Consider the following 72,089-nt stretch of genomic DNA (forward strand, 5'->3'; position numbering starts at 1 on the left):
CCTGGAATAGCCTCGGTCCCCATACACTAGTATCACAGATTGCTGCTTACCTTTCTCTTGCGGAATGACCCGCTGTCCCCATACACTAGTATCACAGATATCTCCTGCTTACCTTTTCCTTCCCCCTAATGACCGCAGTCCCCATATACTAGTATCACAGATATCTCCTGTTTAACTTTCTATTCTAGAGTGGCCCGCTGTCCCCATACACTAGTATCACAGATATCTCTTACTTACCATTCTCTCCCGGAATGACCGCTGTCCCCATACACTAGTATCACAGATATCTGCTGCTTACCTTACACTTCCGGAATGGCCCGCTGTCCCCATACACTAGTATCACAGATATCTCCTTCTTACTTTTCTCTCCCGGAATGGCCCACTGTCCCCATACACAAGTATCACATATATCTCCTGCTTACCTTTCTCTCCCGGAATGGCCCACTGTCCCCATACATTAGTATCACAGATATCTCCTGCTTACCTTTCTCTCCCGTAATGACGGCAGTCGCCATACACTAGTATCAAAGATATCTCCTGCTTACCTTTCTCTCCTGGAATGGCCCGCTGTCCCCATACACTAGTATCACAGATATCTCCTGCTTACCTTTCTCTCCCGGAATGGCCCGCTGTGCCCATACACTAGTATCACAAATACAGTATCTCCTACTTATCTTTCTCTTGCGGAATGCCCCTCTGTCCCCATACACTAGTATCACAGCTATCTCTTACTTATCTTTCCCTTGCAGAAAGGCCCGCTGTCCGCGTACACTAGTATCACAGATATCTCCTGCTTACCTTCCTCTCCCGGAATGGCCTGCTGTCCCCATACACTAGTATCACAGAATTCTCCTGCTTACCTTTCTCTCCCGGAATGGCCCACTGTCCCCATACACTAGTATCACAGATATCTCCAGCTTACCTTTCTCTCCCATAATGACCGCAGTCCACATATACTAGTATCACAGATATCTCTTTCTTAACTTTCTCTCCTAGAATAGGCCGCTGTCCCCATACCCTAGTATCACAGATATCTGCTGCTTATCTTCCTCTCCCGGAATGGCCCGATGTCGTTGTACACTAGTATCAAAGATATCTCCTACTTACCTTTCTCTCCGGGTTTGGCCCGCTGTCCCCATACACTAGTATCACAGATATCTCCTGCTTACCTTTCTCTTGCGGAATGACCCTCTGTCATCAAACACTAGTATCACAGACATCTCCTACTTATCTTTCCCTTGCGGAATGGCCCGCTGTCCCCATACACTAGTATCACAGATATCTGCTGCTTACCTTCTGCTCCCGGAATGGCCCACTGTCCCCATACACTAGTATCACAGATAGCTCCTGCTTACCTTTCTCTCCCGGAATGGCCCACTGTCCCCTTACATTAGTATAACAGATATCTGCTGCTTACCTTCCTCTCCCGGAATGGCCCTCTGTCGCTGTACACTAGTAACAAAGATATCTCCTACTTACCTTTCTCTCCCGGAATGGCCCGCTGTCCCCATACACTAGTATCACAGATATCTCCTGCTTACCTTTCTCTTGCGGAATGGCACACTGTCCCCATACACTAGTATCACAGATATATCCTGCTTACCTTTCTCTCCCGTAATAACCGCAGTCCCCATATACTAGTATCACAGATATCTTCTGTTTACCTTTCTCTCCTAGAATGGCCTGCTGTCCCCATACACTAGTATCACAGATATCTCTTACTTAACATTCTCTCCCGGAATGACCGCAGTCCCCATACACTAGTATCACAGATTTCTCCTGCTTACCTTTCTCTCACGGATTTGCCCGCTGTCCACATACACTAGTATCACAGATATCTCCTACTTACCTAGCTATCCTGGAATGGCCCACTGTCCTCATACACTAGTATCATAGATATCCCCTGCTTACCTTTCTCCCCCGGAATGGCCCACTGTCCTCATACACTAGTATGATAGATATCCCCTGCTTACCTTTCTCTCCTGGAATGGCCTCCTGTCCCCATACACTAGTATCACAGATTTCTCCTGCTTTCCTTTCTCTCCCGGAATGGCCTGCTGTCCCCATATACTTGTATCACAGATATCTCTTACTTAACTTTCTCTCCCGTAATGGCCACAGTCCCCATACACTAGTATCACAGATATCTCCCGCTTACCTTTCCCTCCTGGAATGGCCCGGTGTCCCCATACACTAGTATCACAGATTCGGTATCTCCTACTTATCTTTCTCTGGCGGAATGGCCCGCTGTCCACATACACTAGTATCACAGATATCTCCTGCTTACCTTTCTCTCCAGGAATGGCCCGGTGACCCCATACACTAGTATCACAGATTCGGTATCTCCTACTTATCTTTCTCTGGCGGAATGGCCCGCTGTCCACATACACTAGTATCATAGCTATCTCCTACTTACCTTCCTCTCTCGGAATGGCCCACTGTCCCCATACATTAGTATCACAGATATCTCCTGCTTATCTTTCTCTTGCGGAATGGCCCACTGTCCCCATACACTAGTATCACAGATATCTCCTTCTTATCTTTCCCTTGAGGAAAGGCCTGCTGTCCCCATATACTAGTATCACAGATAACTCCTACTTACCTTCCTCTCCCGGAATGGCCGCTGTCCCCATACAGTTGTATCACAGATATCTCCTGCTTACCTTTCTCTCCCGGAATGGCCCACTGTCCCCATACACTAGTATCACAGATATCTCCTGCTTACCTTTCTCTCCTGTAATGACGGCAGTCCCCACACACTAGTATCACAGATATCTCCTGTTTAACTTTCTCTCCTAGAGTGGCCCGCTGTCCCCAAACACTAGTATCACAGATATCTCTTACTTACCATTCTCTCCCGGAATGACCGCAGTCCGCATACACTAGTATCACAGATATCTGCTGCTTACCTTACACTTCCGGAATGGCCCGCTCTCCCCATACACTAGTATCACAGATATCTCCTGCTTAGCTTTCTCTCCTGGAATAGCCTCGGTCCCCATACACTAGTATCACAGATTGCTGGTTACCTTTCTCTTGCGGAATGACCCACTGTCCCCATACACTAGTATCACAGATATCTCCTGCTTACCTTTTCCATCCCCCTAATGACCGCAGTCCCCATATACTAGTATCACAGATATCTCCTGTTTAACTTTCTCTCCTAGAGTGGCCCGCTGTCCCCATACACTAGTATCACAGATATCTCTTACTTACCATTCTCTCCCGGAATGACCGCAGTCCCCATACACTAGTATCACAGATATCTGCTGCTTACCTTACACTTCCGGAATGGCCCGCTGTCCCCATACACTAGTATCACAGATATCTCCTGCTTACTTTTCTCTCCCGGAATGGCCCACTGTCCCCATACACAAGTATCACAGATATCTCCTGCTTACCTTTCTCTCCCGGAATGGCCCACTGTCGCTGTACACTAGTATCACAGATATCTCCTACTTACCTTTCTCTCCCGAAATGGCCCGCTGTCCCCATACACTAGTATCACAGATATCTCCTGCTTACCTTTCTCTCCCCGAATGGCCCACTGTCCCCATACACTAGTATCACAGATATCTCCAGCTTACCTTTCTCTCCCGTAATGACCCCAGTCCACATATACTAGTATCACAGATATCTCTTTCTTAACTTTCTATCCTAGAATGGCCCGCTGTCCCCATACACTAGTATCACAGATATCTGCTGCTTACCTTCCTCTCCCGGAATGGCCCGCTGTTCCTGTGCACTAGTATCACAGATATCTCCTACTTACCTTTCTCTCCCGGAATGGCCCGCTGTCCCCTTACACTAGTATCACAGATATCTGCTGCTTACCTTCCTCTCCCGGAATGGCCCGCTGTCATTGTACACTAGTATCAAAGAAATCTCCTACTTACCTTTCTCTCCGGGAATGGCCCGCTGTCCCCATACACTAGTATCACAGATATCTCCTGCTTACCTTTCTCTTGCGGAATGACCCTCTGTCATCAAACACTAGTATCACAGATATCTCCTACTTATCTTTCCCTTGCGGAATGGCCCGCTGTCCCCATACACTAGTATCACAGATATCTGCTGCTAAACCTTCCTTTCCCAGGATTGGCCCACTGTCCCCATACACTAGTATCACAGATATCTCCTGCTTACCTTTCTCTCCCGGAATGGCCCACTGCCCCCCTACACTAGTATAACAGATATCTGCTGCTTACCTTCCTCTCCTGGAATGGCCCGCTGTCGCTGTACACTAGTATCACAGATATCTCCTACTTACCTTTCTCTCCCGGAATGGCCCGCTGTCCCCATACACTAGTATCACAGATATCTCCTGCTTACCTTTCTCTTGCGGAATGACCCGCTGTCCCCATACACTAGTATCACAGATTTCTCCTGGCTACAATCCTCTCCCGGAATGGCCCGCTGTCCCCATACTCTAGTATCACTGATATCTCCTGCTTACCTTTCTCTTGCGGAATGACCCGCTGTCCCCATACACTAGTATCACAGATATCTCCTACTTATCTTTCCCGTGTAGAAAGGCTGCTGTCCCCGTACACTTGTATCACAGATATCTCCTGCTTACCTTCCTCTCCAGGAATGTCCCGCTGTCCCCATACACTAGTATCACAGATATCTCCTGCTTATCTTTCTCTTGCGGAATGATCCGCTGTCCCCATACACTAGTATCACAGATATCTCCTGCTTACCTTCCTCTCCCGGAATGGCCCGCTGTCCCCATACACTAGTATCACAGATATCTCCTGCTTACTTTTCTCTCCCCGAATGGCCCGCTGTCCCCATACACTACTATCACAGATATCTCCTCCTTATCTTTCTCTTGCGGAATGACCCGCTTTCCCCATACACTAGTATCACAGATATCTCCTGCTTATCTTTCTCTTGCGGAATGACCCGCTGTCCCCATACACTAGTATCACAGATATCTCCTGCTTACCTTCCTCTCCCGGAATGGCCCGCTGTCCCCATACACTAGTATCACAGATATCTCCTGCTCACTTTTCTCTCCCCGAATGGCCCGCTGTCCCTGTGCACTACTATCACAGATATCTCCTCCTTATGTTTCTCTTGCGGAAAGAACTGCTTTCCCCATACACTAGTATCACAGATATCTCCTGCTTACCTTTCTCTCCCGGAATGGTCCACTGTCCCCATACACTAGTATCACAGATATCTCCTGCTTACCTTTCTCTCCCGTAATGACCGCAGTCCCCATATACTAGTATCACAGATATCTCCTGCTTACCTTTCTCTTGCAGAAAGACCCTTTGTCATCAATCACTAGTATCACAGATATCTCCTACTTATCTTTCCCTTGCGGAATGGCCCGCTGTCCCCATACACTAGTATCACAGATATCTGCTGCTTACCTTCCTTTCCCGGAATGGCCCACTGTCCCCATACACTAGTATCACAGATATCTCCTGCTTACCTTTCTCTCCCGGAATGGCCCACTGCCCCCATACACTAGTATAACAGATATCTGCTGCTTACCTTCCTCTCCCGGAATGGCCCGCTGTCGCTGTACACTAGTATCACAGATATCTCCTACTTACCTTTCTCTCCCGGAATGGCCCGCTGTCCCCATACACTAGTATCACAGATATCTCCTGCTTACCTTTCTCTTGCGGAATCACCCGCTGTCCCCATACACTAGTATCACAGATTAATCCTGCCTACATTCCTCTCCCGGAATGGCCCGCTGTCCCCATACTCTAGTATCACAGATATCTCCTGCTTACCTTTCTCTTGCGGAATGACCCACTGTCCCCATACACTATTATCACAGATATCTCCTACTTATCTTTCCCTTGTAGAAAGGCTGCTGTCCCCGTACACTTGTATCACAGATATCTCCTGCTTACCTTCCTCTCCCGGAATGGCCCGCTGTCCCCATACACTAGTATCACAGATATCTCCTGCTTATCTTTCTCTTGCGGAATGACCCGCTGTCCCCATACACTACTATCACAGATATCTCCTCCTTATCTTTCTCTTCCGTAATGACCGCAGTCCCCATATACTAGTATCACAGATATCTCCTGTTTAACTTTCTCTCCTAGAATGGCCCGCTGTCCCCATACACTAGTATCACAGATATCTCTTGCTTACCATTCTCTCCCGGAATGACCGCAGTCCCCATACTCTAGTATTAAAGATTTCTACTGCTTACCTTTCTCTCCCGGAATGGCCCGCTGTCCACATACACTAGTATCACAGATATCTCACACTTACCTACCTATCCTGAAATGGCCCGCTATCCTCATACAGTAGTATCATAGATATCCCCTGCTTACCTTTCTCTCCCGGAATGGCCCGCTGTCCCCATACTCTAGTATCACAGATTTCTCCTGCTTTCCTTTCTCTCCCGGAATGGCCTGCTGTCCGCATGCACTAGTATCACAGACATCTCCTGCTTACCTTTCTCTCCCAGAAAGGCCTGCTGTCCCCATATACTTGTATCACAGATATCTCTTACTTACCTTTCTCTCCCGGAATGACCGCAGTCCCCATACACTAGTATCACAGATATCACCTACTTACCTTACACTCCCGGAATGGCCCGCTGTCCCCATACACTAGTATCACAGATATCACCAGCTTACTTTTCTCTCCTGGAATGGCCCACTGTCCCCATACACTAGTATCACAGATATCTCCTGCTTACCTATCTCTCCCGGAATGGCCCACAGTCCGAATACACTAGTATCACAGATATCTCCTGCTTACCTTTCTCTCCCGTAATGACGGCAGTCCCCATACACTAGTATCACAGATATCTCCTGCTTACCTTTCTCTCCTGGATTGGCCCTCTGTCCCCATACACTAGTATCACAGATATCCCCTGCTTACCTTTCTCTCACGGAATGGCCCGCTGTCCCCATACACTAGTATCACAGATACAGTATCTCCTACTTATCTTTCTCTTGCGGAATGGCCCTCTATCCCCAAACACTAGTATCACAGATATCTCCTACTTATCTTTCCCTTGCGTAATAGCCAGCTGTCCCCATACACTAGTATCACAGATATCTGCTGCTTACCTTCCTCTCCCGGAATGGCCCGCTGTTCCTGTACACTAGTATCGCAGATATCTCCTACTTACCTTTCTTTCGCGGGATGGCCCGCTGTCCCCTTACACTAGTATCACAGATATCTGCTGCTTACCTTCCTCTCCCGGAATGGCCCGCTGTCTCTATACACTAGTATCACAGATATCTCCTACTTACCTTTCTCTCCCGGAATGGCCCGCTGTTCCCATACACTAGTATCACAGATATCTCCTGCTTACCTTTCTCTTGCGGAATGACCTGCTATCCCCATACACTTGTATCACAGATTTCTCCTGCCTACATTCCTTTCCCGGAATGGCCCGCTGTCCCCATACACTAGTATCACATATATCTACTACTTATCTTTCCCTTGTGGAAAGGCCCGCTGTCCCCGAACACTAGTTTCACAGATATCTCCTTCTTAACTTTCTCTTCTAGAATGGCCCGCTGTCCCTATACACTAGTATCACAGATATCTCCTGCTTACCTTTCTCTCCCAGAATGGCCCACTGTCCCCATACACTAGTATCACAGATATCTCCTGCTTACCTTTCTCTCCCGTAATGACCGCAGTCCCCATACACTAGAATCACAGATATCTCCCGCTTACCTTTCTCTCCTGGAATTGCCTGCTGTCCCCATACACTAGTATCACAGATATCTCCTGCTTACCTTTCTCTACCGGAATGGCCCGCTGTCCCCATACACTAGTATCACAGATACAGTATATCCTACTTATCTTTCTCTTGCGGAAAGGCCCTCTGTCCCCATACACTAGTATCACAGCTACCTCCTACTTACCTTCCTCTCTCGGAATGGCCCGCTGTCCCCATACATTAGTATCACAGATATCTCCTGCTTATCTTTCTCTTGCGCAATGGACCATTGTCCCCATACACTAGTATCACAGATATCTCCTTCTTATCTTTCCCTTGTGGAAAGGTCGCTTTCCCCATACACTAGTATCACAGATATCTCCTGCTTACCTTTCTCTCCTGGAATGGCCTCTGTCCCCATACACTAGTATCACAGATATCTGCTTCTTACCTTTCTCTTGCGGAATGACCCGCTGTCCCCATACACTAGTATCACAGATATCTCCTGCCTACATTCCTCTCCCGGAATGGCCCGCTGTCCCCATACACTAGTATCACAGATATCTCCTGCTTACCTTTGTCTCCCGTTATGACCGCAGTCCACATATACTAGTATCACAGTTATCTCCTTCTTAACTTTCTCTCCTAGAATGGCCCGCTGTCCCCATACACTAGTATCACAGATATCTGCTGCTTACCTTCCTCTCCCGAATGGCCCGCTGTTCCTGTGCACTAGTATCACAGATATCTCCTACTTACCTTTCTCTCCCGGAATGGCCCGCTGTCCCCTTACAGTAGTATCACAGATATCTGCTGCTTACCTTCCTCTCCCGGAATGGCCCGCTGTTCCTGTACACTAGTATCAAAGAAATCTCCTACTTACCTTTCTCTCCGGGAATGGCCCTCTGTCCCCATCCACTAGTATCACAGATATCTCCTGCTTACCTTTCTCTTGCGGAATGACCCTCTGTCATCAAACACTAGTATCACAGATATCTCCTACTTATCTTTCCCTTGCGGAAAGGCCCACTGTCCCTATACACTAGTATCACAGATATCTGCTGCTTACCTTCCTCTCCCGGAATGGCCCACTTTCCCCATACACTAGTATCACAGATATCTCCTGCTTACCTTTCACTCCAGGAATGGCCCGGTGACCCCATACACTAGTATCACAGATTCGGTATCTCCTACTTATCTTTCTCTGGCGGAATGGCCCGCTGTCCACATACACTAGTATCATAGCTATCTCCTACTTACCTTCCTCTCTCGGAATGGCCCACTGTCCCCATACATTAGTATCACAGATATCTCCTGCTTATCTTTCTCTTGCGGAATGGCCTACTGTCCCCATACACTAGTATCACAGATATCTCCTTCTTATCTTTCCCTTGAGGAAAGGCCTGCTGTCCCCATATATTAGTATCACAGATAACTCCTACTTACCTTCCTCTCCCGGAATGGCCGCTGTCCCCATACACTAGTATCACAGATATCTCCTGCTTACCTTTCTCTCCCGGAATGGCCCACTGTCCCCATACACTAGTATCACAGATATCTCCTGCTTACCTTTCTCTCCTGTAATGACGACAGTCCCCACACACTAGTATCACAGATATCTCCTGTTTAACTTTCTCTCCTAGAGTGGCCCGCTGTCCCCAAACACTAGTATCACAGATATCTCTTACTTACCATTCTCTCCCGGAATGACCGCAGTCCCCATACACTAGTATCACAGATATCTGCTGCTTACCTTACACTTCCGGAATGGCCCGCTGTCCCCATACACTAGTATCACAGATATCTCCTGCTTAGCTTTCTCTCCTGGAATAGCCTCGGTCCCCATACACTAGTATCACAGATTGCTGGTTACCTTTCTCTTGCGGAATGACCCACTGTCCCCATACACTAGTATCACAGATATCTCCTGCTTACCTTTTCCATCCCCCTAATGACCGCAGTCCCCATATACTAGTATCACAGATATCTCCTGTTTAACTTTCTCTCCTAGAGTGGCCCGCTGTCCCCATACACTAGTATCACAGATATCTCTTACTTACCATTCTCTCCCGGAATGACCGCAGTCCCCATACACTAGTATCACAGATATCTGCTGCTTACCTTACACTTCCGGAATGGCCCGCTGTCCCCATACACTAGTATCACAGATATCTCCTGCTTACTTTTCTCTCCCGGAGTGGCCCACTGTCCCCATACACAAGTATCACAGATATCTCCTGCTTACCTTTCTCTCCCGGAATGGCCCACTGTCGCTGTACACTAGTATCACAGATATCTCCTACTTACCTTTCTCTCCCGGAATGGCCCGCTGTCCCCATACACTAGTATCACAGATATCTCCTGCTTACCTTTCTCTCCCCGAATGGCCCACTGTCCCCATACACTAGTATCACAGATATCTCCAGCTTACCTTTCTCTCCCGTAATGACCCCAGTCCACATATACTAGTATCACAGATATCTCCTTCTTAACTTTCTCTCCTAGAATGGCCCGCTGTCCCCATACACTAGTATCACAGATATCTGCTGCTTACCTTCCTCTCCCGGAATGGCCCGCTGTTCCTGTGCACTAGTATCACAGATATCTCCTACTTACCTTTCTCTCCCGGAATGGCCCGCTGTCCCCTTACACTAGTATCACAGATATCTGCTGCTTACCTTCCTCTCCCGGAATGGCCCGCTGTCGTTGTACACTAGTATCAAAGAAATCTCCTACTTACCTTTCTCTCCGGGAATGGCCCGCTGTCCCCATACACTAGTATCACAGATATCTCCTGCTTACCTTTCTCTTGCGGAATGACCCTCTGTCATCAAACACTAGTATCACAGATATCTCCTACTTATCTTTCCCTTGCGGAATGGCCCGCTGTCCCCATACACTAGTATCACAGATATCTGCTGCTAAACCTTCCTTTCCCAGGATTGGCCCACTGTCCCCATACACTAGTATCACAGATATCTCCTGCTTACCTTTCTCTCCCGGAATGGCCCACTGCCCCCCTACACTAGTATAACAGATATCTGCTGCTTACCTTCCTCTCCTGGAATGGCCCGCTGTCGCTGTACACTAGTATCACAGATATCTCCTACTTACCTTTCTATCCCGGAATGGCCCGCTGTCCCCATACACTAGTATCACAGATATCTCCTGCTTACCTTTCTCTTGCGGAATGACCCGCTGTCCCCATACACTAGTATCACAGATTTCTCCTGGCTACAATCCTCTCCCGGAATGGCCCGCTGTCCCCATACTCTAGTATCACTGATATCTCCTGCTTACCTTTCTCTTGCGGAATCACCCGCTGTCCCCATACACTAGTATCACAGATATCTCCTACTTATCTTTCCCTTGTAGAAAGGCTGCTGTCCCCGTACACTTGTATCACAGATATCTCCTGCTTACCTTCCTCTCCAGGAATGTCCCGCTGTCCCCATACACTAGTATCACAGATATCTCCTGCTTATCTTTCTCTTGCGGAATGATCCGCTGTCCCCATACACTAGTATCACAGATATCTCCTGCTTACCTTCCTCTCCCGGAATGGCCCGCTGTCCCCATACTCTAGTATCACAGATATCTCCTGCTTACTTTTCTCTCCCCGAATGGCCCGCTGTCCCCATACACTACTATCACAGATATCTCCTCCTTATCTTTCTCTTGCGGAATGACCCGCTTTCCCCATACACTAGTATCACAGATATCTCCTGCTTATCTTTCTCTTGCGGAATGACCCGCTGTCCCCATACACTAGTATCACAGATATCTCCTGCTTACCTTCCTCTCCCGGAATGGCCCGCTGTCCCCATACTCTAGTATCACAGATATCTCCTGCTTACTTTTCTCTCCCCGAATGGCCCGCTGTCCCCATACACTACTATCACAGATATCTCCTCCTTATCTTTCTCTTGCGGAATGACCCGCTTTCCCCATACACTAGTATCACAGATATCTCCTGCTTATCTTTCTCTTGCGGAATGACCCGCTTTCCCCATACACTAGTATCACAGATATCTCCTGCTTATCTTTCTCTTCCGTAATGACCGCAGTCCCCATATACTAGTATCACAGATATCTCCTGTTTAACTTTCTCTCCTAGAATGGCCCGCTGTCCCCATACACTAGTATCACAGATATCTCTTGCTTACCATTCTCTCCCGGAATGACCGCAGTCCCCATACTCTAGTATTAAAGATTTCTACTGCTTACCTTTCTCTCCCGGAATGGCCCGCTGTCCACATACACTAGTATCACAGATATCTCACACTTACCTACCTATCCTGAAATGGCCCGCTATCCTCATACAGTAGTATCATAGATATCCCCTGCTTACCTTTCTCTCCCGGAATGGCCCGCTGTCCCCATACTCTAGTATCACAGATTTCTCCTGCTTTCCTTTCTCTCCCAGAATGGCCTGCTGTCCGCATGCACTAGTATCACAGACATCTCCTGCTTACCTTTCTCTCCCAGAAAGGCCTGCTGTCCCCATATACTTGTATCACAGATATCTCTTACTTACCTTTCTCTCCCGGAATGACCGCAGTCCCCATACACTAGTATCACAGATATCACCTGCTTACCTTACACTCCCGGAATGGCCCGCTGTCCCCATACACTAGTATCACAGATATCTCCAGCTTACTTTTCTCTCCTGGAATGGCCCACTGTCCCCATACACTAGTATCACAGATATCTCCTGCTTACCTATCTCTCCCGGAATGGCCCACAGTCCGAATACACTAGTATCACAGATATCTCCTGCTTACCTTTCTCTCCCGTAATGACGGCAGTCCCCATACACTAGTATCACAGATATCACCTGCTTACCTTACACTCCCGGAATGGCCCGCTGTCCCCATACACTAGTATCACAGATATCTCCAGCTTACTTTTCTCTCCTGGAATGGCCCACTGTCCCCATACACTAGTATCACAGATATCTCCTGCTTACCTATCTCTCCCGGAATGGCCCACAGTCCGAATACACTAGTATCACAGATATCTCCTGCTTACCTTTCTCTCCTGGATTGGCCCTCTGTCCCCATACACTAGTATCACAGATATCCCCTGCTTACCTTTCTCTCACGGAATGGCCCGCTGTCCCCATACACTAGTATCACAGATACAGTATCTCCTACTTATCTTTCTCTTGCGGAATGGCCCTCTGTCCCCAAACACTAGTATCACAGATATCTCCTACTTATCTTTCCCTTGCGTAATGGCCAGCTGTCCCCATACACTAGTATCACAGATATCTGCTGCTTACCTTCCTCTCCCGGAATGGCCCGCTGTTCCTGTACACTAGTATCGCAGATATCTCCTACTTACCTTTCTTTCGCGGAATGGCCCGCTGTCCCCTTACACTAGTATCACAGATATCTGCTGCTTACCTTCCTCTCCCGGAATGGCCCGCTGTCTCTATACACTAGTATCACAGATATCTCCTACTTACCTTTCTCTCCCGGAATGGCCCGCTGTTCCCATACACTAGTATCACAGATATCTCCTGCTTACCTTTCTCTTGCGGAATGACCTGCTATCCCCATACACTAGTATCACAGATTTCTCCTGCATACATTCCTTTCCCGGAATGGCCCGCTGTCCCCATACACTAGTATCACAGATATCTACTACTTATCTTTCCCTTGTGGAAAGGCCCGCTGTCCCCGAACACTAGTTTCACAGATATCTCCTTCTTAACTTTCTCTTCTAGAATGGCCCGCTGTCCCTATACACTAGTATCACAGATATCTCCTGCTTACCTTTCTCTCCCAGAATGGCCCACTGTCCCCATACACTAGTATCACAGATATCTCCTGCTTACTTTCTCTCCCGTAATGACCGCAGTCCCCATACACTAGAATCACAGATATCTCCCGCTTACCTTTCTCTCCTGGAATTGCCTGCTGTCCCCATACACTAGTATCACAGATTTATCCTGCTTACCTTTCTCTACCGGAATGGCCCGCTGTCGCCATACACTAGTATCACAGATACAGTATATCCTACTTATCTTTCTCTTGCGGAAAGGCCCTCTGTCCCCATACACTAGTATCACAGCTACCTCCTACTTACCTTCCTCTGTCGGAATGGCCCGCTGTCCCCATACATTAGTATCACAGATATCTCCTGCTTATCTTTCTCTTGCGCAATGGACCATTGTCCCCATACACTAGTATCACAGATATCTCCTTCTTATCTTTCCCTTGTGGAAAGGTCGCTTTCCCCATACACCAGTATCACAGATATCTCCTGCTTACCTTTCTCTCCTGGAATGGCCTCTGTCCCCATACACTAGTATCACAGATATCTGCTTCTTACCTTTCTCTTGCGGAATGACCCGCTGTCCCCATACACTAGTATCACAGATATCTCCTGCCTACATTCCTCTCCCGGAATGGCCCGCTGTCCCCATACACTAGTATCACAGATATCTCCTGCTTACCTTTGTCTCCCGTTATGACCGCAGTCCACATATACTAGTATCACAGTTATCTCCTTCTTAACTTCCTCTCCCGAATGGCCCGCTGTTCCTGTGCACTAGTATCACAGATATCTCCTACTTACCTTTCTCTCCCGGAATGGCCCGCTGTCCCCTTACAGTAGTATCACAGATATCTGCTGCTTACCTTCCTCTCCCGGAATGGCCCGCTGTTCCTGTACACTAGTATCAAAGATATCTCCTACTTACCTTTCTCTCCGGGAATGGCCCGCTGTCCCCATCCACTAGTATCACAGATATCTCCTGCTTACCTTTCTCTTGCGGAATGACCCTCTGTCATCAAACACTAGTATCACAGATATCTCCTACTTATCTTTCCCTTGCGGAAAGGCCCACTGTCCCTATACACTAGTATCACAGATATCTGCTGCTTACCTTCCTCTCCCGGAATGGCCCACTTTCCCCATACACTAGTATCACAGATATCTCCTGCTTACCTTTCACTCCCGGAATGGCCCACTGTCCCCTTACACTAGTATAACAGATATCTGCTGCTTACCTTCCTCTCCCGGAATGGCCCGCTGTCGCTGTACACTAGTATCACAGATATCTCCTACTTACCTTTCTCTCCCGGAATGGCCCGCTGTCCCCATACACTAGTATCACAGATATCTCCTGCTTACCTTTCTCTTGCGGAATGACCCGCTGTCCCCATTCACTAGTATCACAGATTTCTCCTGCCTACATTCCTCTCCCGGAATGGCCCGCTGTCCCCATACTCTAGTATCACAGATATCTCCTGCTTACCTTTCTCTTGCGGAATGACCCGCTGTCCCCATACACTAGTATCACAGATATCTCCGACTTATCTTTCCCTTGCAGAAAGGCCCGCTGTCCCCGTACACTTGTATCACAGATATCTCCTGCTTACCTTCCTCTCCCGGAATGGCCCGCTGTCCCAATATACTAGTATCACAGATATCTCTTACTAACCTTTCTCTCCCGGAAAGACCGCAGTCCCCATACTCTAGTATCACAGATATCTCCTGCTTACCTTTCACTCCCGGAATGACAAACTGTCCCCATACACTAGTATCACAGATATCTCCTGCTTACTTTTCTCTCCCCGAATGGCCCGCTGTCCCCATATACTACTATCACAGATATCTCCTGCTTATCTTTCTCTTGCGGAATGACCCGCTGTCCCCATACACTAGTATCACAGATATCTCCTGCTTACCTTCCTCTCCCGGAATGGCCCGCTGTCCCCATATACTAGTATCACAGATATCTCTTACTTACCTTTCTCTCCCGGAAAGACCGCAGTCCCCATAATCTAGTATCACAGATATCTCCTGCTTACCTTTCACTCCCGGAATGGCAAACTGTCCCCATACACTAGTATCACAGATATCTCCTGCTTACTTTTCTCTCCCCGAATGGCCCGCTGTCCCCATACACTATTATCACAGATATCTCCTGCTTATATTTCTCTTGCGGAATGACCCGCTGTCCCCATACACTAGTATCACAGATATCTCCTGCTTTCCTTTCTCTCCCGTAATGACTGCAGTCCCCATATACTAGTATCACAGATATCTCCTGTTTAACTTTCTCTCCTAGAATGGCCCGTTGTCCCCATACACTAGTATCACAGATATCTCTTGCTTACCATTCTCTCCCGGAATGACCGCAGTCCCCATACACTAGTATCAAAGATTTCCCCTGCTTTCCTTTCTCTCCCGGAATGGCCCGCTGTCCCCACACACTAGTATCACAGATATCTCCTGCTTACTTTTCTCTCCCGGAATGGCCCACTGTCCCCATACACTAGTATCACAGATATCTCCTGCTTACCTTTCTCTCCCGGAATGGCCCACTGTCCCCATACACTAGTATCACAGATATCTCCTGCTTACCTTTCTCTCCCGTAATGACCGCAGTCCCCATACACTAGTATCACAGATATCTCCCGCTTACCTTTCTCTCCCTGAATGGCCCGCTGTCCCCATACACTAGTATCACAGATACAGTAACTCATACTTATCTTTCTCTTGCGGAATGGCCCTCTGTCCCCATACTCTAGTATCACAGCTATCTCCTACTTACATTCCTCTCTCGGAATGGCCCGCTGTCCCCATACACTAGTATCACAGATATCTCCTGCTTACATTTCTCTTGCGGATTGACCTGCTGTCCTCATACACTAGTATCACAGATATCTCCTACTTATCTTTCCCTTGCGGAAAGGCCCGCTATCCCCATACACTAGTATCACAGATATCTTCTGCTTACCTTCCTCTCCAGGAATGGCCTGCTGTCCCCATGCACTAGTATCACAGACATCTCCTGCTTACCTTTCTCTCCCGGAATGGCCCGCTGTCCCCATGCACTAGTATCACAGATATCTCCTGCTTACTTTTCTCTCCCGGAATGGCCCACTGTCCCCATACACTAGTATCACAGATATCTCCTGCTTACCTTTCTCTCCCGGAATGGCCCTCTGTCCCCATACACTAGTATCACAGATATCTCCTGCTTACCTTTCTCTCCCGTAATGACTGCAGTCCCCATACACTAGTATCACAGATATCTCCCGCTTACCTTTCTCTCCCGGAATGGCCCGCTGTCCCCATACACTAGTATCACAGATACAGTAACTCCTACTTATCTTTCTCGTGCGGAATGGCCCTCTGTCCCCATACACTAGTATCACAGCTATCTCCTACTTACATTCCTCTCTCGGAATGGCCCGCTGTCCCCATACACTAGTATCACAGATATCTCCTGCTTACCTTTCTCTTGCGGATTGACCTGCTGTCCTCATACACTAGTATCACAGATATCTCCTACTTATCTTTCCCTTGCGGAAAGGCCTGCTGTCCCCATACACTAGTATCACAGATATCTCCTGCTTACCTTCCTCTCCCGGAATGGCCTGCTGTCCCCATGCACTAGTATCACAGACATCTCCTGCTTACCTTTCTCTCCCGGATTGGCCCGCTGTCCCCATGCACTAGTATCACAGATATCTCCTGGTTACCTTTCTCTCCCGGAATGGCCTGCTGTCCCCATATACTAGTATCACAGATATCTCTTACATACCGTTCTCTCCCGGAATGACTGCAGTCCCCATACACTAGTTTCACAGATATCTCCTGCTTACCTTTCTCTCCCGGAATGGCCCACTGTCCCCATACACTAGTATCACAGATATCTCCTGCTTTCCTTTCTCTCCCGGAATGACTGCAGTCCCCATACACTAGTATCACAGATATCTCCTGCTTAGCTATCTGTCCCGGAATGGCCACTGTCCCCATACACTAGTATCACAGATATCTCCTGCTTACCTTTGTCTCCTGGAATTGCCGCTGTCCCCATACACTAGTATCACAGATATCTGCTGCTTACCTTCCTTTCCCGGAATGGCCCGCTGTCCCTGTACACTAGTATCACAGATATCTCCTACTTACATTTCTCTCCTGGAATGGCCCGCTGTCCCCATACACTAGTATCACAGATATCTGCTGCTTACCTTCCTCTCCCGGAATGGCCCGCTGTCCCTCTACACTAGTATCACAGATATCTCCTACTTACCTTTCTCTCCCGGAATGGCCCGCTGTCCCTGTACACTAGTATCACAGATATCTCCTACTTACCTTTCTCTCCCAGAATGGCCGCTGTCCCCATACACTAGTATCACATATATCTCCTGTTTACCTTCCTCTCCCGGAATGGCCCGCTGTCCCTGTACACTAGTATCACAGATATCTGCTGCTTACCTTTCTCTCCCGGAATGGCCCGCTTTCTCCATACACTAGTATCACAGATATCTCCTGCTTACCTTTCTCTTGCGGAATGACCCGCTGTCCCCATACACTAGTATCACAGATATCTCCTACTTATCTTTCCCTTGCGGAAAGGCCCGCTGTCCCGGTACACTAGTATGACAGATATCTCCTGCTTACCTTCCTCTGCCGGAATGGCCCGCTGTCACCACACACTAGTATCACAGATATCTCCTGCTTAGCTTTCTCTTGCGGAATGACCCGCTGTCCCCATACACTAGTATCACAGATATCTCCTGCTTACCATCCTCTCCCAGAAAGGCCCGCTGTCCCCATATACTAGTATCACAGATATCTCCAGCTAACCTTTCTCTCCCGAAATGGCCCGATGTCCCCATACACAAGTATCACAGATATCTCCTGCTTACTTTTCTCTACCGGAAAGGCCCACTGTCCCCATACACTAGTATCACAGATATCTCCTGCTTACCTTTCTCTCCCGGAATGGCCCACTGTCCCCATACACTAGTATCACAGATATCTCCTGCTTACCTTTCTCTCCCTTAATGACCGCAGTCCCCATACACTAGTATCACAGATTTCTCCTGCTTACCTTTCTCTCCTGCAAAGGACCACTGTCCCCATACACTAGTATCACAGATATCTCTTACTTACCATTCTCTCCCAGAATGACCGCAGTCCCCATACACTAGTATCACAGATTTCTCCTGCTTACCTTTCTTTCCCGGAATGGCCCGCTGTCCACATACACTAGTATCACAGATATCTCCTACTTTCCTTTCTCTCCCGGAATGGCCTGCTGTCCCCATGCACTAGTATCACAGACATCTCCTGCTTACCTTTCTCTCACGGGATGCCCCGCTGTCCCCATGCACTAGTATCACAGATATCTCCTGCTTAACTTTCTTCCCCGGAATGGCCTGATGTCTACATATAGTAGTGTCACAGATATCTCTTACTTACCTTTCTCTCCCGGAATGACCGCAGTCCCCATACACTAGTATCACAGATATCTCCTGCTTACCTTTCACTCCTGGAATGGCTCGCTGTTCCCATACAATAGTATCACAGATATCTCTTTTTTTTTTTCTCTCCCGGAATGGCCCACTGTCCCAATACACTAGTATCACAGATATCTCCTGCTTACCTTTCTCTCCCGTAATGACCACAGTCCCCATACATTAGTATCACAGATATCTCCTGCTTACCTTTCTCTCCCGGAATGGCCCACTGTCCCCATACACTAGTATCACAGATATCTCCTGCTTACCTTTCTCTCCCGTAATGACCACAGTCCCCATACACTAGTATCACAGATATCTCCTGCTTACCTTTCTCTCCTGGAATGGCCCGCTGTCCCCATACACTAGTATCACAGATATCTCCTGCTTACCTTTCTCTCTCGGAATGGCCCGCTGTCCCCATACACTAGTATCACAGATTTCTCCTTCTTATCTTTCCCTTGTGGAAAGGCCTGCTGTCCCCATACACTAGTATCACAGTTAACTCTTACTTACCTTCCTCTCCCGGAATGGCCGCTGTCACCATACACCAGTATCACAGATATCTGCTGCTTACCTTTCTCTCCCGGAATGGCCCACTGTCCCCATACACTATTATCACAGATATCTCCAACTTACATTTCTCTCCCGGAATGGCCCACTGTCAGCATACACTAGTATCACAGATATCTGCTGTTTACCTTTCTCTTGCGGAATGACCCGCTGTCCCCATACACTAGTATCACAGATATCTCCTGCCTACATTCCTCTCCCGGAATGGCCCGCTGTCTCCATACACTAGTATCACAGATATCTCCTGCTTACCTTTCTCTTGCGGAATGACCCGCTGTCCCCATACACTTGTATCACAGATATCTCCTACTTATCTTTCCCTTGCGGAATGGCCCGCTGCCCCCATACACTAGTATCACAGATATCTGCTGCTTACCTTCCTCTCCCGGAATGGCCCGCTGTTCCTGTATACTAGTATCACAGATATCTCCTACTTAACTTTCTCTCCCAGAATGGCCTGCTGTCCCCTTACACTAGAATCACAGATATCTGCTGCTTACCTTCCTCTCCCGGAATGGCCCGCTGTCGCTGTACACTAGTATCACAGATATCTCCTACTTACATTTCTCTCCCGGAATGGCCCGCTGTCCCCATAGACTAGTATCACAGATATCTCCTGCTTACCTTTCTCCTGCGGAATGACCCGCTGTCCCCATACACTAGTATCACAGATATCTCCTACTTAACTTTCCCTTGCGGAAAGGCCCGCTATCCCCGTACACTAGTATCCCAGATATCTCCTGCTTACCTTCCTCTCCCGGAATGGCCCGCTGTCCCCATACACTAGTATCACAGATATCTCCTGCTTACCTTTCTCTTGCGGAATGACCCGCTGTCCCCATACACTAGTATCACAGATATCTCCTGCTTACCTTCCTCTCCAGGAATGGCCCGTTGTCCTCATATGCTAGTTTCACAGATATCTCTTACTTACCTTTCTCTCCCAGAATGACCGCAGTCCCCATACTCTAGTATCACAGATATCTCCTGCTTACCTTTCACTCCCATAATGGCCCGCTGTCCCCATACACTAGTATCACAGATATCTCCTTCTTACTTTTCTCTCCCGGAATGGCCCACTGTCCCCATACACTAGTATCACAGATATCTCTTACTTACCATTCTCTCCCAGAATGACCGCAGTCCCCATACACTAGTATCACAGATTTCTCCTGCTTACCTTTCTTTCCCGGAGTGGCCCGCTGTCCACATACACTAGTATCACAGATATCTCCTACTTTCCTTTCTCTCCCGGAATGGCCTGCTGTCACCATGCACTAGTATCACAGACATCTCCTGCTTACCTTTCTCTCCCAGGATGGCCCGCTGTCCCCATGCACTAGTATCACAGATATCTCCTGCTTAACTTTCTTCCCCGGAATGGCCTGATGTCTACATATAGTAGTGTCACAGATATCTCTTACTTACCTTTCTCTCCCGGAATGACCGCAGTCCCCATACACTAGTATCACAGATATCTCCTGCTTACCTTTCACTCCTGGAATGGCTCGCTGTTCCCATACAATAGTATCACAGATATCTCTTTTTTTTTTTCTCTCCAGGAATGGCCCACTGTCCCAATACACTAGTATCACAGATATCTCCTGCTTACCTTTCTCTCCCGGAATGGCCCACTGTCCCCATACACTAGTATCACAGATATCTCCTGCTTACCTTTCTCTCCCGTAATGACCACAGTGCCCATACACTAGTATCACAGATATCTCCTGCTTACCTTTCTCTCCTGGAATGGCCCGCTGTCCCCATAAACTAGTATCACAGATATCTCCTGCTTACCTTTCTCTCTCGGAATGGCCCGCTGTCCCCATACACTAGTCTCACAGATACAGTATCTCCTACTTATCTTTCTCTTGCGGAATGGCCCTCTGTCCCCATGCACTAGTATCATAGCTATCTCCTACTTACCTTCTTCTCTCGGAATGGCCCACTGTCCCCATACATTAGTATCACAGATATCTCCTGCTTATCTTTCTCTTCCGGAATGGCCCACTGTCCCCATACACTAGTATCACAGATTTCTCCTTCTTATCTTTCCCTTGTGGAAAGGCCTGCTGTCCCCATACACTAGTATCACAGATATCTCTTACTTACCTTCCTCTCCCGGAATGGCCGCTGTCACCATACACCAGTATCACAGATATCTCCTGCTTACCTTTCTCTCCTGGAATGGCCTCTGTCCCCATACACTAGTATCACAGATATCTGCTGCTTACCTTTCTCTCCCGGAATGGCCCACTGTCCCCATACACTATTATCACAGATATCTCCAACTTACCTTTCTCTCCCGGAATGGCCCACTGTCCCCATACACTAGTATCACAGATATCTGCTGTTTACCTTTCTCTTGCGGAATGACCCGCTGTCCCCATACACTAGTATCACAGATATCTCCTGCCTACATTCCTCTCCCGGAATGGCCCGCTGTCCCCATACACTAGTATCACAGATATCTCCTGCTTACCTTTCTCTTGCGGAATGACCCGCTGTCCCCATACACTTGTATCACAGATATCTCCTGCCTTCATTCCTCTCCCGGAATGGCCCGCTGTCCCCATACACTAGTATCACAGATATCTGCTGTTTACCTTTCTCTTGCGGAATGACCCGCTGTCCCCATACACTAGTATCACAGATATCTCCTGCCTACATTCCTCTCCCGGAATGGCACGCTGTCCCCATACACTAGTATCACAGATATCTCCTGCTTACCTTTCTCTTGCGGAATGACCCGCTGTCCCCATACACTTGTATCACAGATATCTCCTGCCTTCATTCCTCTCCCGGAATGGCCCGCTGTCCCCATACACTAGTATCACAGATATCTCCTGCTTACCTTTCTCTTGTGGAATGACCCGCTGTCCCCAAACACTAGTATCACAGATATCTCCTACTTATCTTTCCCTTGCGGAATGGCCCGCTGCCCCCATACACTAGTATCACAGATATCTGCTGCTTACCTTCCTCTCCCGGAATGGCCCGCTGTTCCTGTATACTAGTATCACAGATATCTCCTACTTAACTTTCTCTCCCAGAATGGCCTGCTGTCCCCTTACACTAGAATCACAGATATCTGCTGCTTACCTTCCTCTCCCGGAATGGCCCGCTGTCGCTGTACACTAGTATCACAGATATCTCCTACTTACCTTTCTCTCCCGGAATGGCCCGCTGTCCCCATACACTAGTATCACAGATATCTCCTGCTTTCCTTTCTCTTGCGGAATGACCCGCTGTCCCCATACACTAGTATCACAGATATCTCCTACTTAACTTTCCCTTGTGGAAAGGCCCGCTGTCCCCGTACACTAGTATCCCAGATATCTCCTGCTTACCTTCCTCTCCCGGAATGGCCCGCTGTCCCCATACACTAGTATCACAGATATCTCCTGCTTACCTTTCTCTTGCGGAATGACCCGCTGTCCCCATACACTAGTATCACAGATATCTCCTGCTTACCTTCCTCTCCAGGAATGGCCCGCTGTCCTCATATGCTAGTTTCACAGATATCTCTTACTTACCTTTCTCTCCCGGAATGACCGCAGTCCCCATACTCTAGTATCACAGATATCTCCTGCTTACCTTTCACTCCCATAATGGCCCGCTGTCCCCATACACTAGTATCACAGATATCTCCTTCTTACTTTTCTCTCCCGGAATGGCCCACTGTCCCCATACACTAGTGTCATAGATATCTCTTGCTTACCTTTCTCTCCCGGATTGGCCCACTGTCCCCATACACTAGTATCACAGATATCTCCAGCTTACCTTTTTCTCCCGTAATGACCGCAGTCCCCATATACTAGTATCACAGATATCTCCTGCTTCACTTTCTCTCCTAGAATGGCCCGCTGTCCCCATACACTAGTATCACAGATATCTATTACTTACCATTCTCTCCCGGAATGACCGCAGTCCCCATACACTAGTATCACAGATTTCTCCTGCTTACCATTCTCTCCCGGAATGGCCCTCTGTCCCCATACACTAGTATCACAGAATTCTCCTACTTACCTTCCTCTCTCGGAATGGCCCTCTGTCCCCATACATTAGTATCACAGATATCTCTTGCTTATCTTTCTCTTGCGGAATGGCCCACTGTCCACATACACTAATATCACAGATATCTCCTACTTACCTTCCTCTCCCGGAATGGCCGCTGTCCCCATACACCAGTATCACAGATATCTCCTGCTTACCTTTCTCTCCTGGAATGGCCTCTGTCCCCATACACTAGTATCACAGATATCTGCTGCTTACCTTTCTCTTGCGGAATGACCCGCTGTCCCCATACATTAGTATCACAGATATCTCCTGCCTACATTCCTCTCCCGGAATGGCCCGCTGTCCCCATACACTAGTATCACAGATATCTCCTGATTACCTTTCTCTTGTGGAATGACCCGCTGTCCCCATACTCTAGTATCACAGATATCTCCTACTTATCTTTCCCTTGCGGAAAGGCCCGCTGTTCCCATACACTAGTATCACAGATATCTCCTGCTTTCCTTCCTCTCCCGGAATGGCCTGCTGTCCCCATGCACTAGTATCACAGACAATCACTGCTTACCTTTCTCTCCCAGAATGGCCCGCTGTCCCCATGCACTAGTATCACAGATATCTCCTGCTTACCTTTCTCTCCCGGAATGGCCTGCTGTCCCCATATTCTAGTATCCCAGATATCTCTTACTTTCCTTTCTCTCCCGGAATGACTGCTGTCCCCATACACTAGTATCACAGATATCTGCTGCTTATCTTCCTCTCCCGGAATGGCCCGCTGTCCCTGTACACTAGTATCACAGATATCTCCTACTTACCTTTCTCTCCCAGAATGGCCCGCTGTCCCCATACACTAGTATCACAGATATCTGCTGCTTGCCTTCCTCTCCCGGAGTGGCCCACTGTCCCTGTACACTAGTATCACAGATATCTCCTACTTACCTTTCTCTCCCGGAATGGCCCCCTGTCCCCATACACTAGTATCACAGATATTGCTGCTTAACTTCCTCTCCCGAAATGGCCCGCTGTCCCTGTACACTAGTATCACAGATATCTCCTACTTACCTTTCTCTCCCGGAATGGCCCGCTGTCCCCATACACTAGTATCATAGATATCTCCTGCTTACATTCCTCTCCCGGAATGGCCCGCTGTCCCTGTACACTAGTATCACAGATATCTCCTACTTACATTTATTTTGCGGAATGGCCCGCTGTCCCCATATACTAGTATGAGGACAGAATTCATAAACCTCCGAAAATACAATCTTTTTGGAGCTTGACTGCGGAAGCATTCGCCATCTTCAGATGGCGTTTGCTCCTGCTTGTAAATCGCAATGGGAAGGAGTTCTGGGTCGCGAAGTGGGATTCTTTCGGATCCCTTCACTCCTGTCCAGCTCCTCCCGCCGGACGCCGGGGTTCTTGTGCGCATGCGTGACCTAGGGTTAGGATTAGGCACTTGGGGGGGAGGTTAGGGTTAGGCACCCCTAAGGGAGGGTTAGGGTCAGGGTAGGGAGTAAGGCTAGCGATACTTACTGAAATTAACAATCGGGATCTTCACCCCTGCCGGGCTGCCGCTGTCGGGATTAGAACCGCCATGTGGCCAGCGGTGTTACATACCGATTCCCTTAATTAGGAAGTTAGCACCGAACCCTGTATGATAACAATAGAAGTTGGAATGACGCCATAAAAAAAAGAGTATAGCTGAAGAGTTTTTTTTTATATAACACCTATTTATTAGTATCTATCTGTGCAGGGCTGCTCTTCACATCTAAACAATGCGCTAGGTAGCAAAGGTTCTGATTAAATATGAAGTGATGCTGACATACACATGAACTAGTTACATGCAGCCTTACAGAAAACCCCGAATACTGCCCTGTGCGCACCACTTCCTGACCTGGCTGCAGATTATAAATTCCCCTTTATTACCAGTTTACCATTAAAGTGTCACTGAGGTCTCTTATATTCACAAAATGTATAATTTGTCGAAAAAAAAAAGAAAACGCTAAAAAACACAGTTAAAAATAAATATTTACCTACTGGTAATGGTCTCACTGCATTGCATAACCCCAGCGAGCACCTGCGGACTGATCACCGCAATTATATAAAAGTAGCAAGAGTGGAAACACTGATAGTGATCACACCGCATGCTAAAGTGATAGCTGTGATCTATAACCTGATAATGAAGCATTGTGATGATAATCAGGACCTCATTCAGAGTCGGTCGTTGCGGCCGCACGGTCGTAGGGGAAAGGGGCCGGTATTGCAAATTAAGCGATCACAAGTTGCGTTCCTAAGATGAGATCGTTAGCTGAACGACCGAGGGTAAAAAGCGGTCGTAAGACTACATCACGCCCCCTTCTCGATCACCACACACGTCATCTCCTGGGATATAAGGATTAATCACGACCATCGGGAACCATCAGAACTGGTCGGAGAGCTTAAGGTTGACCATACCATCTCTTAAGCATTACGATCAAGTCAGTGTAAAAACCTCCCATGTCACATGTGCCATGACGCTACTTTGTTAATTATGCACTCCCATAAAACGCCGTTTGCATAGTCAGGCACGCCTGCATTCGGATCTCCACTCCCCCGTTCACAAGCACCTTCCCCTGTTACCACCCACAAACGCCTCATCCTGTCACTCAAACTAACGACCTGGCTGTGTTGAAGGAGAGAGAAATTTCTGATCGTAAGAGCTAGTTTGCGCACGCGCATTGCGAACTTTACGCATGCGCAGTTTAGCGAACATCGGTGGCGTACGACCGTGCGGCCGCAACGCCCGACTTGAATGAGGTCCTCAGTATCTACAGTCTGGAAATGGACACAGTGTACTATATAATTATACAGTATACACAGACAATAATACCAATTAACTGTATAAAATGAGTATTACAGCAATAATGATCACGCTGCACCATACTCTGTTCACTGATAGTGATCAGACTGCTATATTTAATTATAGGGAAGATGTACAGTATGTACTGATAGTTATCGAGCTGTACTATATTATGATAAAGAACATATAACTGTATGCTATAGTAATCACACAGTCACACTACAGTATATAATGATAGAGTATATAACTGTACGCTAATAATTATTGCACTGCACTGTATAATGATTAAAATGATCTACTGTATCTGTACACTAATAATGATCACACTCTGATACTACGCCATATAATAATAAACAGTATATGTGCACTAATAATGATCACACTGCACTATAAATTGACAAAGAGTACCTACTGTATGTATACACTAATAATGATGACAACAGTGCACTATACTGTATAATGATAAAGAGTATCTATCTATACACTATACTTGTCGACTTCTAAGTTTTCCTCCATGGGAGAAGCTCGAGGAGGAGAAGTAGGTAGGCGGTGCTGGGGGTGGGGCCAGATGGTTTGCATACTTAAGCCCCGCCCGATTGTGGTAATTTGCCACGAACACAACATATTTAAATAAGGGGCAAGTCCAAACGACACGATTCTCATAGAATGGCGCAATTCGGCCCGCCCCATACTCACGACCCAGCTGATCCCCAGGCATATTCACTAGGAAGTGGGCAGAATGTGGGAGAGATGGAGCCTCCCGCAGGTTCCTAGAGGGTAGACAAGTATGTTATACACTATTAAAGTGGAGAGGATGGGGAGAGTAATACCGGGACTCTCATGTCAGTGGGGAGGGGTCGAGGGCAATTTGATGCGATTCTAAGAGAATTGCATAATTTTGGCCCCAGCCCCTCTTCTTAGATCCGCAGTCTGCGGGATTATGAAACAATGGGTGTGGGGCTTAATGACAGAAAGCAGTTGGCCCCGCCTCTTCAATGGCCAGCTTCAACTACTCGCCAGGCGTCTTCTTTCACACTCAGGCAAGTATGTCTGAGTGCCGAAGATTGGGGCCATAACTAGGGGTGTGCAATCTCTGCCGCTGCCCACAATGCATGGCCAAGGGGGTGGCACTATCGCTGTCTCATTGGCACCTGTAAGTTGCTGGCAGGGTGCCAGTCTGGATAGCCACCCCAGTGCTGCCTTCACTGGGCACCCTATTTGTTAAGTCATGAAGTCACACGTGCCTTGGGAGGAGGGGCCAGCGCGGGTTGCATTGGTGCCTTGCTATGGCACACGACCTAAGACGAAAAAGCATTTACCTTTTATTTTCAATTCAGAAGAAAATGTCATGAACATGATACTCTGCAATGGCTACATGAAATATGTGTTATGCTGGCCGCCGTGTTTTGGTTTTGATTTTGGATCTGGATCATCTTCGTGTTTCGGTTTTGGCTTTGCAATACCACCCTCAAGTGTTTTGGTTTTGGTTTTGGATCTGGGTTTTAAAAAAAAAAAAATTCTAAACAGTTTTTTAAAAACAGCTAAAATAATGTCATTTTTGCAATCCAAAACCCGAAATTTTTCATTTAAAATCCGAATTTCGAACCGCTGGAAGATCAGAACCGCAGGAGATCAGAACTGCACCTTGGATCTGTCCGGATTCATGAAATTCGGGTGGATTCGGATTTTTGGAGAACCGAAATACACATCTCCAGTTCTGACAGATGAAAATGTGGCTTCAGATTTACTGACTGTCAATACATTTTCTGACAGTTGGAAATCCCGTCTGTCACTCTGTTATACACTCTCGGGTAGAGAGAGCTGTGTGAGCAGAGACTGCAGAAGCTGCTGTGGTCAGGTCAACACTGCATCCTGCATATTCGGGGCACCTTGGTAATAAAATAAAGTCTATTCAAAATGTCTCTTGCTTTTAAATGCAAAACAGACTCAAATGACCACAAAAAAAGTCCTATATATTTTATATATACCATTTATTATTAGAGAATAACATTTAATGTCACCTTCACTGTGCTGTGCCTGCTGGGTTCTGTTTGAATAGCATATGTGTAAATCCCTCCCATTCACCCACCCCCCTTGGTGTGGGGACCATGTGTCACATCACCAGCACAGAATCCCCTGCTGCACTTACAATGGACAGGTATGGAAGTTCTCCAGGGTCTGTGTTTACAGTGGAGACTCACGAGCGCCACTCTCCCCATTGCCCCCCACCCATAAGACAGAGACCTGCCAGGAGCAGGAAGCTGATTGAGCTGGTACTGATGGCACTTAGTCTGCTCGCATTGTGTGGGGCAGCATCCCAGATCTACTTCATAAGGAGGGTGCAAAGTAATTTAGATGCTGCTCAGGAAACGGTAAGTGTCTTCTTTCCATGATTGTTGGGGCAAATCATTGGTTGTTCGGGGTTGAAGGACTTGAGTTTGTCCCTCTGTTAGCGTAAATGTTTAATATGTACTAAATGGAGAAAATGAGAAGGGGAAGTCTGCAAGTAGTAAGAAAATGGAGAGAGGGAAAGAGAAGGAAGCGAGAGAGAAAGAGGGTGAGAGGGAGAGAGAAAGAGGGAGAGAGAGAGAGAGAGAGAATGGAAGGGAGGAAGAGAGAGACAGAAAGGGAGGGTAGTCCACTTTAGCCATTGCTACAGAGATCATTGCTGAGAGATCAGCCACATATTAATTTTATATACAGTACCACTTTTATATATAAATGTTGGTTTTTCAATTTGTGGATGGGTTTATTTCCCATAGACCAAAAACAAATAAAACATTTGTGGCACTGCAATTATTCCTAGGTGCTAACTCTTGAGTTTAAGCTGTACGTAAAATGGAACTTTCAAAAATATACAGGCCCACAACCTGCATACATGTTTGCTGTATGAGATGGTATTCCGGCTGTTTATGTACACATGTCATGTCTAAACCTTGTCTATATGCGTTGTTGGATTTCTGAAGCAAATTTTTTTTTCAAACTATTGTGGGTTAAAAGGGAGATTTAGTCTTTTTTTTTGGTTATGTTTCGGTGGTTACATTTTCCTATCCCAAGTAGCAGAAGCTCTTTGGGAGACCTCGGCCAACCTGACAGTAGCTATGAAGGATAATTCCCCAGGCTCTGCAGCTTCAGAAAGTTTGAAAACAAATGGACTTCTGGCAGGATGACAATAAAGATCTGATTGGAAGACTCAGGGCCTCATTCAGAGGCGGTCGTAGGATGCAAGCGGTCGCTCAGAAACAGGGCGGCCGCTTGCATCCTGAACGGCCACCTCCATGTCGGTTGTTAGGCTGTGGGTTAACACCCATAGCTCTAACGACCGCAAAGGGAGATGGTCGCGATGGTCAAGAACATCGTGACCATCGGGGCTTACGACGAGACCCTAGGGTAGGGTCTCGTCAACCTTAAGACCCAGGGAGCTTCCTGCTCTGTTTGAGCAGGAAGCTCCCCACTGACATCACTGATGATGTCAGTGGGGCCGCCCACAAAACGGCAAGCGTTCCGAAAGGAACGCCTCCGTTTGGCTGGGCACGCCCCCTGCCCACCCAGCAAACGGAGCGAGCTGTCAATCAACATCGACAGCTCGCTCCGTCTGCTTCGAGCCCGCTAATGACGGATCACCCGTCATTAGCGGGGGCTCGCGCATGCGCACGACGGAGCTGTCTCCATCGTGTGTATGCCCTGTGGACCAACATCGAGTCGGTTGCGAGCGCTCAGCGCTCGCGACCGAATCTGAATAAGGTCCTCACTCTCTCTAATAATGCAATAGTTTATACTGAAAAATATCTATTACAACAGCTGGGAGGGATGGACTATCGCCGGGAAACAGGGCGATAAGACACGGACGACGTGTTTATGATATCAAGTGTTAGGGACATTTATGGATTGTGTGACCAATTGTCCCTTATAACTAATCCATTGATACTCATAAAGGGAGTGTTATATTTTGTCTACATTTATCATGTTGACATAAGACTGTCGACATGGTTCTAATGATGACATGCTTGGCATGTCAATATTTACTAATTTGACATCCATCATGTCAAATGATGAAATGTCGACAAAATGTCCCCGGTGGTCTAGTGGTGAATTACCTGGTACAGCTGGTCCAGCAGCTCCAGCACATCCTGCGGTGCTTCCAGCAGTGAGTATGCCTAACTCCTATACACTAACCTACCTAGTGCCTAACCCCAACCTCCCCTCACATAGCCTAACCATAACTCTCGCCTCTTATAGCCTAACCCTAACCTCCATCTAGTGTGTAACCCTAACCCTCTCTGGCCGTGGTCTTACCCTAACTCTCCCCTCTCGTAGTTTAACCCTAACCCTCCCCTCCCGCAGCCTAATCCTCTGTTGCCACAGCCTGTCCCCAACCCTGCAGAATGTCAGCATTTCAGATGTCGACATTGTGAACATGTCAATATTATGCAGATGCCAACATGTTCAATGTCAATATTTCAGCATTGTCAACATGTCAACATCATAACTGTCAACATTTGCCCCCAAATTTGTAACAGCCCACTTCTCTAAATTTTAAACATCCCAGTTGTGCAGATAATTGTTTTACAAAAATTCCTGGTAGATTTATTTTTAACTTGACATTCTGGGCTAATTGACATATAAAGTGGGCCTGCCTCATAGTTTGCTTCTTTATGTTTGAAAGTATCATCTCCTGTGCTTTTAAAAATGAGGCCCAGGACTTAAAGGTAGATTTGCTAGTCCCCAGCACTGCCACTAGTGAATGGTCACTGGCAGGGCCATAGACGGGTGATAATCCACTCTGGGGTGTACACTTTGTAAGGTGCCTGCAGGCAGACAGCGGAAGCATATACACCCAGCTTACACCTGGCTGGTGATCATCATCATCATAATCACCATCATCATGATCATCATCATCCAGAATGTGCATGTAACCCTGGCCTCCTACAAATAATATGGCTGTCTAAGATATATATTCGCCTGAACAGGTCCTTTCTGTAGTCTATAGGGGAGACAACTGTGTGTAAACTCCCTAGAACTCAAGCTAGCAAGGTCTTCCACCAATAACAGCCACCCGCTGTCCCTTAGAACTGATAATGTTCACCGATATTTAGGTGGCCGCCTGGCCTCAAACTCGGAGCAGTAGTGGTTTACACAGATTACTTAGGGAGACCAGAGTACACATGAAAGAATAGGTGCTAGATGATGTGACTAAAGAGGCAAAGGTGGGGCCGGTGATCTGGCTTGAGAATCGGTGGTGCGGCTTTGAGAGCCGGTGGTGACTTGAGAGCCGGTAGTGCGGCTTGAAAGCAGGTGATGTAGCTTTGAGAGCCTGTGCAGCTTGAGAGCCGGTGGTGCGGTGTGAGAGCTGGTAGTATGACTTAATAGCAGATGGTGCCTCTTGAGAGCCAGTGGTGCGGCTTGAGAGCCGGTGGTGCGGCTTGAGAGCCGGTGGTGCGGCTTGAAAGCAGGTGGTGCAGCTTGAAAGCCGGTGGTGCAGCTTAAGAGCCTTGGGAGCCAGTAGTATTACTTAATTGCAGGTTGTACGGCTTTGGAGCCGATGGTGCGGCTAGAGAGCCGGAAGTATTACTTAATAGCAGGTAATGCAGGTTTTGGAGCCGATGGTGTAGCTAGAGAGTTGGTAGTATTATTTAATAGCCAGTAGTGTGGCTTGAGAGCTGGAGGTGCAGCTAGAGAACCGATGATGTGGCTAGGGAGCCGGTAGTGTGGCTTGAGAGCCAGTAGTAGCAGCATGGAAGTTGGTGAGTCAGGGTCCGCTTGAACTCAGAAACAAGAAAAAGCACTGACCATGCAGCAGAGCCTATGGATCCAAAAGGAAACGCTATAGTCGGCATGGCGGCAAAAGGCCTAAGTGAACAAAATAAGGGAAGGACCCAATCGCGATGTATGTGGTTCACACGTGACATTCTGCGGCATCTTGATCACCTAGCAACCAACGGAAAGACTCCAGGAGAAATACAGGCAGTTGAAGGTATATTCCTGGAAGGAAACAAGTCGTGACCGCAACTTGTAACAAGATGGAACAAAGCTTGAAGAGAGAAAAAGTGGAGAGCGATAAGCTCCTAACTGCCATGTAATGTGATAGTTAGAAGATGATCTGTTGGTACTTTATCTCACTCCACTTTATCTCTCTCCATGCTTTAAGAAATTTCCACCTATGTTAAAACATGAACCACCATTCTATGCCCCATCTATTCAGTTGCAGACAGGGATTATGGACTTCATTCAGAGTCGGTCGAAGCGGCCGCATGGTCGTACGCAGCCGATGTTCGCTAAACTGCGCATGCGTACAGTTCGCAATGCGCATGCGCAAACTAGCGGCTACGATCAGAAATTTCTATCTCCTTGAACACCGCCAAGTCGGTAGTTTGAGTGACAGTTTGTGGCGTTTGTGGGTGGTAACATGGGAAGGTGCTTGAAAACGGGGGTGTGGAGATCCGAACGCAGGCGTGCCTCATTATGCGAACGGCGTTTTAAGGGAGTGCATAATTAACAAAGTAGTGTCATGGCACACGTGACAGGGGAGGTTTTACACTGACATGATCGTAGAGCTTAAGAGAGGGTAAGGTCAACCTTTAGCTCTACGACCAGTACCGATGGTATACGATGCTCGCGATTAATCCTTATGTAGCCGGAGATGACGTGCTATGCGTACGAGATGTGGGTGTATTTTTAGCGATCCGACCGCATACACCCTTTGGTCGGCCAGCTAACGATCCGACCTTAGGGACGCAACATGCGTGTGCATCATTTGCATATCCGGCCCCTTGTTCTATACGACCGTGCGGCCGTTTCGACCGACTCTGAATGAAGTCCTATGTGCCATGATCACGTAAACTTGTATAGTGCATGTGTGCACTATATGTGCCATGTGTTTTCACACTAGATGCTTTGTGCTAACTGGCTTAGCACGCACTCTGCCTCAGCCCCTATGCGATGATTTACAAGTTGAAACAAGCCAACGTGACCACTGTTTCCACCAGCCTCAAGTTTCAATGTTCCTAACAATTAGAGATTTCCAATTGGGGGTGTTATATGATGGATATGCCAGGGCTTTGTAAAAAAAAACACCATCATCAGATTTCAAAATCTAAACCCTAAAATTGCTTCTATCTCAGTCCCAGGTAACTAGGTCAGACAAGACACCCCTCGATTAAAAGTAGGATGCCTTCCATATTAGCCACCTCTGAAGCCCCTTTTCTTGAATGAACAAAGTGGCTCCTGAATTAGTGCTGGCCAGCATGCTCAGGAGATGCCAACATTATGGTCATCTAAGAGCAGTGAGAGTTCCCAGGAAGTGAGGATGGCATCATTACGCCACTACCCACGTGTAGCTGTGGGTCCCGTTGATGCATTGCTCCTCCCCTGCCTATTATTGTGAAGATATAACTGCTCTGTGGTATAATGGGGCAATTTAATTTTGTTTAGTCTCTGGGTCAAACGTTACCAGCACTTGGGATAAGCAAACACCATTTTACATGGATTGAGTTTCATGGCAGAACAGGACATTTCCCAGAGCTGCAATATTGCATTTCACTTTTGCTTTGACTTTCCACAAAGGCCATTCCCCATTCCCTGCGTACAGAAAATGTTCATTTGGCTCAAATTACAGTCTACAGCAGTAGTTCTCAACTCCAGTCCTCAAGTGCCACCATCAGGTCATGTTCTGTGGATGTCTTTAATCATGCACAGGTGAGTTCATCAATTTTGCTGGGTCAGTAATTATCCCATCTGCTTCCAGAAGCAGACAGAGATCTTCAAAATGAGACCTGTTGGGCATACTTATGGGTTGAGGTTGAGAGCCACTGGTCTACAGTAGGAGCTAAGCCAGAAAGGCGACACTGGTGAGTGTTAGAGATGAGCGGGTTCGGATCTCAGAGATCCAAACCCACCCAAATTTCAGAGATCTCCCTGCCTGCCCCGGATCCCTCACCCAAGGCAAAACCTTGCGGCACCACTGTCAGGTCGCGAGATTTTATATTGAGCAGGCTTAACGCTGATTGGCTGAGAGAGCCGTCCGTCACGGCTCTCAACCAATCAGCGTTAAGCCCATTGGAAATGCACACAGAAGAAAAAGAAGATGAAGCCCGCCGCCTGACACCGCTGTCACCCCCGCTGCCGACACCACCAGCACCCCCTCTGGCAGCATCCCCCGTATCGACACCACCGCTGCTGATACTGCCGGCACCACAGCGCTGCTGCCCCATGTACTGATACCATCATCGACCCCCACACTGCCGACACTCCCACACTGAGGACACAACCAGCACCCCTGCACTGTCAACAGCACTGAGGACACCGCTGGCACCCCTGCTCTGCCGACACCGCCGGCACCCTGCATTGAGAACACCCCTGCACTGCCGAAATAGTCAGCAAACCTGCACTGAGGACACCACTGGCACCCCCACTCTGCCGGTACCGCCGGTACCCTTCACTGAGAACACTGCCAGCACTGCAGCAATGCCATTCCATGTACTGAGGACACGACCAGCAACCCCCGCACTGCCGACACAGCCAGCGAACCTGCACTAAAGACACAGCTAGCACCCCCGTACTGCCGACACAGCCAGCAAACCTGCACTAAAGACACCGCTGGTACCCCTGCACTGCCGACATCACCGGTACCCTTCACTGAGGACACAGCCAGCACCACAGCACTGCCATTCCATGTACTGAGGACACCGTCAGCAACCCCGCTCTGCCAACACTGCTGTCACAGTAAGTGCACTACTGGTGTATCCAACCCACACTGTATAACACACTGTATCCATGTTGGAAATTAGAAACTAATCTGCCACATGTTAGTGCCGCCCACTGTGTCACTTAGCTTAGTCAGCCAGCTAGCTGGATGCAACCTTTTGGCCTTAACTAGATGAAGCAAATAATGTTGTGAGGTGGTCAAAATTGATTGGAAATTATTGGAAATAAATGTTATTGAGGTTAATTATACTGTAGGAGCAAAAACAAGCCCATTTTATGTGATTTCAGCTGTTTTTATTGTTTTTTAAGAAAAAAAATCCAGATCCAAAACCAAAACACGAAAACAAAACACGGAGGTGAGGTTTTGGCAAAACCAATCCAGATCCAAAGCCAGGGGGGATCCAGATCCAAAACCAAAACACGAGGTTCGGCGCACATCTCTAGTGTGTGTGTGTGTGTGGTCTGTGGTAGGATTGGGAATATTTCTTTGTGAGAAGATTTACGGCCAAATAAAATATGAAGGGATTATTTAACAGAACATACAGTATGTGACCATTTTACTTATCTCTCTTGTTTACCTATGGCCTGAGATGGGCGCTACAGCACAGCTGCTGCATATTTGTACATAGTGTCTGTGCTAAAAGCCACAGGAGGCGTCTTAAGTGAAGAAGACACACCCACTAACGGCTTCTGTGATCCACTGCTGCATCTGAAGACACAGCCATCGGATCAACTGTGCGACCATCGGACATCATATGAGTAACCTTACTCAGGATACCCAGCAGCCAGGGCCAGTGAAGCTGCATCCAAGGACGCCGTTACTGGCTTTGGCATGCCCAGAAAACGAAGCCATCTCGCTGCGGGGGATATTTCACACCAGAGCATTTTATCATTGCACCGGTGCGGGGACAGCTGCTCCGAAAAGCAGCTGTTCCCATGATTAACAGTGCAGCTACAGAAGTCGCTGTGTTACTTACTGCTCCCCCGTCGCTGCTTCTACGCATGCGTGACCCAAGGTCACTCATGCGCAAAGCTGCCGGGAAGGCAGTGAGGAGGCTGTGGAGTGATCCGCATCCCCGGTACTCTTTCCCATAATAAGGAACAGAGGGTCTGATTCAGACCCGCTCGCGAGCGCTGAGCGCTCGCAAGCGGGTCGATGTTGGCCCAGTGCGCATGTGCACGACGGAGGCGGCTCCATCGTGCGCATGCGCGAGACCCGGATAGCACCTTTGGTGGGCGGGCTGGGGGCGTGGCTGCCCAGACAGAGGCGTTCCCATGGGAACGCCTACCGTCTGGGGCCGGCCCCACTGACATCACTTGTCTGTAAGAGCAAGAAGTCCACTGGGACTTGCGGCAACGAGACCCTACCACAAGGGTCTCGTCGCAAGTCCGATGGTCGCGATGGTCTTGATGGTCTTGACCATCTTGACCATCGCGACCATCATCCTGGCCGCTCGCACTAGCTGTGGGTGGTCACCCACAGCTTTGCGAGCCGCCAGGAGGCCACTCTAAAAATACAATAGGCGGGCACTGATTCAGAGCGAGCGCTGTGAAAGAGCATCCGGCTCTGAATCAGGCCCAGGGATCCGAGAACAAGTGCCATCTGAAGATGGAGCTTGTTCTACCAAGCAAACTCCAAAATCTCCAGTTCTTGGAGTTCACTGAATATCAGGTGGTCCATTTGGGACCCCTGATGATGAATAGCCCGGTAACCTAAATATGCGGAAGCTAGCGTTTCTAGTTGTCATGGTTACCGGGCCATTTATCATTTGATGAATAGGCCCCTAAGTGTACATTATCACATTATTTGTGAAAGGTATTGTGGGATTTGCTAGAGTGGGTCTACAAGCGTGAAAACTGCAGATACCACTCATTCCCCTAATTTTCTAGGACCTATGGAATCCTTTTAAACTAACCTGCTGCATCTTATCTCTTTCAGATTAACACACAGGCACAGAAAAGGACCTTTAAACCAGGTAAAAAAGTTAATAAACATATGAAAGTGAAATGGGTTCTAATAATGCATGTTGGATTGAATGGAAATGTATTTCTATCTTACACATCATTTGCCTCTGTAGTCCTAATACGCACTGTGTGATACCTCATATGGGCGTGCAACATCAAACACTTGGATAAATGAAGAGACATTCTGGCTACGTAGACCAAGGGTAGATTGTGGAATGAAAGAAAGGTCTTAGATGGAGATTCCCAGCAAGGGCTGCATTGCACAATAAATCCTAGAGCTTAGATATAGAGTTGTGCTCAAAGTTTAATGGGAACATCATCTTGCACAATCCCAGTCACAGAGGGTTGATACTGGTCCATGTGTGCACCAGTTCGGTCAGAGGTTTTCAAATAAGGGGCCTGATTCAGACCCACTCGCAAGCGGCTGTCCGCTCGCAAGTGGGTCGATGTTGTGCTCTGCGCACGACGGCGGGAGATCCGTCGTGCGCATGCGCCAGACGCGACGAGCGAAGGACTTTCCTTCGCTCGTTGTGTATGATCAAAGGGGGCGTGCTGTCGATGTTGATTGACAGCACGCCCCCTTTGGTGGGCGTGCTTGGGGCGTGCCTCCCTGACAGGGGCGTTCCCACGGGAACGCCTCCCGTCAGAAGCCGGCCCACTGACATCACTAGTGATGTCAGTGGGAGTGATTTTGGCTCTGATAGAGCCAAAATCACTCCGGGGCTTGCGGTTGAAAACCTCAACCGCAGGCTCCGGCTCGCAGTTTCGATGGTCGCGATGGTCACGAACATCGCGGCCATCAAACTGCACGCTCGTATAGGCTGTGGGTGGTGACCCACAGCTATACGAGCGTCCAGGAGGACGCTCCATTTTTATGGAGGGCGGCCCTCATTCAGAGCGTGCGCTCTGCTCAGAGCGTACGGCTCTGAATGAGGTCCAAAGTCCCGAGCCATGTACAATTTTTGAACCTTCTGAGTAATCCAGTGTAAGTGATGCAGCTTCTGACATATATGAAACTATCAGAGCCGTAACTAGACTATTTGGTGCCCTGTGCCAGAAAGAGCATAGGTGCCCCCCTCACATTTTTTACATAGGTACATAAGGTGCACACCTGAAAAAGAGGCATGGTCTCATGGAGAAGGAGCAGGGAAGACATAGGGGAGGCCAGGAGATGCTGGGGTTAAAAGAAGAGGAAGCTACAAGTGAGAATGATAATAAACAGGAAAATTGACAGGCCCAAACAGCGCCCCCTGCCCTGCGGTGCCCACAGGACGCACAACCCTAGTTAAGGCCCCGAAAACTATGGACTAAGGGGGTAATGCAGCCACTGGTGATTGCAAATTGCCGATGGTCGGGAATCTGTGTGTGCACCGGGCCTGCGCATGTGCAGTACGGGTCTGAGATGTCGGCATCAGACTGTCAGTGATTGACAGTCTGCTGCTGTTTCTGGGCAGGGAGAGGTGCGGTGATGACCTCTGTTTCCCAAAACGGAGGCGTGTCCCCGCAGTCGGGGGGAGTGACGAGGCCAGGATCTCCATCGGTTGGCAGAGATTTCCTGACCTCTTCTACTCATCTGCAGCAGCCGGCTTGCTTCACCCCATGGTCACTCAGCCGGCCGATGGTATCGCAGATGATCAGATGCTGCGTCCAAGGATGCAGCTCGGATGAGTAATGCATGCAGGTGGCGTGAAATCCTGCTACATTACCATATGACAGCTATCGCAGCTACTATCATGTTATCAGCTGCGACAGCAGATCCGTCCTCTGCTGAATCAGGGCCCTTGCCAGGCAGAACACGTCATTCGCTTACTTTATCCTGACTATTCAGGTAAATGGAGCCGATGCATCAGGAACATGACAGGAAGGTGTTAAAAATATAGGGGGAGATGTACTAAGCTTTGGAGAGAGATAAAGGCGACAGAGATTTAGAAATAAAGTACCAACCAATTAGCTCCTACTGTAACTGTCATTTTTTTTTTAAAAAGCCTGTAAATTGACAGGAGCTGTTTGGTTGGTGCTTTATCTCTCTACAATTTATCACGCTCCAAGGCTTGTTAGTACATCTACCCCCTTAGTATACAATTCATACACATTACTGTACATTAAATAGCTGGTCAGTGTAATAATAAATAACATGTCAGCAGCCTACCCTTACTCATACAGAGTAGGGAACATTCTTGGTTTTGAAAATTAATATTCATTACTCTGTGATCCTGCTATGAGCAGGGGCGCCTAGAAGGGCGGGTGTCGGTACTAATTACTCGAGTCTGATGCCTCCCCCTCCCCGTTACTTCTCTGCTTGTGAGGGGTGGAGCGATCACACTGATCGCACCCTCCCCCCTGGGATTTGCGTCAGGCTGAGGGACTCAGTGACCCCCTTCCCAGTGCACAAATAGCTTTTTTTTTTATTCCCCCGGGCCGGCTCTCTATGGCTCTGGCTATGAGATTACAGCCACAGCACTATGTACAGGTTTGCCTAACTGGGAATGTCTTATGCTGGGTACTGTACACACCTAACAGATATACAGTAGCTGCAGACCGAGTGATCATACACACTGAACAACCATCATCTGTCAACTGGCCGCGGTTCCCGCTGGCAGGGAGGGGGGGCGTTGCTGACCGCCCGTACACACAGCATAATGCCCCAATATATATTGGGCATCAGCTGTGCAGCGCAGCAAATGCAATATGTCTGTGAGAGAAGTCGTTCACAGACATATCGCTGGTACACGCTGGCCGACGCACATGAGATATCTTGGCCAATCAACTGATGGGCCAATATATTTGCCAGTGTGTACCCGTCATTAGACATGTTCTCCATATCAGAAGCGGCCAGTGGCTGTCATTATCATTAGCTTGCAACTTTCACCGAGGTTGAGTACGAGCAAGTTATCTCCATCCAAACATGTGCATGTTAGCCCTTTAGGTGTCCATCTTGTACTCATATTGTAGCAAACACGCCCATGCTGTACTTTGACCACATTTACATGCTCCCTCCAACCACTGTCCCAGCACCCCTGGCGTATGGAGCCGTAAGTGCAACAAGGCAGTCTGGACACCTCAAAAATAGAGGCACATTCGCACTAAAAGAAAAGGAGCAAGTTGCGGCAGAAAAAGGCAGCAACTTGCATTCACTGTACGTCCAACTTAGAACGAGGTCCTTTGCGTGCAGCAGAGAATGGCTCTTGTCTAACAGTGGCCCTGATTCAGAGCCAGACGCTCTGACAGAGCGCTCGCTCTGAATCAGGGCCGTCCCTCTTAGTTTTTAGAGCGGCCTCCTGACTACCCACAGCTGTAGCGAGCAGCCAAAAAGATGGTCACGATGGTCAAGACCATCGCGACCATCGGGCTTGCAACTAGACCCTTGCGGTAGGGTCTCGTTGCCGCAAGCCCCAGAGAGCTTTTGGCTCTATCAGAGCCAAAAGCACTCCCACTGACATCACTTGTGATGTCAGTGGGGCCGGCCCCAGACGGTAGGCCTTCCCATGGGAACGCCTCCGTCTGGGCAGCCACGCCCCCGGCACGCCCACCAAAGGGGGCGTGCTGTCACTCACCATCGACAGCACGCCCCCTTAGGTGCGAGACCCATAATGACTGCTTGGCCGTCGTTATTCGGGTCTCGCGCATGTGCACGACGGAGCCGCCTCTGTCGTGCGCATGCGCACTTGGCCAACATCGACCCGCTTGCGAGCGCTCGTGAGCAGGTCTGAATTAGTCCCAGTGTCCCTTGCTGTGCAGCGGGGAGCATCGCCAATTACTGCACCAAAACTATTTCATTTTGCACCATATCAGAAGTGCCAGAGGTCAGTTTCCCATCTTATACTCGTAATGGGATGCATGTCATACATTTCAATTGCAATTTGTCTGAGAATCCCATTTCAAAGCAATGCACCTCGTGTAATAAAGCCAGTTCAACCGAGATGTCCCCACACATTGGGGACCCCTACTCAGCTGCAAAGAAAACATTGCCCCATGGCTGGCTCCCATTGATAGTGGTGCATTATGCCTCTGCTTACATTCTACAGCCAGCAGGCACTAGGACCTCGAGTGACTGTTGTAGCCGGTGCGTCCTCAGACCAGTGCCATCTCTGCATACTCGTTTCCCCTCTGTGTCTTTTCTTTTCCTCTGTCCACAGCATCAGGTGGTCCCCTGCTTTCTCCTCCACAACGGAGGATATATAAACCTAAGGGGCATAGAGCGGGATGTACTAAGCATCGCATTGCCTGTATATACCTAGGAAATTGCAATGGACAGCTCTCCCACTAACATACTGGAAAGAGATAAAGTAGTTTCCCAAAGCATCCAATCAGCTTCTAGCTGTCATTTCAAAGACAGTGCTAGATAAATGACAGTTCGAATCTGATTGGTTGTTTTGTTGAACTTCTCCACTCTATCTCTCTTCAAGGCTCGATGGAATTCCCACCTATCTGTTAATACCTAGGGGTCGATGTGCTAAGCCTTGGAGAGAGAGAAAGTGGATGGAGATAAATTCCCAATGAATCAGCTCCTAACTGTCATTTTTTGAACACAGCCTGTAACATGACAGTTAGGAGCTGATTGGTTGGGACTTTATCTCTCTCCACTTTATCTCTCATCAAGGCTTAGTTTTAGTACATCAGGCATAAATAATCAGCTCAACAGTTTCTAATTAATTTCTTTATACCAACCATTTCTTTCTCTATTTTGCAGGTGTTGGTCCCCTCCCCTCTGCTCATGTCACTGGTATGTATGGGGAATAGAATTATGCTGCATACACATGTAAAGATTTTCTGTCCAACCATCCAACTAGTTGATTGGTTGGAATGAAAATCTGGTAACGTATGGGAGTAAATGATGATCAGCAATTTGCTCCTAAATGCCAGAAAACAGATGAAAATGGTCATCAGACAAGTTTGTTAAATGTTTGATCTAAACAATTTGTTCAAACAACAGTTTTTGTCCATTTTCCGGCGTTTGGGAGCAAATTGCTGATTGTCATTTGCTTTCATTCCTTACCAGATTTTCATTCCAACCAATCAACTAGTTGGATGGTTGGATAGAAAGTCTTTACGTGTGTATGCACCTTTGGTGTTTAAGTTAGCTTTAAAGAGTAGCAGCGATGATAGGAATGTTATATATCTAGACATGGGTGCTGACCCACGTGTTTTGGTGTTGGATCTAGATTCATCTTTGTGTCTTGGTTTTGGAGTTACAAATCCACCCTCGAGAGTTTTGGTTTTGGATCGGGGTTTTAAAAAAAAAACAGTATAAAAAGTTTTCAAAAACAGCTAAAATCATGTCATTTTTACAATCCAAAGACCGAAATTTGGATGTAAAATCTGAATTCTGGATGGGAAGAGCATAACCGCGACTTGGATCTGTCCGGATTCACAAAATTAGGGTGGATTTGGATTCCTGGAAAACCGAACCGCACATCTCTAGTTATAACATTGGTGGATTAGAAATACAAAGGTCTGTTTTGAGTTATCACATTTTCATGACTATTCATTATTCCAATTTAACAAAAATCAGTGGCCATCCCATTGTAAAGGTTCCACACCCCTGTCACGCCCCCTGTTTTTCTAAGCATATCTTCATGTAGAATAGATTAAGTGGCAGTGTCATGGCTAGCAGTCAGTAGCTTTTTATTTATAATAAGGGTTATTTCTTTTGCTATAGTTGAACATCAAAACTCAATAGCGCAAACCACTCTTATTGGGTTGGAGAATTTCAATATCAAACATTGATTCTGTATCCCAAATCAGAGCATTGTAATCAATTCTGAGGCTATACAGTTTTGTTCAAATGACAGTTTTTACTGATTTTACACTAAACAATGTTCAATACCTAAAGGCGCACATCCACTAGCAGATATTAATGGATGACTGAACGATAACGACACTAAAATGTCAGAAACGACCAGTGATGCGCATTCCTGATGGTTGTTTCCGACATAAATCATCGCCCGAACATACCGGTCAACCTGCCGATAATGACAGGTTGACCATGATCCGGGATGATGGAGGGTGCCTACACTGAACGAGTAATCGTTCAGTGTAGGCACTGCAGGGGTTTTGGGAACGTTGGTACGATTACAATGTCATAATCATACTGTCTTCTCTGGGCCGTGTAGTGGATACGTACCTTTAGATGACTCTTGAGACTCATAAAACTCCTATGATTGAAAATATGGAGGCATTGAGCAGTAGCAGTAAGAAAGTGGGAAACGTAATCTTAGCCAATGATGTTACTAGTGTTATAGACATTGAAAATAGTCCAGATTTTTGAACCCTGAAAGAGGTTTGACCTATTGGGAAGAAAGTATGGCTGAAGGGGAATGTGGGCTTCTTTGGGTTGTCTGGGAGTATTTATTGGGGCCTATCATGTTTTCTTACTTTTAAAATGTTGGGAGATAGACTTAGGTGGGTACGACTCATTTACTGCGTGTCTCAGTTACAAAAGTTCCACTAAAACACAGCAGCCAATCAGCAGTTAGCTTTCATCTGTCAAGTGTATGTTACACAATGTAACCAAGTGTCTGGCTGGTTGCTAGTGGTAGGTGCTTCTTTGACATCTCAATGTTGTGTGTATGTTAGTAAATTAATCTCTACAGTTATGATCATGAAATAGAAATGTTTTAAGAATGTAATTAAAACAAAAGGACTCTCTTTAGAACAAAGTCATTTCTAAAGGATTATTAAAATGTTTAAGTTGTTATTCTTTGCAATAAATATTCCTTAGTAAGCTGATTATTGATGCATATTCCCCCAACATTGTGTCTCTTTCTAGGTCTAATTGTTGCAGACAGCTTGTCCAGTGTTCCTCTCCAGTGGGAGCCCACCAGAGGTCTCGCCTTCCTCCATGACGTAGAGTATAGAGACGGGTCACTTCGCTGCATGACGAGTGGACTATATTTTGTGTACTCCAAGCTACAACTTGGCTTATCAAATTGCACCCAAATGACTGACACTCCAAAATTCTTTATCCATGGGGTATACAAGAAAAGTACAGACACACCACTGATGGAGGACAAGAGAAGGTTCTGTGACACCGCAGGGTCACCAGTATGGAGGGGGAGTAGCTTCATAGGAGCCAGTTTCATGTTGGAGAAGGATGATGAAGTCTACGTCCGAATGTCTCACAAAAATCTCATACGCGTTGATAGGGACACCGTAACTTTCTTTGGACTCTTTCAGCTCTAGAGAACTCTAAAGAATTGTGTTCTCCAACAACAAGGTCAAAAAAACATAGTTACTCATCCGTAAAGTAAATGAGATTGAGATACAATACTCTCTATAAAAAGATACAAGATACTCTCCATACAAAACGAAAAAAAGAAAAACAGTTTCTCAAACTATCAAATCAGATTTCTTTGAAGACACAAATTTTATAGCTGCCACACTTGGCGAGCCTGCTATTCATCAATCGGGGACATCCTCTGACCAATTCAATTAATTTAACTGTTTTTTGGGGCATTGTTTTGGTAAAGTCACCTATAAGATTTACCGGTATGTACATAATAACTGTCTCTTTTTATAAAAGATTTCAGAATAATGCTATGAATGATTATCTTTAAAAAGAAAACTACTGTATTATCAAAATAGTTTTTTTAATTTCATATATATATATATATATATATATATACACTAGAGGTAATTTATGACACTGGGGCTATATTTGTTATGGGATGCAGTCAGTTTATCAACAGAGACTATGGCCCTGATTCAGAGCCGGACGCTCTGACCAGAGCGCTCGCTCTGAATCAGGGCCCACCTCCATTAATATGGAGCGTCCTCCTGGACGCTCGTATAGCTGTGGGTCACCACCCACAGCATATACGAGCGTGCAGGATGATGGTCGCGATGGTCTTGACCATCGCGACCATCGAAACTGCGAGCAAAAGCCTGCGGTTGGGTTTTTCAACCGCAAGGCCAGGAGTGATTTTGGCTCTATCAGAGCCAAAATCACTCCCACTGACATCACTAGTGATGTCAGTGGGGCCGGCTTCAGACGGTAGGCGTTCCCTTGGGAATGCCTACGTCAGTCACCATCGAAAGCACGCCCCCTTTGATGAGACACTCCGAGCGAAGGAAAGTCCTTCGCTCGTCGGGTCTCGCGCATGCGCACGACGGAGCTCCCTCCGTCGTGCGCATGCGCAGTGGGGACCATCGACCCACTTGCGAGCGGACAGCCTATCGCGAGTGGGTCTGAATGAGGGCCTATGTCGACAATGACTATGTCGATGTCGAAATACAGGCTCCAAGATGTCGACATGGTTAACATGCTTTTAAGCATTTTAAGAGTACAGGTTGAGTCTCCCATGTCCAAATATTCCGAAATACGGAATATTCCGAAATACGGAATTATTTTGGCATGACTAAGATAATGAAACCTTTGATTTTTGATGGTTCAATGTACACAAATTATTAAAGATATTGTATAAAATTACCTTCAGGCTGTGTGTATAAGGTGTATATGAAACATAAATGAATTTCATTTCTGTACACAAACTTTGCTTGAGACACAAAATTATTGAAAATATTGTATAAAGTTACCTGCAGGCTGTGTGCATAAGGTGTATATAACACATAAATGCATTCTGTGCGTATATTTGGGTCCCATTCCCAAGATATTTCATTATGGTATGCAAATATTCCAAAATACGGAATATTCCGTTATCCAAAATACCCCTGGTCCCAAGCATTTTGGATATGGGAGACTCAACCTGTATCAGTATTATAGCTATAAACCCGCTGCTTTAAAAGCATGTTTAAAGTTATAATGTCGATACCGTTAAAATGCTCTACAAAAACATGCTAACCGTGTCAACATCATTGCACCTACATTCCGACATCGACACAGCCACTGGCGCGACTTACATACTTCCCCGGACTTTTTCCCTAAATTTTGCATCTTATTTGCATCGTAACTGCATACAAAGTTGCTTATAGAGTACTAGGTGCTAAGGATTAGTAATTTTGTCCCATTGGAATTAATATACAGTGGCAGATTAGGCACAGCGGTAAATCTCGCTGTGCATGGGGCGGTTCACGCATATTGGACTTTCTTCACAGATTAGTGTCCGAGCATTTCAGTTGTACAGTAGTGTAGTGTATTTGCATTGTAGTTCTGTCACATTATCGGTGCGACTAAGATGCAATGTTAGTGATAAAGTCTATGGCGAGACACATGGCACGGCTTTGTCACAGGGGTAAATTTACTAAGATTCGATTTGGTCCTGATTTTTCCCGTTTTTCAACTCGGATAGGATTGATCAAAAATGGCCGTTTTTTCACTTAAATATAAAGTCCCGATATAAACGGACGAATTTCTCTCCCGAACAAGCAGGCTGCACATATCAGTGAAATATGTGCAGACTGTTCTTTTTTTTTTATTTTTAGGGTTACATTTCCTTAAACAAATCGATGTGAGTTCCCCCCCAAAAGGCTAACCAGCCCCGGACTTGCCAGCCTGTCCTGGTACCTTAGATTACGGGGAACAAAACGTGTAGGGTTCCACCATAAATTAGGTACCAGCACCAGGCTTCAGGGGCAGTCCTGGTTTTAATTATAGAGGAAAAAAAATTGCGTAGTGGTCCCCCTATAATTAAAACCAGCACCGGACCCTTCTAGCAGGGGGCTGATGCCACAGCCAGGGGAGCCCGTTCACCGTGCCCCCCAGCCGCAACATCAGCCCTGACCGCTAGTCAGCCCAGGTTAGGGGGTCCTCCTCTTCAGGGCACCCCTGGCCTAGGCTGATAGCCCGGGGCTATCCTCACCACCCTATGGTGGTGGGTGGTGGGTTGATAGTGTATGTAAAAAATAGAATTAACAACATTGTCTTTACAGTGGAACTACAGGTCCCAGCAAGCCTCCCCGCATGCTGGTACTTGTAGAACCTCAAGTACCAGCATGTGAGGCATTAAGGGCCTGCTGGTACCTGTAGTTCACCTGTAAATAAATGTGTAAAAAAACTCACAAGACACACACCGTGAAAGTACAAGTTTATTGCACACCTACCACACTCTCACATACTTACCTCCTGCCAGATGTTCACGTCCCCTTGTCACCGTAAAGTATCCATGGATGTACCTGTAATAAAGCACCAATACTCACGTTTTGTCCCATGATGTTCTCAGCAGAAATCCATTAAGGACCACAGACACACTGTAACTACATGCTTCAGCATGTAGTTACAGTACGCGAATGACAGCTTATAGGGATGAGCTGTCATTAGTCCTGGGCTGAGGGCCAATGAGCGTCGACTTTACATTATAGTGGCCACTCTTTGGTTGGGACCCACGTGGACCCAGCCATTGAGCAGCCGCTAATGTAAAGCAGACTCCCTAGGGATCCCTGGCCTGGGCTGACTAGCGGTCAGGACTGATGCTGCGGCTGGGGGACCCGGTGAAAGAGCTCCCCTGGCTGTGGCATCAGCCCCCCGCTAGAAGGGTCTGGTGCTGGTTTTAATTATAGGGGGACCCTTATGCAATTTTTATCCCCCTATAATTAAAACCAGGACTGACCCTGCAGTCAGGAGCTGGTTCTTAAATTACGGTGGAACCCTAATAATTTTGTTCCCCGTAATTTTAAGAACCAGGACAGGCTGGCAAGTCCGGGGCTGGTTATCCATTTGGGGGGGACCTCACATCATTTTTTAATAAAAAAATAACACATACAACACACTTTGCATTAAAAAACATACACAAATCACTCGGATTTGTGTATGTTCAATGACAACTCGCAGCTCTGGAGGTGGTGCATTGAAAACTTCTATTGAGTCCCTGATTTGAGTGTAAAACGGGTGACTTTAGCAAAACAAATAATGGTAAATCCCTGATTTGTACGAAATAAGTGAAAAGTACTTCAGAATTGAGCCGATGGTGATATAATTTCTCTTGTTCAAAACGGCCGAATTTGCGGCATTAAACCACCCGATTTCAAGCTGAAAAAAATTAAGAAATCATCCTACTTTAATGATAGTAAATTCCCGATTTGTAAAAAAGTGATATTATCAACCGAAAATGCAAATCGGGACCAACACGGATCTTAGTAAATTTACCCCACAGAGTCCATGGCACGCCAAGTGCGATATGAGGGTAGGTGCAGGTGGACACATGGGTATGTGCTCTTGAGGAAAACCATGTTACCATGGTTAAAACAGCTATTGGGCGATTTGAAAATAATGACTATATAATTTTTGGAATAAACATTTTTTTCTTAATCAAAAATAAGTTGCGCTAGCCCTTTCTTTCTTAAAATGGTTGGTATTTACCCCGGACTATAAGTATATAAACTTAATTTTAAATACTAAGAAAGAGCAGCGTATATATATCAAAAGTATTATTTTTTATAAGAATAAATATTACATTGTGCAAATGGTATGCAATCGGGAAGCCGACTGCCTAAATACCGGCAGCCAGCTTCCCGACTGTCATATCCCGGCAAGGGTGAAATGCCGGGCGTCTAGATGTAGACGCCCAGCATTTCCCCGACGCCGGGAGACCGGCACCCGGCATCCCGATCGCAGTGATGCCGGGCGCCGCGAGCAGACAGCCGCGGGGGGGGAGGGTTAGGTTTAGGGCTCCCGGGGGGGACTTAGGGTTAGGCACCCCCCCGGGAGGGTTAGGGTTAGGCTAGGGGGAGGGTTAGGGTTAGGCACTCCGGGGGGGGACTTAGGGTTAGGCACCCCCCGAGGGACTTAGGTTTAGGCAGCGGGGAAGGGGGTGGTTAGGGTTAGGCACTTAGAAGGGGGATTAGGGTTAGGCACTTGGGGGGGAGGTTAGGGTTAGGCACCCCTAAGGAGGGTTAGGGTTAGGGGGGTTAGGTTAGGTTAGTAGATACTCACCTATCCACGATTGGGATTTCCAGCGATGTCGGGCTTCCGCTGCTCGGAACTCTGCTGATGTCGGGCTGCCGCTGACGTCTCTCCTATCATGCACAGCGGGCCGGCCCGGGAGGACGCTGGACGGAGGAGCAGATGCCGGGAGGACGCCGGACGGAGGAGCAGATGCCGGAGCGGGGATTAAAGTAAGTGGAGATTTTTTTTTTTCCCTGTGTGTGTGTGTCTGGGGGTGGGGACGACTACTCCTAAGGGCACTGCTGGGGGGGGAACGGATTACTACTAAGGGCACTGCTGGGGGGGGAACGGACTACTGCTAAGGGCACTGCTGGGGGGGGAAGGACTACTACTAAGGGCACTGCTGGGGGGGATGGACTACTACTAAGGGCACTGCTGGGGAGGGAAAGGACTACTACTAAGGGCACTGCTTGGGGGGAAAGGACTACTACTAAGCGCACTGCTGGGGGGGGAAGGACTACTACTAGGGGCACTGCTGGGGGGAAAGGACTACTACTAAGGGCACTGCTGGGGGGGGGAAAGGACTACTACCAGGAGCACTGCTGGGGCTGGGGGGGGGGGGGAAAGGACCACTACTAGGGGCACTGCTGGGGCTGGGGGGGGAAGGACTACTACTAGGGGCACTGCTGGGGGTACTACCAGGGACACTACTGGGGAGACTACTGGGGGCACTGCACACTGGTGGGACCACTACTGGGGGACACAGCACAGAGGTGGATCACTACTAGGAGTACTCCTGGGGGGACTACTGTTGAGGGGGGACTGCTACTGGGGGCACGGCTGGGCTCGGCTCTGTGTGGCTTGAAGGGGGCCCCCGCAACTTAGTTGCCCTGGGGCCCCCACAAGCCTTAATCCGGCCCTGTATATTATATGTGTGTGTGTGCATGTTTAACGTGTGGTGGGGGAGGGGGGGAGGCTCCTTGTGGCTTGGTGGGGGACCCCACAACTTAGTTTGCCTTGGGCCCCCACAAGCCTTCATCCGGCCCTGCCTGGGCACCAAACCCCCTAGTTATGCCATTGATTTGCAGTCTCTAGAAGCAGACTTCTTGTGCGCATGTGCTGATCGCGATGGCTGACAGATCCATCGCGCGTGTGCAACATGCAACAGACTGGACCTCGCTTCGACCAGACTGCAGTCTGGTCCCCTCATGGACTATGGTAGGGGCCGCCACTGGTCCTACCTCCAGAAAATGAAACAAACAACTGCCTAATGTTATTGATACATGGATAAAAAGAAAAGAAACTAGAGTCTGGATGGGGAAATGTATTTTTATAGAAGAATATATGTACAATCCGAAATCAGCAAAAAAAAAAAATCTAGAAATTAGTATTAGATGGTATTGCTGGAAGGGTGACTGACTCATGAATCATAATTGGGGCACTGAGAAGTGAACCTATCACATCCTCCCCCCGCTGAACAACCCCCTTTCTCTATTCTATGTAATACTCATTTGTCGTTTACCGCAGAGCAAGTAAAAGTTAACTATAGAACTGAACAAACCACAAGAGAAGAGCAAGTAGCAGGCCGGCCCGTCCTGCTATATCTAGGCTCAGTCACAGGTTCCTTTTGTGGCTGCACAAGGCTCAGTGTCTTGGCCTGCAAACATGCCTGCCTCATCTAAACAATGCAAACAGCTACACCAGTCATCACACAAGCAGGAAGCTGTAACAATAGCTAAACTAAAATTCACTTGTCGATAGAAGACAAATGAGTAACAGCCTCAGACATGCATGTAAAACTTCCCACGGTCTGTTAGAACTTAGTGGTCTATTTAAAAAAGGTAGAAAATGGGAGTTTTTTGCAGGATTTTGGGTTTCTGCCTGTATACTAAAGCTCCCTGCTACTAAAGACTGTTAATTAATATTTGCAGAATATCCACTGAAAACATCTATTTATTGGGAGGTATTCACCAACATTATGTATCCTTTGACTGAATGCATAATATCTAGAGGGTCCCTCGTTCCGATCCCCCATTTTGGACCACAATATCAGTCCCAAAGGGGCCCAGTTATCATTAATCGCACTTACAATGCGATCTGGGCACGATATTAGTGCCCATGTTCGCATTGCAGAATGTGATTACATCGTCGGGATGTATTATAGAGCACCCACAGGGACAGGGGCCCCGAAAAGAGCCCGTCCCTGCGATGTGCTCCGAGTGCTGCCGGGGGCTACTGCGCATGCGAGGTCCCGCTGACTGCACATGGACAGCGCCCATTTCTGGGGAAACCCTCTGCCAGGCTGAATCCACGATGTCTAGCCATCTGAAGCTGGTGGTAGCTGCCGGAGCAAATCTCTGGAATACGTCTCAATCCAGAAACTGGTGTATATGACAGCATGGCATCCACAATAGGAACCTACGGAGGATGCGGCTGTCGGTGGGAATGGAGGGATTGCAGCAGGTATCGGAGGTACCTCGGTGATACATCTGGGGGAAACTTAATACTTGCGGTTAACTCCCTAAAACGGGTGCTTTCGGGGATTAAGCCGCGAATATACAATGATAAATGGGCACCATAGAAACATACAAACCTAAAATAAAAAACGAGCAAATCTCCATGGAAATGCAGTGTACACTGTGTACAGTGCTAAACACGAAATGATAAGTCCCTCGGGGACATCACCATATACATAAATGGACTGGCTGAGAGTGACAGACTGTTGTATATGACAGTTGTCCGCTCTCAGCCAATCAGCACTTCCCCATTCTTTTCTATGACAGTGTCCCCGAGTGGCCTGTCAGTTCGCGTTGTCTGTTTTATTATTGTACCAAAATCATTGGAGACCTACATGGAGCAAAAAAAAAATAAAACCCATCCAAGGCTTTGCTAACTATGTAATTGGTTTATTTGGGATTTGTGTTATTTTTTTTGTAATGAAATATTACAATAGTGGTTGCTCAAGTCTTGTGGTTATTGTTGCTCTATGCGTGCCAGTATGCCAGAGCAGTCTGTCTAGGATTTGTAGTCCACCTGTAAAGAACAAGAAACTTTTAAGGGAGCGAAGACGATGAGCTCAGTTTTGGCCATGTTGAGTTTGAGAAAGCGCACAGGCATCCACGAAAGAGGAGCGATGCGGTGATATCAGGGGCGGGATGCAGCAAGGTGAAAAATGCAGTCAAACCCTGAAAATGCGGGTTTGACAGCAATTCTCATATTTACCAAGCCCCGGAATGCGATGCACTTGGGGGCTTAGTTGCCATGGGTAACGCCCTCTTCCTGATGGCGTTACCCATATGGGCTTATCTCCACAGAGTGCTGATAGAGGGATCCAATCGGATCCCTCCCAGCATCCCCTGTGGAGCATGAGTCCTTTTACACATGCACAGAAGCATGGCGGAGGGGCTTCTGGGTCATAGACCCTGAAGTCCCTTCACCGTAAAGGGCCACTCTCACCAGCAGATCGGTCCTTTGCAGGGATCGTCATGCATACTGGCATTTCCAATGCTGACATGCATGTGATGACCGGCGGAATCATCGCAACGCGAGTGCGATGCAACATGCATCCCGCCCTAGGAGAAGAGAGGTAGAGTTCAGTGTTGTTGGCATAGAAATGACACTGGAGGACGAAGAACTGATGAGTTCACCAAGGGAGGAGGTATACAAAGAAAAGCGGGCTGAGGGACAGAGCACTGTAGGGTGCCCACAGGAATAATTAATGGAGAGTAGATGGGATTAGAGACATAGAAGAGAGCAGTTGATGAGTTTGGAGATGAAACAGAAGATAAAGGTGCCAGAGAGGCCAGCGATCTGGAGGGTAATCAGCAGAAGAGTGTGATACATGGTGTCAAAGGTGTCAAAGAGATGTCCAGGATGATGAGCAGGGAGAAGGGGATGCAATCATATCCCAGCCATATCCCGGCGAGGGTGAAATTCCCTGTGTCTAGCTGTAGATGCCGCTCATTTCACCGATGCCGGGAGACCGGCGCCCGGCATCCCGATCGAAGGAATGCCAGGCGCCATGAGCGGACAGCCACGCAGTGGGGGGAGGGTTAGGTTTAGCGCACCCGGGGGGGACTTAGGGTTTGGCACCCCCCCCAGGAGGGTTAGGGTTAGGCTAGGGGGAGGGAAGGTTAGGGTTAGGCACCCCCCGGGGGACTTAGGTTTAGGCAGCGGGGAAGGGGGGGTTAGGGTTAGGCACTTACAGGGGGATTAGGGTTAGGCACTTGGGGGGAGGTTAGGGTTAGGTACCCCTAAGGAGGGTTAGGGTTGGGGGTTAGGTTAGGTTAGTCATTACTTACCTTACAACGATCGGGATTTTCAGCACTGTCGGGCTGCCGCTGCCGGGATCTGTTCCAGTGTCGGGCTGCCGCTGCCGGGAATGCGGCCGGCGGTATTTCATACCGATTACGGGAGAAGTGGCCCCTGGTGAGAAGATCAGTAGTGATTTTGGCCAGGGCAGTTTCATTGGGACGGAGGGAGTGAAAGCCAGATTGGAGAGGATCAAGGACAGAATTGTCAGCGAGGTAGCAAGTGAGACGTTTGTAGACAACCTGACGGAGTAATTTGGACGCAAAAAGGAGAAGAGAAATGGGGATATAGTTGGAGAGTGAGAAGTGGTCAAGGTTGTTTTTTTTTTTTAAAAGATGAGAAAGAGTATGTTTGAAGGAAGAGGGGAAGATGCCAGAGGAGAGAGATAGATTGAACCGGTGAGCAAGGTGGGAGCAGAGATATTCCTTGTGGTCACATGAATTGCAATTACTTTAAAAATAAATTTAAGAACATAAATAATGTATTAATATTGTTGAGATTTACAATGTGTATATGAATAAATTATTAATGAATTACTCCAATCGATTTAATATGATCTTAAATATGTTTTTGAAGCAATTATATATACCATCCCATCACCCACTACGTTCACACAACGGCAACCGACCACAAGTTTTCAAGAAGATAAGTGTGTTCAGTTAATTGTACCCCTGAGGAAATCCCATTGGAGCTGTAGATGAAACGCGCTGAATGTGGAGATCCTTCTGTCCTAATCCAATTGGATTAGATTCAGACATTTGCTTTGTATGCTGTCATAATAAAATAAGATGTCAATGTTTTTTTAAATATAGTTTAAATATAGTTTGTTTGTAGTCTTAGAATACTACACTAAAATGGTAGCATTTTTTTTCCTAAGCCTATTTGCTGAATGTTATCACTAGTATCCAGAAATTCTACAAAGCCCTGGAGTAGTCTTTTGGAGTGGTCCTACATTGAGATTGGTTAAGATAAAAATACACAGATAAGCCCACATTCCTTTTATTTTTGGTATGGGAACACACATTCTAAATTTGGATTTGGTTCACAATTGGTGTTCATCATTTAGCACTAGGAGTCATCTTTTTGTGTTTTTCTTTTCATTTCCAAACATCCTTTGTCAGCTGGGGATGTTTATGAACTAAGGAGCTGATTCAGACCCGGGCGCTAAGCTGCGCTCTCTCGCAGCTAAAAGGGGCCGGGTATGCAAATTCCGCGTTCGCACTGTCTGGTGTAAGGACACCCTCTATGTCTTAGCAGAGCAAACGCACGCCAGTCTAAAGATGCCCACTTTTCTTTCTTAACACACATCATCTCCAGGAAGTGTATGATTAATCAGAACCATCGAGAGCCATCGGAGCTGCACACAGCCCTTGAGGTCGACCCTACCCCACCGCAAGCACTGCGATCACTGCAGGCTGAAGTACAACCAAGGTACGTGTACAATGACGCTTCCATGCTAATTATGCACACCCATAAGACGCCATTTAGACGCCCAGACACGCCTGCGTTTGCACCACCAGTCCCCTGTTCACAAGCACCTTTCCCTGTTACCACCTACAAACGGCTCATTCTGTCACTCAAAGTAGCGGCCAGTCTGTGTACTACGAGCGCATGATTCCCAAACGCAATGACTGGTTCGCACATGTGTATTTTGACACATTCGCATGCGGAAACGGGCGACAATTGCCCACAGCGTGCGTCCGCGGCTTAGCATCTGGGTCTGAATCAACTCCTAAGTACCACATCAAGTTTCTGTTTTGTTATATATTTTTATATATATATATATATATATATATATATACAGTGGTCGAAGTGGGAATTTTATAGTGGGGGTATGGAAAATCTAAGGTTGCAGTTATGTGCGCACCGAAGTAGTAGCAGTAGTGCCCCTTGAAGTAGTGCCCATAGTAGTAGTAATAGTGCCCCTTGAAGTAGTGCCCATAGTAGTAGTAGTAGTGCCCCTTGAAGTAGTGCCCAAAGTAGTAATAGTGCCCCTTGAAGTAGTGACCATAGTAGTAGCAGTAGTGCCCCTTGAAGTAGTGCCCATAGTAGTAGTAGTGCCCCTTGAAGTAGTGCCCATAGTTGCAGTAGTGCCCCTTGAAGTAGTGACCATTGTAGTAGTACTAGTGCCCCTTGAAGTAGTGCCCATAGTAGTAGTAGTAGTGCCCCTTGAAATAGTGACCATAGTAGTAGTAGTGCCCCTTGAAGTAGTGCCCATAGTAGCAGTAGTGCCCCTTGAAGTAGTGCCCCTAGAAGTAGTAGTAGTGCCCCTTGAAATAGTGCCCATAGTAGTAGTAGTAGTTCCCCTTGAAGTAGTGCCCATAGTAGTAGTAGTAGTGCCCCTTGAAGTAGTGCCCATAGTAGTAGCAGTAGTGCCCCTTGAAGTAGTGCCCATAGTAGTAGTAGTAGTTCCCCTTGAAGTAGTGCCCATAGTAGTAGTTTCCCTTGAAGTAGAGCCCATAGTAGTAGTTTCCTTTGAAGTAGAGCCCCCTTACACATAAACACACAGACAAACACACATAAAAACATACTCACGTGAAGCCCCGCTCCGGTGCCCGCCGCCGTCCGCCACAGTACACAGTGCATAGTCCTCTCCCGTCAGCTCCGCACTCTGCACTGTGGGAGAGGGAGAGACATCATGGAGACGTCATGACGTTTCTCCTCTACACGCACTGCAGGAGCCGGGAGGTGGAGCTCAGGAGTGAGCTCCATCCTCCGGCTGCAGGGAAGGAGTCGCCGGGCGCCTGCTGGTAACACAAACTCAGCAGGTGCCCGGCATATGGAGAAGGCAGCATCAGCGCCTTATCCATATGCCTCTCGGCGGCGAGCGGGTCAGTGCTGGAAGTGCCGGTATACCATACCGTTGTATACCGGCTCACTTCGGAACACTGTATATATATACTTGAATGAAGTTCAGAGATTTTAATATAATCTTCAAATTGAACACATTCATAAAATAAAGCTCAACAGAGCACAAAACACATTGTAATTTCACACTCCCAGCATAGTCTGGAGCTCCAGGGCTGATTATTCTGTCTAGTGTGAGCAGACAGAGGGACGTGAATCACAGCCAGGGGAGTAGAGAGCCGGCCCGGGCCCAGTTGACGTGGTTTAATTGAGGGACAATCGGTAAAAAAAATGTTTGCTTCCGCACTGGGGACCTCATTCAGAGTTGGTCGCGAGCGCCAATGCGCTCATAACCGACTCGATGGTTTGGCCTGCGCACGCGTAGCGGCCGCACTGCGCGTGCGCAAGCCCCGGAGCGACAGAGAAACTCGGTTGCTCCGGAGCTCGTTACCAAAGGGGCGGCTGTCGATGTTGATCGACAGCTGCCCCCGTTTGGTAGGCGGGTCGGGGGGGGGTGGTTTCCAAAACAGAGGCATTCCTTTACGAACGCCTACCATTTTGTGGGCGGCCGCAATGACATCATCAGTGTCTCATCGTAAGCCCCGATGGTCGCAATGGTCTTGACCATCGCGACCATCTCCCTTAGCGGTCGTTAGAGCTGTGGGTGTTAACCCACAGCCTAACGACCGACATGGAGGCGGCCGTTCAGGATGCAAGCGGCCGCCCTGTTTCTGAGCGACCGCTTGCATCCTATGATCACCTCTGAATGAGGCCCAGTGTGCCTCTCAGTCTGGTGCAAAGCCAGGGGGAAGGCGGGTGCTGGGCTGCTGACAGGTAAGAGGAAGGGGGGCAGCATTCCCCTAACATTCTCTGTGTCAAAGGCTATATTATATATCATAGGATGCAAGCGACCGCTTGCATCCTATGATCACCTCTGAATGAGGCCCAGTGTGCCTCTCAGTCTGGTGCAAAGCCAGGGGGAAGGCGGGTGCTGGGCTGCTGACAGGTAAGAGGAAGGGGGGCAGCATTCCCCTAACATTCTCTGTGTCAAAGGCTATATTATATATATATATATATATATATATATATATATATATACATATAAATTTATTAAGGGACAGGGGCATAAAGAATTAGTAGGGGAGTGGGTGCAGAACAGTATGGGACGGGGGGCTGTGGTGGTATACAGGAGGCAATGGAGTCGGTGGGGAGGTTAGAATGGAGCAGAGCAGGGGGGTTAGGATGGAGTTGAGCAGGAGGGGTGGGCGTGGAGTATGGGATGAGTAGCAGTCAGAGCTGGGGACAGGCAAAGACAGTGGGGGCCTCATATGATAATGTCCTCCACTAGCCTGTAATAATTTAACAAGATCTGAATGCACATGCAGTAGGAGCCAGGATATGTGCCCATGGATGGGGAGGGGTAGGGACGGAGCAGAGCAGGGGTAGGATCACCAGCAGACAGAGAGAGGGGCTGGAGCTGGATAGATTGGGAGAGGAGCAGGAATAAGATAACACTGCTTATGCAGGGTCCCTTGATGTGTGCTACAAGTAAAAATGTTTTCATCAAAATATGAAGTAACTCCCCGTGCTTTATAATGGCTAGTGCAGAGCTTCTGTGATTTTTGTTTGAACTGAATTCCCCTCTCTGACTTTAAAATAATCTTTGTGACCTGATTAATTAACATGCACTTCTCAGAAATATCATTTCCTTATGAGACTAAGGCCCTCATTCAGACCCGGACGCAAGTGACCGTTCGTACGTTTGGCGTACGTAAAAAAATATTTAAATTCAAGCACTCGCTCGTATTTTCGCACGCAGACAAACATCCTCCCCAAACTCAAGCGACCCCTCCTCTAACTAACGAGCATGCCAAATAGCGAGCGTACATCCCCGAAGTGGCTTGAAGGGAACGCACGCACTAGTACTACCCGGAAGTTGGACTGTCAGATTTCGATTAACTGCTCGTTTATTCTGCCTACCTCCCTCAATCGTATCATGCCAATCAATATATCAATACGCTAAATTTTTTTTTTTTTTTTTAACACAATGCAATAAACTTTATTCATGTCCGTGTTTGTGTTTACCCGCAGAATACGTACGGCTTAAACATTCGCTTTTAATTGTCAAAATACATGTTAGCCCCTATTAAATAATTGTTCTATTTGTTTTTCTACCCGCATATTTCCCGGAGTTCATTTCTTTATTTAAATTTGCTTACGCATGTCACTGCATCAAGCCTATCATAAGTCTCAAGAGATTTCTGGCCCTGTCGAACACATGACTCATACACTTGGTTCTGTTAATTACCCAAATACATTAGCCAATCAAAAAATTTTGGGGCACTTTATTAAAAATTATTTTTAATAAAAACACCATTGCATTCATGAGAGCCTCCGCATTCACCAGGCGCGAGCTGCTGGTGCTAACGGAGGTCATGGATAGGCGGATCACCAGCCAGCCTCCACCCATCACCAACCGCGAAAAGCGTTCCGCATATGCGGAGGTACGGGCCCGCCTGCGCTCCTTCGGCTCACGCCGCCAGATCGGGCAGCTGGAGCGCAGGTGGTCGGACCTGCAACGGCGGACGCCCAGCTTGCTGGCATGCTTTCGCATGCAGATCGCCGAAAGTAAGTTTTATGGATTGTGGTTTTCATGTTTGTCTTTGTGGCCCTAACTGCGTGTGCATGTTTTCCCTGTATTTCATATTTATTCATTGTACTCATATCTGCATGGCCATGTTTTCCCTGTATTTCATATTTATTCATTGTACTCATATCTGCATGGCCATGTTTTCCCTGTATTTCATATTTATTCATTGTACTCATATCTGCATGGCCATGTTTTCCCTGTATTTCATATTTATTCATTGTACTCATATCTGCATGGCCATGTTTTCCCTGTATTTCATATTTATTCATTGTACTCATATCTGCATGGCCATGTTTTCCCTGTATTTCATATTTATTCATTGTACTCATATCTGCATGGCCATGTTTTCCCTGTATTTCATATTTATTCATTGTACTCATATCTGCATGGCCATGTTTTCCCTGTATTTCATATTTATTCATTGTACTCATATCTACATGGCCATGTTTTCCCTGTATTTCATATTTATTCATTGTACTCATATCTGCATGGCCATGTTTTCCCTGTATTTCATATTTATTCATTGTACTCATATCTGCATGGCCATGTTTTCCCTGTATTTCATATTTATTCATTGTACTCATATCTGCATGGCCATGTTTTCCCTGTATTTCATATTTATTCATTGTACTCATATCTGCATGGCCATGTTTTCCCTGTATTTCATATTTATTCATTGTACTCTTATCTGCATGGCCATGTTTTCCCTGTATTCCATATTTATTCATTGTACTCATATCTGCATGGCCATGTTTTCCCTGTATTTCATATTTATTCATTGTACTCATATCTGCATGGTTCGTTTTTTTTGGAGGGGATTCGAAAATGGTGTTTTTCGCGGATTTGTGTTGAAACTAACAACAATTTGTTTCACATCTTTTAGGGGCCCAGCGAAGACTACGCCGTCATCGTCCGACCAGACGTCGCTCACGGCCACTCACCCCAACCCCCAGCCAACACTCCACTACCACTAATTCCCCTATTCCCCACTCCTCCCCAGCCTTCCATGACCCTCAGGCAGAAATTTCGGGGCTCCTTCCCCTCCGTCCCAATTCCCCCTCTCCTCCAACCACCCCTCTTAGAATTACCCCCTCCCCGGAGTCGGTAATTACCCCGCCCCAATCTTTGGGGAATGGAGGCACCTCCGAGGAGGAGAATGGAGGGCCCTCCGGAGCTGGCATTGTATCTTCCGGTATGTTTTTCTTTGCGTTTTTTTATCGACACAAACTGTTTGTATGTAATCATGTGTGGCTCCTTTTTTGGGGGTTTTTGGCTACACTTTTGGGGATTTTGGCGATTGCCTTTACCTGTTACTGCTGATTTCAACATACACATATCACACCTGTCGGAATTTGTACATTGGCCTTGTATTTTTGGCCTACACCATTTTAGTTTGATGTGTTTTAATGGTGTAATTATGTTTTTTTTTTGGGGGGGGGGGTTTTGGTTTTGGCTTGTTTTTTAATGTGGTTTCAGTATTGTTGTATTAATCCCCACACTTTTCTCACCCACAGAGGAACAGAGGCGTCGGGCAGAATTATCCGCCTGTGTGACCCGGATGCGCCACAATATAATCGGTGTGCTGGTGGTCCTTGACCATATGTCGGTCCTCCTTAGGGATTAGTTTTTTTTTTTTTTGGCCCATTTTATAAATAAAGTGTTATTTTTGAAGTAACGTTCTGGCTCATTCGTTTTTTCTAAATCACAGATTGTTTACCCTGACATAAGTAGACTGTTCCTGCAAGGATTTCCATTTTTTGACACTAAGATTGTGTGTTGTATTTTTATGTAAAACAGCCACAAGAAACACCTAACAGTAACAATCTCATTTCCCTTTTTTGGTGTAGTCACAATTAGATATTACTACATTTTACAGGTTCCTAGTTGGGGTGCAAGCTGCTTAGGCCAATCTTACGAAGCCAAATGATTGTACAAATCAAGAACTGGTTGATGAAGGACCATGCCAACATGATTCCACAAATATGGCGTTGCAATATGGGTTCCAGAATATATCCCCAAAATTTCCACATACAGGTTTTTTAAGGGTAGCAGGAAGTAGTCATCGTTGGAGTGCCAAAGATTATGTGAAAAAACAGAAGATGGAGAAAATAAAAATAAATAATTAGATGTTCTCAAACAAACCCTACCACATTAGGTATAAACACTGTTGTTTTGTCAATAATTACCTAAAAAATCTGGCCACCACATCATCGCATATGGCCCCCCCACATACTGACCTCCGACCAACCTCAGGGGGGCCATCCTCAGGTAAGGCATCCTCTGGCTGCATTGGGACACCACTCCTTATGGCGATGTTGTGAAATATCCCACACAGGACCACAATTTTCGAAACCATATCCGGCAAATACATGAGCTCGCCACCAGAGCGGTGGAGGCATCTGAATTGGCCTTTTAAAAGGCCGATACAGCACTCCACCACTTGCCTGGTGGCTGTAAGTGCGAAATTATACTCACTTTGTGGCCCTGGTGTTGGAGCCAAATAAGGAGTGAGCAGCCAGGGCGTGCAAGGGTAGCCACTGTCTCCTGTGAAAAAGAATCGTCAACATCAGGCTCACTCTGTATGAAGCTTAACATTGTTATGTACTAAAGGTCTCCACTTACCCAGAAGCCACGCATCACCAGCTTGTAGGTTGGTTAATTTGAGCCATATCCCTGATTGCCGGATGATGAAGGAGTCATGTGCACTTCCTGGTAATTTTGCATTCAGGCACAGGATCTGGAGGGAGGCATCACATACCACCATTACATTGAGGGAGTGATAGTGTTTCCGGTTTCTAAATATTGCCTCCAGCCATGCTGGAGACTGAAGTGGTATGTGAGTACCATCCACAACCCCTATGATGTGTGGGAAGCCAGCTATTTGGTGAAAATTGGCCTTGGCCACACTAAGGGCACCCATATCCAAAGGCATTTGAATAAAATGATGGAGGTGCTTGAAAAGTGCCTCCATCACTGCCCTCAGGATCCGGGAAAAGGAGGATTGTGAGATGCCCGCCACTATTCCCACCATTGTTTGGAATGATCCTGAGGCACAGAAATGTAACACCGCCATAAATTGCGTAAGTGGTGGTATTGCTGTAGGACTGTCAATTTGCCGCTCAAGATCACTCTCTATTAATGAGAGAGTGTCTATGATGATTTTTGGAGGAAGACGGTAGCGTCTTAAAACCTCATCATCGGGCATTTCAAAAAGGGTGACATGTGTTCGAAATATCTGGGGCCTTGCACGCCTACGATGCCTACGCCTGGGACGAGATTGAGGTTGGTCGGCTTCCGGGAGCAGGGCCAGAACAATCCGACCCATATCAACCTGAAATGGCAAGATTTGAATGTCAGGCTTTTTACCCCCCCCAAAAAATAAAAATTTTTACTTAGCTTGAAGATACCATCCATTGATGCTTACATGCCGGGGTATTGTCATGATATGTTGAAACTGAAAATAATCACAACATAAATATACATCATTTTATGCTGGCCATTTCTGTTTCAAAAATTTAAGCAAGACAAAACATAAAAGGGGACACACACACATTTGGGCAAAGAGCAAAACGACGTTGCGCACACTACGTCAAATTGAGGCCAAATGTAAGCAACAAATGCTACCGAGAAAACACAAACAATTTTAAGGGATGAATAAGCATTTCACAAAGTGCTAATTAGTTCGAAAATACAAGTCACAATAGTAAGTAGTAAAAATGCGCTAATTAGTTTGCAAATACAAGTCACAATAGTAAGTAGTAAAAATGCGCTAATTAGTTCGCAAATAGAAGTCACAATAGTAAGTAGTAAAAATGCGCTAATTAGTTTGCAAATACAAGTCACAATAGTAAGTAGTAAAAATGCGCTAATTAGTTCGCAAATACAAGTCACAATAGTAAGTAGTAAAAATGCGCTAATTAGTTACAACAACGCCGCGTAAATAAAAAAAATAAAAAAAAAAGATTTCGGATTTGGAAAAACAAAGGTTACATGTGTAAGGCCAACCAAAGTTGCGTAAAGACAAACAAGAACATTTCCAAAACAGTTTAACAAATGAACTTACCAAGAGATAATATATAAGAATCCGGAGCAAAAGGTCTTTGGGGCAGAGCCAAAATAAAACCTAAGAGAGATGAAATGACGGGAAAAAATTATTAGAAATTTCTTAACCAGAATGAGAGACAAATTGACCCAAAGTTAGACTTCCCCAAACTTACCAAAACTGGAAACGACAAAAAAAATTCAAAACGAAAAAAAACGAACGGAAATCAAAAAACGAATATATCCAAAGAAACTACTTCCAAAAACGCAAACTCCTACACCAGCCAACAATCAACTCCAACCAACGTAATCTCCAACATTCAAAAAACGCCACCTCAAATCGAGACGCCCCAAGCCATAAATAGTGTTTCGTTTCCCGCACAAATTAAGGAGGGATCATAGGAACACACAATCAATGATGCGGCCGCAAAATAAGGACGCATGTATAAATACGTCACGAGACAAAAACAAAATTCTGGTGTATTTCTTGTTTGGAGCTCAGACATGGCTACAGACCAGGGAAACAATGGACAACAGTCTGGCGGTAAGTATTTCATGCATTTTGACTCAATGATTAATTAGAAACATAATATTGTGCAAGTTGTGAAGTTGAGAATTCTCCAAATTTACACAAATAGGTGAGGAGGATGACATGGAAGAGGCTGCTGGGCCCAGTATTCCGGGCAAAGCTGCCAAAAAGAAAAGGCAGCCACAATTCACAAGAAAGGAGATGGAGGTTTTGATTCAGAAGTGTGTGGACATCCTGCCACAGGCAGACAGGAATATGAGTTCAAGCCAGAAGTGGAGAATGTGGGAAGAGGTAGCCGTTGAGGTCAATAGGGTGGGTGATTATGTCCGTCTAGCCCGGGATGTCAAACGGCGGTAAGTAAACACTTGACCACCCTAAAACCAAAAACAAAATCAAATAAAAAATAATGTTTCCTTTTTCACCCACAGATGGGGCGACTTCAAATATCGTCTGAAACAAAAAATGGCGGACAGGGCTAGGCATGCAAGGGGGACAGGTGGAGGTCCCACCCCTGTGTCATTGGAGTTGACTGATTTAGAAGAGCTGGCACAGGGGTGTGTGCAGGCTGTGGAGGTGTTTGGCGTGTCCAACATGGATACGGACATGCCAGACTTTGCGGCTCCTCATGTTGTCCCAGGTAAATATTGTGATGTCACCAACTCTGAAATGTTATTGTGCCAATATGTAGATTCTAATGTGAGTCTTTTCTCATTTTTCCAACAGAGACACAGGCGGATGAGTCTGCTCCAGAGGGGAGCCATGGTCGCAGAATTTCGGCAGGCTCTGCAGGGGATGAACCAGTACATCCGGCTGAGGACCCTGCAGAAGCCAGTCCAGGGCAATCCCCCTCGCAGGCAGTGTCCCTCCTCACAGAACTCAATTTTAAATCGGATTTCCATACGGAGATTCTGCAGAGGATGGATGCCAGTCTGGTACGAGTGGCTGAGGCCCTGGAGCAAAATGCTGCGGCCAACGTTACCATTGGTCAGGCCCTGGCGGAAAATACCAGGGCCAACATCCGCATCGCCACTGCCCTGGAGCAGCTTGTTTGCCAGCACATGGTGGAGCCGACCTCCCTTCCTGCCGGAACATCAGGATCCTCCACCTCTGGCACAACATCAGCCAAACCTCCAAATGTGCCTAGCCCTGTGCCTAGTCCAGAGGCCACAACATCTGCCTCTGGACAGGCCAGCCCGATGACATCCCGGACCCGGTCTGGCGCCCTCCCTCCCCCAGCCAAACGGCCGAAAAAACGGTGACAGCATTGGCTACTTTTCCCACACTCCTTCTGTGCTTGCCTCATATTCCTTTCTGGCCAAAACTTCCCTCTCCTTTCTTGTGAATTGTTTTTAATTTTTGCATTTACGTTTACCAAAAATTTATTGTTTGCACAATTAATAAATATTGTGGAATGAACACTGCCAAAAATGTTTTGGTTAAATATGTGCATTTATTTTTTGGGGGATACCAATAAATTTACAACAAATGTACGACTTTGTATTCTGACATTATTGTAAAAATGGGTTACATTTAATCCGGGCCCACAAGCCAACAACGTTCAACCTAAAAAATTACACATTGGAAAAAAAGGGCTCGTTAAGGAACGTTTAAAACATTACCTAAGGAGGAAAAATCACCTTGCAAACACAAAATGAGGCACCAAACCTAAACATGATGACATTATTGTTACAATAGTCCAAAAACAACACATTGCGGCCAAAATACACCCCCACAAATGTACGCTAATTGATTGTGTAATCCAGACATTAGCAGCTATGATTTCCACCTGCGTTCAGTTTTGTGCTATCCAAAAAAACTGCTTTCCAAACACATACCAAGCCGGGTTTCAATCAAACACTAATTGATTTTCTGACAAGCCGTGATTAATCGACGCTACATCGTGGAGTGCCGGGACGGAGGAGAAGGCCATCGCCACTGTCGTCGAGTTATCCAGCCCCTAAGCTGTGCGAGCATTTTGAAGGGAAAGAGGATCATCCAGTGACGTATGAGTTGGTACGAACACATTTGACGTTCGCATTTGTTAATGTATGTACGCCCAAAAAACGCCTCGCCACGCCTGCGTTTTTCCATCTCCTCCGCCGTCAACACCCAAAAATGCCCTGTTCTGTCAATCACATTTGACATGACACTTCCTGTACGCTATTTGACGAACGAGACAAAATAAGCTCGCAATCTGCCGTACGCACATGCGCAGTGTAACACCGACGCATGCGCGGTTAGTCAACATCGGAATGCAACGAGCGTACTGCTGGTAACGAGCGGCTCTGAATCAGGGCCAAAGTCGGTTTAATGGTTTTTATGTTCTCCCCGTGTTTTACTGGGCTTCTCACGGTGCGTAAACGCAGTGGTAGGTTACTGTTAGCGTGTTTGTGTGGAATAGAATTGACTGTAAACTGGGGCAGGCACTGATGTGAATGATTAAGCAATCTCTATAAAGCGCTAAGCGTAATATGTTAGCACTATATAAATAAAGGTTAATAATACACTATGCAGACAAGAAGATTTGCGCTTTAAACAGAATAGACCTGACTTGTGCAACACTGGTTTAATTGACTTTATGTTTCTATAGTCAGCAAAATCTTAAGACATTGGTACTTCTGCAAATAGAAGTGTGCTAACCTGCAAATACTGTATGTGTTTATATACATGAGACGTTACTTTCTATATGAAGGATACATTTAAAGTCCATTCAGTGATCCTAAAAGCCTCTAGTGGACAAACCTTAATGTTACAGGTTAGAATATTATTATTAGTTACAGGTTGTTTTGTACTAGCAGGGAACACAGTTCAAATAAAAAAAAATATTAAAATACATTTTTATTTATTGGTAAATACTATTTAATCAGTTTTAAAAAATACTTGAATAGTCTCATTTTATTAAGAAAGCGACCCACAAACACAAATCAGGGTTTAATAAAAGATTGCACCATGGCCATCAGACTGGAAAATTTTGAGCATTTCTATTTCCGATCTAAGGGGTCTATATACTAATCCTTGGAGAGAGATAAAGTGGATGGAAAGCACCAACCAATCAGCTCCTAACTTCCATGTCACAGGCTGTGTTTGAAAAATGGCAGTTAGGAGCTGATGGCACTTTGCGCCTGATTCAGACCCGCTCGCGAGCGCATAGCACTAGCAAGCGGGTCGATGGCCGGGCCTACCACAAGGGTCTCGTCACAAGCCCGATGGCCGCGACCATCATGACCATCACCATGCCGCCCGCTAAAGTTGTGGGTGGTCACCCACAGCTTAGCGAGCGGCCTTGAGGACAGTAATAAAAAAAATAACCGGCCCGCCCTGATTCAGAGCGAGCGCTCGCAAATAGCGAGTGCCTCTGAATCAGGGCCTTTATCTTTATCCACTTTATTGCTGTCCAAGGCATAGTACAGAGACCCCTAACTTTGTACCCAGAATCTCACATAACTTGCTTTTCCCTTTATCTTATTGCTACCACCCTCTTTGGATTCAATGATTAGGAATCGGTATGAATTACCAATGGACAGGATGCGGCTGTCAGTACACTGACAGTCGCATCCCGATATCCCGATTGTTCAAATCCCAACATGGGATAAGTAATGTTCCCCTGTCCTATTTACCCCCTAACCCTAACCATCCTATCCTGCATCCTTATACTAACCCTCCCTGCCCCGAACCCTAACCCTCCCGGTAAGTGCCTAAACCTAACTCTCCCCTCTTAGTGCCTAACCTAATCCCCCCACCTGGAGCATAACCCTAACCTCTCCCCTCCCGCAGACTAACCCAAAGTGCCCCCCAGGCTGCTAAAGCTAACTGTCCCGTCCCCCCGTGGCCGATACTTACCTTTCCCCAGTGTCCTTACAATCGGGATGCCATCTGCTGGGATCCCGACGTTGTCTTCCCCCCCATGTTGGGATTTCGGCGCCAGTGTTGTCTCAGCGATCGGGATTCCGATGCCGGTGTGCCGGCAGATGGCATCCCGCTTGTCGGGATCCTCACCACATCCCCAATAACTATACAAACTGTAAATAGCCAGTTGGAACCTTTATAATACTGTTTTTGTGTTTAACAGCAAGGTGTTGCTGAACACAATTTAAAATAAGCTTCAATGGGTAGAAGTTGTTTGGTATGGGTCTGTTCAGGGTTGACCCACCCGATATGCCGAAAAACACAGGAGTATAAAGTGCCAGCCAGCAGAGGGAGCCATAAACAGCTTCCTGTAGTAAGCTGCCCGGCCACAATTCAGTCCCCAGTGCAACCGAACAGTGGAGAGAGGACCCCAGGGCTTCCCCTCCACTCTGCCTGCCACCCAATCACAATTCAGCCCACAATGCGACCACACAGAGTAGAAAGGGCCCCAGTGCTGCTATTCCATTCTGGCTCCGACTGCACTTAGCAGTAGCACACCTAGACCCAACCAAGGGAATAAGGGAGACACCGGAGGTGTTCATGGTGTGGGGGTTATGTGCTACTGCCAACCATCAGTAATGGGGTCAGACCGTCACTGGGCCTCTTTTACAAATAAGGGCAATTCTTTGACAAAGAAATGGGTTTTGCACTGCATATGTGCAGAATTTGCTGCTGTCTTTCGATTTCTTGCCCCTTTCACTTATATCAGGGGCATCAACATGCAAGCAGTGATAAATGTACATTTTTGGGTCCCTGAAGCTTATACTGCTATGGGGGCCCCTTAGAGTTAGTGTTAGTATTATAGTTGTGCGCCGACCCCTATGTTTTGGTTTTGGATCTGGATCTCCCCTGGTTTGGATCTGGATTGATTTTGCTAAAACCGCCCTTCCGTGTTTTGTTTTGGGGTTTTTGTTTTGGATCTGTATTTAAAAAATAAATAAATCATAAACACAGCTAAAATCACATAATTTGGGCTTGTTTTTGTTCCTACAGTATTATTAACCTCAATAGCATTTAGTTCCACTCGTTTCCAGTCAATTTTGACCACCTCACAGCTCACTATATTGTTTTCATCCAGTTTAGGCCCAAAATTTGCACCAAGCTAGCTGGCTGACTAAGCTAAGTGGCAGCACTAGGCGGCACAACATGTAGCAGTTCAACTTCCAACATGGCACATCAGGAAACAAATATTTGTATTATTCAATAGAGGCCTGAGGGAGTTGGAGTATGTATGTAGTTGAAGGCAGGGACAGGAAGGGTTGATTGGTAGTAAATTTAATTTCATTTTTTGATTCCAAAGTAAATTTATGAGGGAGAAGGGGAGGGGAGGAGGGGAGGCATTTACAAAAAGTATTTGATTAATTCACATCAGTTCTTGTCTCAGAAGAATCCTTGAGTGCCATGCCTGCTGCTGGGAGTGGATTTTTTATTCTCAGAAGAGGACCAGGAAGACTTCTAGTCGTGCTTTCCAAAACAATTGACTGTTAAATAATCTTTTGCAAAGCTTGCACATGAAAAAGCATTTCCCAACCTGTACAGGAATATAAAAAAAAATATAGGCCCTGATTCAGAGCCGGACGCTCTGACCAGAGCGCTCGCTCTGAATCAGGGCCCACCTTCATAAATATGGAGCGTCCTCCTGGACGCTCGTATAGCTGTGGGTCACCACCCACAGCATATACGAGCGTGCAGGATGATGGTCGCGATGGTCTTGACCATCGCGACCATCACCACTGCGAGCAGAAGCCTGCGGTTGAGTTTCTCAATCAGAGCCAAAATCACTCCCACTGACATCACTAGTGATGTCAGTGGGGCCGGCTTCTGACGGTAGGTGTTCCCTTGGGAACGCCTCCGTCTGGCAGGCACGCCCCCGGCACGCCCACCAAAGGGGGCGTGCTGTCAATCAACATCAACAGCACGCCCCCTTTGATCAGACACTACGAGCGAAGGAAAGTCCATCGCTCGTCGCGTCTCACGCATGCGCACGACGGAGCTCCCTCCGTCGTGCGCATGTGCAGTGCAGACCATCGACCCACTTGCAAGCGGACAACCGCTCGCGAGTAGGTCTGTATCAGGGCCTTAGTCAGTTAGTGGCCTCCAAACTGCCACTTAACTAGCACAGATACAGTATGTGGACAACTGCAAGATTTAAGATTTAAGGTCTTATGTTGTGTCTATCTTGAGAATCCTGCACCTGCTTCTGCTGCTAGGAGTGGATTTTTATCCCAGAAGGGGACCAGGAAGAGTGCTTTCCAAACAATTGACTGTAAAATAATCCTTTGCAAAGCTTACACATGAACATTTCCCAACCTGTACAGGGACATTAAAAAAACATAGTTAGTTAGTTAGCGGCCTTCAAACTGCCATTGTTCCCACTGTCCACTGAACCAGAGCAGATATGTGGACAAGCGGAACAGAGCAGCAAATGCAACATTTCAGATTTAAGGTTTAAGTCTAACGTTGTATATTTCTTGAGAATTCTTGAGCGCCATGCCTGCTTCTGGGAGTGGATTTTCATCACAGAAGGGATGAAGACCTAGTTTCATTTTCCAAATGGATACAGATCTGAAGAGATGTAAATAACTACTGGCAGGAAAAAAAGGCAATTTGGAGGCCCTTACACAAACTTCCTTTGCTTTACTTGAGCTACCCACCCTCCGGTGTGTACTCGGAAAGAGTTTTCAGCACATGCGGGAACCTTGTCAGTGTCAGTGATCGGCCTGACATTGCTTCCCCAAATGTGGAAAAGATGATGTCCATCATAATGAACTACAAATTCTATGAGAAAGACCTTTACCATCAATTATGTGCAAAAATTACAGAGGCACTTGTAATGGTGGATTCCAGGGGGGACAAATTAATATTGTGTGAAGAAGATGATGTATACATCACCCCAGATTATACCATCACCCATGCCTATGTCATCATGTGTTGTGTATAAATTACAGCTACGCTCCCTGTTAGATTGGGGATTCGTTGTCCACTTTAGTATATGTGAGCTCCATTTTAGTCCATATCACCACCACACTCCCTACACATCTTCTGACCTGGGCTACAGGAGGTGCAGCTGGAATATGGTTGCATGGAGTTGCCCCTCTGACTCACTGAAATTCAGGTAGAGGGGCCATGGGTAGGGACTGGGAGTAGGGACACTATAATCAGAGAACGCAGTTCAATTTTTTTAAACCATGTCCTCTATTTTTACATTATTAAAATGTTTATGTGATTCTCAGCTGAGGCTTTTGTGATGTCATGGTTAACGCGCACACACACAGAAAAAATACACAATTTCTTTATTTTTTTTCACACTGGGGGAGAGCACTCCTGATGGACAGAGCACCCCCTGGAGAACATAGCAGCTCCACTTATGGACTGCAGTGACACAGGAGCCACTGAAGCCTCCCTCTTCTGTCTGCAGCACAGCTCCTAGTATAGACAACAACACAGCCCTTATGGAAAACAGGCACAGCCCAGCACAGCAGCCAGCCCTAGAATAGAGTAGACAACAGCCAGCCAGCCCCATGACAAGTGACAACAGCCAGCCCCCAGCCAGCCCCTATGCAGTTCAGTGTCTGCTGATCCAGTGCGACGGAACCTGCTGCGCTATATAAGAAAAGGTTAATAAATAATAAATAAATAAATGGACATTAACCAACCAGCCCCTGACAAGTGACAACAGTAGCCAGCTATAACGCACACACAGCAACAGCACAGCACAGCAATCACAGCCCCCTCCTTCCTCTTCACTCTCCACAGCCGGAATGGAAATGGCGGTGATCACGGGACCTTTTAAACAATCCAAACCCACGAGAATACGACAGTGGGATGATGACGTTTTGCCTCGTTTTAGATCAGAGTCAGCCGGGAAAACCCGAGCCGACTCGGATCTCGGCTCGGAACGTCAAATTCGGGTGGGTTTGGTTCTCTGAGAACTGAACCCGCTCATCCCTAGTTAGTATAATACCTCTTTTCCGCCAAAAATCCAGGTCCGACCTGGGTTTTTGGACATGATTCCAACCCTGGTCAGACCCAGGTCAGACCCATTTACACTGCACCTTCGATCTGGGTTACTCCCAGGTCAGCCCTGTTCACACTGAACTCAGTTCTGCACTGCTAAACCTGTGAGGTCATAAAAAGTGGGAGGTGACTGCTCCACAACCATCAATCAGCTCATTTTAGGCATGACCCAGGTCAGATAACCCGGGTTGCACCGTTTACACTGCACCATTACCCGGGTCCATCCTGGGTCCAACCCTGGTAGCTACCTGGGTTGGATTGCAGGGTCACTTGACCCAGGTTATTTTTCAGGGACCCTTTTACACTGAGCCGGGTAGACCCAGCAAAAACCCAGGTTTTTGCTCTGGTGTAAAAGGGGTATTAGGGTTAGTGTTATAGTCAGCATTAGGGTTAGAGTTAGGGTTATCATTAGATTTAGAGTTGGATTAGGGTTAGGGTTAGTAACGGAAGATGTATTAGGAACAGAAGATGGACCAAAAATATATACGACAGTTGAATGTTCTGTTCTTCATCACCATTGTAACTATGAATTATGCTAAAACCACATATTGACTGGCACCTGATTACTGGCAGCACAGTGGCGTAGTGTATGGAATTGCTGCATGACAGCACTAAGGTCATGGGTCCAATTCCGGCAAAGGGCCCTATTTGTGTGGAGTTTGTATGTACTCATTGTTTGCATGGGTTTCACCCAAGTGCTCCGGTGTACTCTCACATTCCAAAAAGCATACTGGTAATGGCTTCTTAATTGGCTTCTGGTAAAATGAACTTTGATGTGTATGTGCGTGTACTAGTATGGCTGGGAATTTGGACTTTAAGCTCCAACATATCAGGGACTGACTTGAATGATAAATGTTCTCTGTACAGTGCTGCGTCAATTGCTGGTACTATATAAATAAGTGATGATAATAATACACATACTGGGCAGAGACATAGAGGTAATAGGACAGCTGCAGTGTATTAAATGAACTGAACGCTTGTT

The 72,089-nt window shown here is 47.0% G+C and overlaps 1 protein-coding gene across 1 annotated transcript; it reads left to right on the forward strand.

Annotated features, from left to right (window-relative positions):
* Positions 1–28,509: 28,509 nt before the first annotated feature.
* Positions 28,510–44,209, forward strand: LOC148507499 (tumor necrosis factor ligand superfamily member 14-like). The gene is made up of 4 exons (XM_088446067.1): positions 28,510–28,737; positions 37,002–37,038; positions 41,718–41,750; positions 43,797–44,209. The coding sequence occupies exons 1-4, from the start codon at positions 28,510–28,512 to the stop codon at positions 44,207–44,209; spliced, it is 711 nt and encodes a 236-aa protein (XP_088302193.1).
* Positions 44,210–72,089: the final 27,880 nt, after the last annotated feature.

The sequence above is a fragment of the Taudactylus pleione genome, unplaced genomic scaffold, assembly GCF_031769625.1.
Source record: "Taudactylus pleione unplaced genomic scaffold, aTauple2 ptg000393l, whole genome shotgun sequence".
In the NCBI taxonomy this organism is placed as follows: domain Eukaryota; kingdom Metazoa; phylum Chordata; class Amphibia; order Anura; family Myobatrachidae; genus Taudactylus; species Taudactylus pleione.

What these genes read in the sequence shown, in the direction of transcription:
- LOC148507499 (XM_088446067.1), top strand. Translation starts at nt 28,510, where the DNA reads ATGGACAGGTATGGAAGTTCTCCAGGGTCTGTGTTTACAGTGGAGACT. An exon ending in CTGCTCAGGAAACGGTAAGT is followed by an intron (nt 28,738 to 37,001) that starts GTCTTCTTTCCA and finishes TATCTCTTTCAG; the next exon opens with ATTAACACACAGGCACAGAA. An exon ending in GAAAAGGACCTTTAAACCAG is followed by an intron (nt 37,039 to 41,717) that starts GTAAAAAAGTTA and finishes TCTATTTTGCAG; the next exon opens with GTGTTGGTCCCCTCCCCTCT.